Source organism: Solanum stenotomum, chromosome 9 (genome assembly GCF_019186545.1).
Source record: "Solanum stenotomum isolate F172 chromosome 9, ASM1918654v1, whole genome shotgun sequence".
Taxonomy (NCBI): Eukaryota; Viridiplantae; Streptophyta; class Magnoliopsida; order Solanales; family Solanaceae; genus Solanum; species Solanum stenotomum.
The window spans coordinates 40,804,615-40,876,703 of NC_064290.1; the positions used below are offsets into that span (position 1 = coordinate 40,804,615).

The 72,089-nt window shown below is 36.1% G+C and overlaps 4 protein-coding genes across 13 annotated transcripts; 2 read left to right on the forward strand and 2 right to left on the reverse strand.

Moving 5' to 3' along the window:
* Nucleotides 1-3,792: 3,792 nt before the first annotated feature.
* On the forward strand, nt 3,793-4,837 carry LOC125877525 (uncharacterized). Its single transcript, XM_049558796.1, has 2 exons — nt 3,793-4,236; nt 4,370-4,837. The coding sequence occupies exons 1-2, from the start codon at nt 3,793-3,795 to the stop codon at nt 4,835-4,837; spliced, it is 912 nt and encodes a 303-aa protein (XP_049414753.1).
* A 5,645-nt stretch (nt 4,838-10,482) lies between these two features.
* Nucleotides 10,483-14,332, forward strand: LOC125877132 (probable LRR receptor-like serine/threonine-protein kinase At3g47570). Its single transcript, XM_049558453.1, has 2 exons — nt 10,483-13,271; nt 13,715-14,332. The coding sequence occupies exons 1-2, from the start codon at nt 10,565-10,567 to the stop codon at nt 14,206-14,208; spliced, it is 3,201 nt and encodes a 1,066-aa protein (XP_049414410.1). The 5' UTR covers nt 10,483-10,564; the 3' UTR covers nt 14,209-14,332.
* A 12,798-nt stretch (nt 14,333-27,130) lies between these two features.
* LOC125877133 (putative receptor-like protein kinase At3g47110) lies at nt 27,131-31,357 on the reverse strand. Its single transcript, XM_049558454.1, has 3 exons — nt 28,653-31,357; nt 27,625-28,033; nt 27,131-27,408 (listed from the first exon to the last, which is right to left on the reverse strand). The coding sequence occupies exons 1-3, from the start codon at nt 31,315-31,317 to the stop codon at nt 27,330-27,332; spliced, it is 3,153 nt and encodes a 1,050-aa protein (XP_049414411.1). The 5' UTR covers nt 31,318-31,357; the 3' UTR covers nt 27,131-27,329.
* A 4,556-nt stretch (nt 31,358-35,913) lies between these two features.
* On the reverse strand, nt 35,914-40,993 carry LOC125877141 (transcription factor E2FB-like). Of its 10 annotated transcripts, none has more exons than XM_049558466.1 (11): nt 40,839-40,993; nt 40,599-40,719; nt 39,433-39,543; nt 38,868-39,109; nt 38,669-38,788; nt 37,412-37,497; nt 37,251-37,333; nt 37,102-37,155; nt 36,973-37,025; nt 36,835-36,881; nt 35,915-36,515 (listed from the first exon to the last, which is right to left on the reverse strand). In XM_049558466.1, exons 6-11 carry the CDS (start codon nt 37,445-37,447, stop codon nt 36,315-36,317), a joined length of 474 nt encoding a protein of 157 aa, XP_049414423.1. In that variant the 5' UTR covers nt 37,448-37,497; nt 38,669-38,788; nt 38,868-39,109; nt 39,433-39,543; nt 40,599-40,719; nt 40,839-40,993; the 3' UTR covers nt 35,915-36,314. The 10 variants fall into 10 exon arrangements, with proteins under 10 accessions (XP_049414428.1, XP_049414423.1, XP_049414421.1 ...); XM_049558464.1 differs by having other exon boundaries at nt 39,358-39,543; XM_049558463.1 differs by having other exon boundaries at nt 39,317-39,543.
* Nucleotides 40,994-72,089: the final 31,096 nt, after the last annotated feature.

Here is a 72,089-nt window from a genome sequence, read left to right on the forward strand (position 1 = left end):
AGAATATGGAATATGGTCTGTGAGAGTTGTCGGTTTTAGATTTGGAGTCTTTTTTAGGATTTGAGGTCCTAAGTTGTGAAATCATAGAAATTTAGCCTTTGGGTTGACTTTGATCAACATTTGGGGTTTGGATGCTCAGATAGAAATTCTGAGAGTTCCGTTGAATTCAGGGGAGGATTTTAGGCTTATGTGAGGTCTTGGTTGATTTTTGAGAGGTTTCAAACTTGTTTTAGTCTTTTTAGGTGTTGTGTTAGTTTCTTGTGGTTTTAACGGATGTCGGGTCAATGAGACCTTAAATTCATGTTTCGATGGTTCTATTGAGTCTGGAACGTCGAGTATGATATATTTGCGTATGTGGTTTGTGTGCACGGGGCTTCAAACGAATCCCGAGAGTCCTTTTGATATTTTGAGAGTTGGCTTATTTTTCTGATGCTGGTGTGCTTTGCTTTCGCGAAGGGTGCCTCGCAATCGCGATGTTTGCGAAAGCTAGACCCTGGTCGTGAAAGAGAAGGGTCTTAGTTAAGCGGGGTTCTCTTAAGTGAACCATGGGTCACGATTGCGATATTTGTGAAAGTGAACCCTGATTCACGAAAGTGAAGGTCTCCACTTTTGCGGGGTTCGCTTTTGTGAACCCAAGGTCGTTTTTGCGACATCAAAGAGAGTTTATGTCTGAAAATTTTGGGGTTCAAGCCCCATTTTTCATTTTTGAGCTTGGCAAAATCCTTGGAGGCGATTTTGAAAGGATTTATTGTGTTAAATCATTTGGGTAAGCTTTTGTGATCCTAAAACTTCATTTCCTTTTGATTATTTATAGATTTTAACATCAAATTTGGGATTTTGATAGGTAAATGACAAGGTTTTTCAAGAACTCAAGCTCTAAACTAAAATATAGATTATGAACTGATTTTGAGTCCTTTTTCGAAATGGTTTTCACCAATAAGTTCCTAAGGCCTTCAGTAACACTTTCAAGTATTGATTTCGGATTCAAACCTTCTTTTAGAAATCAATTTTTGAGTGGATTGACCCATTTTTCAAAGAAATTGATGTGGTAATGTTGTTTTCAAAAAATTATTGTGAATACTTGATTGATATATATTGTGTAGCTTTGAACATTAGTCAGAAGAGAAAAGCTCAACTCTTGTAGTGAGTTAATCGATTTAAGACAAGTGATCGCCTAAATCTTGTGCTCTAGTAGAATTCGTGTATTTCCTTCACTGTTTGTGTATTGGGAGTAATGAAAATGAGGTGAAGGGTTATTTGTGCACTTGATAAATTTTAATGAACAAAAAGGGGTTGAAATGAAACAGTTATGTGATGATCATAATGTTTGTGAATGACCTTGTTGTAAGCCTTAGTGATTGATTGATGAAATACTTGATAGCATGAAAGTGGACTTGAATTGCATAAATTGTTGTCTCTTCTGTGTGTTGTGATATTGCATGTATTGTAGTCCTAGGTTCACTCTTGCTAGCTGGGCGGCTTAGGCCCATGGGAGTGGACTAGCTGAGTGGCCTAGATTGATTGTCACTCTTGCTAGCTGGGTTGGGAGTTGATTGGACTTGATGGTTACTTGGGTTGGGAGCCCGACTTTCAGTTTGTGGTACTCTTTCTTAGTAGACTTAGCTATTCTGTGTACCTATTAGGCTTATGGGGTCTGTTCGGGTTTTACTTTAACTTGTGCACGATTAAACCTTCTGAGCTTATGGGGTCCAGTTAGGTTCAGTTAACTATACTTAGATTTACTTTTGGTGTGCTCGTGTGCTTTCTTTTCATACTCGCTTTGACCTCTGTGTGTCTAAATTCTATTTTTTCCGAGTGTTTTTACCTTTCTTCCTCAGTCAACATTTGATGCCTATTAAATACCCTTGTTTTGATACTTATGCTACTCTCTTTATCTTTTTTTTTTTTGTGATGCAAGTCCTAGTACTAGCTACCAACAATTGTCGATCGTGCCATCTTTTGCACCTTGTGGATATCAGAGACGAGGGTGAGTACTTGGCGTTCTGGATCAACCTGTCTTATTCTATTTATATATTAGCTAGCGTTTTGCTTCTAAGACGGCTTATGGTGGTCCACTTTTGAGACTTGTATTTATTTATATTAGACAACTTTGTACTCGTGACTTAGAGGTTCTAGGAGGGTTTCTATATATATATATATATATATATAGTTTTTGGTTTGCTTCTATTTCTGTCTTTTCTTATTGCTAGTGCTATTTTTAGTTAGTTCTATCCTTGTACTCATTACTTGTCGTTCTGGCTACGGATTGCCTTCCCTACTTGTGGATTATAGTAGGTGTCATCATGACTCGAGAAGTCGAATCGTGACATTTCTGATGGATGATCAATTAAAAATTGTTATTTCTTCCTAATCCCCTTAATTCAAACATCTAATCTTATATACTATGAAGTTTTTTCTTCATATATTTTTTGTCAAAGTTAAGAAATAACAAATGATTCAACAACAAATGCTAACAAAAAATGATAACCAAGAAAGAACATAGTGCTAACCTATAATGCACAACACCAGCCAGCAGTCTAGCATCAAAATAGTATATCAAAGACTTTTTACTTCACCATTGTAGACTCAAATTCCACCTGATATATAAAACATAATTTTCATGCGAACAAATGTCGCTTGACACCCCTCAGGGAAAATATAGCTTCACCCCTGCTTGCAACATGCTCAAAGGAAACACATGAATATTTTGGCAACTATAAAAACGTTATTGAGTAAGCAAAGCGTATATCTACCAAATGGGCACATTTTTACGACATTTCTTTAGACAAGCTAAGTACCTCTCTAAATTATGACCGAAATTTCAGTGGCACATCTAAACTTAACTAGATTCATATTACCCTCCTAAACTATTTCAAAATAGAATAAGCACACCCCAAAAACTGAGGTGACAGAGAGAGTGTGCACATTAAGTGCTGACCTCAGATGAATGATTTGATGAATCTCTGACCTCGGATGAATGATTTGGTGAATCTAACATACTTGAAATGCAATTTATGATCAAATTTCTCTCTTGATTTGCATTCGGGAGGTTTCGTATGAGTTTTAGTGCTTGTTTGAAGATTGATATGTTATTGTCATTGAGCTTTAATGGTACTACATAATTCAAATGAGCTCCAACTGGTGTTTGTATTGAACCATTAGATCTGTTGTGGGAATAAAATCTTGGCAGCAACTAGTTTGGCAGCCACATTTGTTGAACTTACTTGCCACAAATGTGAAAGTTGGCAAGTCACAAATGTGAAAGTTGGCAAGCTATTTGTGGAAGTAGGTAGTCAAAGTTTGGTAGAATTTTGGTAGAATTTGGCAGTCAAATTTTGTGGAATTTGACTACCACATTATGTCACTAATGATGAAATCAAGAGGTTCAAAAACTCTATAAATAGAGTAGTAATTGAACACTTGAAGATACACCAAAATAGAGAAGCAATAGAGAGTAATCCACAAACTATTTCTTAGTTTGTGAGAAAATACTGTGGAAGTAATATTGTTGTGAGTTGTAAGAAATAAAAGGAGTGTTGAGTAGTAGTCTTTTGACACTATCAAGTTTTTCATCAGTATTATTGTATTACTTATTTGGGTATCATATTTACCCCATTTAAATATTTGGTGTCGTTGTTACTCTCTTCCTATTGCTATTTAGTTTGGACATTATCTCGGCTGTGATTAACATTTTGTCCAACAACGTGGTATCAGAGCCATAACAAATAATAGTCTATTGTCCTTTCAGTTCTCCTGTCTCACAAGAGAAAATATGAAAAATGGTGTCTACGAATGAAAGTCATTCTTGGCTTTCAAGATGTTTGGGACATTGTAGACAAAGGGTATACAGAACCCGCTAATGAGGAAACTTTGTCCTCAAATGAAAATGAGGTCTTGTTAAAAACAAGAAAGAAAGATCAACAAGCCCTCACTCTTATCCATCAATGTTTGGATGATGGCATGTTTGAGAAGGTGGCTGATGCAACTACCTCAAAAGAAGCTTGGGAGATTTTACAAAATTCTCTCCAAGGAATTGATAAAGTAAAGAAGATAAAACTTCAAACTCTAAGGGCTGACTTTGAAGTTTTTAAAATGAAAGAATCCGAATCCATTTCAAATTTCTGTTCAAGATTGATGGATGTTGTAAATCAACTAAGAAGATATGGGGAGGAAGTAAATGATGTGCGTGTGGTAGAAAAGATCCTTCGTTCTTTAACACCTAAATTTGATTATGTGGTGTGTGCTATTAAGGAGTCTAAAGATTAAGACTCTATGGCAGTAGAACAATTGGAAGGTTCTTTACTTGCCCACGAAGAGAAAATGAAAAGGAGAAAAAAAAGAGCCACTAGAGCAATTTCTTAAAACTCAGGCATCCTTCAAAGGATTTGAAGGTGAGAAAAGTTACAAAGGAAATGGACAATGGCGAGGCCGTGGAGGTCGTGGAGACCGAGGAAGAGGAAGAAGTTATACCAATCATTTCAACAATAAAGATAAAAGTCACCAGTCATTCAGAGGTGGTCAACGAGGAGATAGAGGACGTGGAGCTTACCAAGGTACAAATGAAATGAGGTATGCCAAATCTAAAATTGAATGTTATAACTACCATAAAATTGGACATTACTTTTGGGAATGTCGTAGTAATGTTGAAGAGACAGTTAATCTTGTTGACAACAACAAAGACAAAGATGAGTCAACGTTGTTATTAGCACTCAAAGAAGAAGATACAGATAATTGCAATTTATGGTATCTTGACAATGGAGCAAGCAATCATATGTGTGGCCACAAAGATAAGTTTGTGGAGATAAAGAAGACGGTGAAAATAATGTGTCTTTTGTAGATACCTCAAAGATCCAAATTGAAGGGACAAGTACGTTTCTGATATCCTATAAAGGTGGTGGCCATAAATTGATTAACAATGTTTATTATGTGCCAAAATTTAAAAGTATTATTTTGAGTTTTCAACTTCTTGAAAAAGGATATGATATTCATATGAAAAATATATATGCATCTTTGGCTTAGAGATTCAAGTAACAACTTAATTGCTAAAGTTCATATGACAAAGAATAGGTTGTTTCCTTTGAATCTTAAAATCATCGATGCAAAGTGTTTGAAGGCCAATGTGCAAGATGACTCATGGTGTTGGCATATGAGATTTGGGCACTTGAACTTTGAAGCGCTCAAATCAATGGGAGACAAGAACATGGTTGATGTGATACCGTCAATCAACCATCCAAATCAATTGTGTGATGCTTGTCTTCTTGAAAAACATGCAAGGAGGAGTTTTTCAAAGGAGACTACATCAAGAACAAGTAAGCCACTTCAACTTATACACACCGATGTGTGTGGTCCAATCGATCAACCTTATTTTGGTAAAAGAAAATACTTCTTGCTCTTTATTGATGATTTTAGTCGGAAGACTTGGGTATACTTCTTGAAGTAAAAATCTGAAGTTTTTGTTTCCCTTAAAAATTTCAAAGCACTTGTAGAAAAAGAAAGTGGCTATGAAATAAAAGCATTAAGTTCCGATAGAGGAGACGAATTCACTTCAAAAGAATTTAATGACTTTTGTCAATCTCATGGAATTTGTCACCCTGTAACGGTACCTTACTCGCCCCAACAAAATGGAGTTGCAGAAAGAAAGAATAGAACAATTCTTAATATGGCTAGATGTATGTTGAAAGATAAACATCTACCAAAAGAATTTTGGGCCGAGCTGTTTCTTGTGCAGTTTATTTGAGCAACAGATCTCCAGCAAAAAATGTACGAGATCAGACACCTCAAGAAGCATGGAGCGGAAGAAAGCCAAATGTCAAGCACTTGAGAATCTTTGGGAGCATAGCATATGCTCATGTTCCACATCAAGGGAGAGCTAAACTTGATGATCGGAGTGTCAACTATGTGTGTATTGGCTATGAAGTGAGTTCAAAAGGCTACAAATTGTACAATCCAAGCAATAACAAGGTGGTGGTGTGAGTTGTGATGTTGAATTTGATGAAGAAGCATCATGGAATTGGGAGACTCCGGAAGAAAGAACATATGATTTTCTTCTATACTTTGGAGATAAAGAAGAACAAGAGACCATGACACTGCAACCCCGCCTTATTCACCAATAAATGTGGCATCTCAATCTTCTCAAGAGAGTTCAAGTGAAAGACCACATAGGATGAGGAACATCCAAGAACTCTATGACACAGACAAAATTACTAATTTTGATTTTATGTGTTATCTATTTGCTGATAGTTAGCCAATGAATTTTGATGAAGTTGTTACTGACAAAAGGTGGAGACAAGCCATTAAGGAGGAGATCCATTCAATAGAGAAGAATAACACTTGGGAGTTAATAACTCTTCCCAAGGACCATCGAGCAATTGGAGTCAAATGGATATACAAGACAAAGAAAAATGTTCATGGAGAGGTAGAGAGATACAAAGCAAGACTTATGGCTAAAGGCTACAAACAAAGGCATTGCATCGACTATGAGGAAGTCTATGCACCTGTTGCTCGCATGGAGACAATCCGTCTATTGATCTCTTTAGCGGCGCAAATGAAGTGGAATATCCATCAACTAGATGTCAAATTAGCATTCTTGAATGTATATCTTGAAGAAGAAGTCTATGTTCAGCAACCATTGGGTTTTGTGGTTAAAAGTCATGAAGATAAGGTGTTGAGGTTGACATAAAGCCTTTATATGGGTTGAAGCAAGCTCCATGAGCTTGGAATTGTCGCATTGAAAAATACTTTCAAGACAATGAGTTTACTCGTTGTCTCCATGAATATGCTCTTCACATTAAAGTTCACACTAATGGAGATATTATGCTTGTTTGTCTTTATGTTGATTATCTCATTCTAACGGGTAACAACCCATCTTTATTTGAAGCTTTCAAGAAAGCTATGTCCCTTGAGTTTGAGATGACGAACATAAAGCTCATGTCATATTACTTGGGCCTAGAAGTGAAGCAAATGGAGGAAGACATTTTCATATCTCAAGAAAGCTATACAAAGGAGATTTTGAATAAGTTCAACATGTTTGATTGCAACCCTGTGAACACCCCAATGGAAAGTGGAACAAAATTGTCAAAGTTTGATGATGGAGAAAAGGTGGACTCCACTCTGTTCAAAAGTCTGGTAGGAAGTTTGAGGTACTTGACATGTACGAGATCAGATATACTCTTTGCGGTTGGAGTAGTAAGTCGCTTCATGGAAGCTCCTACCTCCACTCACTTGAAGGTCGCTTAAAGAATTCTTCGTTACCTAAAAGGTACAATCGACCTTGGACTATTTTATTCTTCTTTCAATGATTTTAATCTTATGGGATATTGTGTAGTGATTATGCGGGAGATGTTGATGATAGAAAAAACACATCTGGTTTTGTGTTTTTCTTGGGTGATTGTATTATTTCTTGGAGTTCAAAGAAACAATCAATTGTTACTCTTTCGACTTGTGAAGCTGAATACGTGGAAGCGACATCATGTACGTGTCATGCTATTTGGTTGAGGAGATTGTTGAAGGAACTCAATTTGCCACAAAGTGAAGCCATAATGATTTGTGTTGATAACAAATCTGCGCAAGCACTTGCAAAGAATCCAGTGTATTATGATCGGAGCAAGCACATAGACACAAGGCATCACTTTATCCGAGAATGCATTGCCAAGAAAGAGGTAGAGCTCAAGTATGTGAAATCTCATGATCAAGTTGCAGATATCTTTACAAAGCCTCTCAAGTTTGAAAATTTTCAGAGATTGAGATTCACTACTAAAAAAACTGTGAATACCGACCTGTAAATACCGACATCCGGAGGTCGGTATTCCTTGAAATACCGACCTAAAACCGACATCCCAGCTTAGGTCGGAAAAAGCTTGGTCGCTATTCAATACCGACCTCTGGAGGTCGGTATTTACTGACCTCTCGAGGTCGGTTTTTATTTTATGTCAGAATATTCATTTTTTAAAATTCCGACCTCTGGAGGTCGGTATTTTTATTTTTGTAATGTTGAAATTTCGACCTCCGGAGGTCGGTATTTTTATTTTTGTNAGTTGTAAGAAATAAAAGAAGTGTTTAGTAGTAGTCTTTTGACACTATCAAGTTTTTCATCAATATTATTGTATTACTTATTTGTGTATCATATTTACCCCATTTAAATATTTGGTGTCGTTGTTACTCTCTTCCTATTGCTATTTAGTTTTGACATTATCCTGGGTATGATTATCACTTTATCTAACATCTGTATCGTAATTTCAGAATCATAACAAAAGAATCGCCACATTTGAAGTTTGTATGAGGAAGTTATGATCTTTCTAGTGAAGTTAGTTGTTGATGGTGCTGGTGTTTTGCCAAAGAAAGTCTTGTAGGATTTTTCGTTGTTGCTTAGGAATATTGAAAGAAGTTGGTGACAATTAATTAAAGAACAAAAACTTAATTGGCATTAAAATGTTTTTAGAGACAGTTAATACTCTTTGTAAATGTCTCTAAAGCATATAGGGACATTAGATCGAAAGACACAATTAACTAATGTCGGTAAAATTTTAGCTATCTTTGTTAATGTGCATATTTATTATTGCTAAAAATTATTTTTACTGTAATGTATCCTGGTTGGAGGAGAAATTACCTAACGTCTAGTATTCTCTCATGCTTGGGGCCAATTATATTTCTATTTTAGAAAAACAACCTATCAAAAATAGGATTATTACCAAGGAATTTTCAAGTATTTATCGTATATAATAGTAGATCTTGAGATTTATAAAGTTATGCTGAGATACATGCTTGCATATGGTGGAGTCTTAGTAGCTCAGTTGGCAGGCTTCCTGAACTCCCACCTTGTTGGTGAGGGTTCGATTCCCCACATGGTAGTCCCCTCCCCTATATCCCCTTCCCTACCCAGAAAAGTGACTCCATGCCCAAACTCGAACATCAGACCTTTGATTAAGGATGAATGTTTACTTACCACTCTATTACAACATTTGAGGATATGAACTATGAAGATTGGATCCACTTTTACAAAAAGCTTAATATCTCAAAAATCATTTACTTAGTATTTTCTTATGCATGATATACAGAGGAACTTTTCCTTTTTTCATTTATCATATTACAACCTCGCTCTTATTCTTATTGAGTTTATTTATTGCTAGCTAATTTTTAGGTTTCAAATCAAGATTAATTATTTGTCAATGAAAACTTTATGAATGTGTTATAATTGAAGTTAAAAATGCTTTGCTATACTTTCTTTTTGTCCACCAGTGTATGTAAACTAACTGAACTTTTATGTAGTTCAACTGGAATGTACATTAATTAACTAGGAATATGTTATTTATAAACCCGGATCCATAACCATTTAATGTGGTATTGGGCTGCTTTGCTATAATTGATCTTGGCCTGTTCAAGTTCGACTCAACAACAATGGGCACCGGGCATCTCCTCAGCCCTGACCAGAGGATGCAACCGTGCTCCCAAACATCTTGAGTATGGGACACTTGAGCCCGGTGTCACCCTTGTGGACCCGCCTATCTCCAGAGCAACGTATCCTTGAGCCACGTCTACAAATTAAACTGTATTGTTTTAAGGGTAAATAATATTTTTTTTTTACAAAAACATGGAAATAAATACATCCTCAGATATGCATTTAATGGTGAAAACTATATATCTTATCCTTTGAGAAGGATATGTAAACCACCCACGACTTTATTACTATGGCCAATAAATGCAAGCCCACCAAATTGGAAAAACACACCAAGTATGCACTCTAGATAATAAATCCTTACTGCAAAATATCATCTCAAACTTCATATTTCTTACTCCCATAATTACTTGTCCACTTTTAAATTGGCACACCAAAACAATAATTGACATAATGAGTTTACCATTTTACTCCTATTAATTATGAAGTGGGTGAATTTAAAAATTCAAAATTTTCAAGAAGTTCTCCCTTTTCATAGTAATTAATTGATGGTATAATAGGTTAAAATAATTTGTCCTTTCTTGATTAGTCAAAATGAACAAGTAATTAGGAATAACTAAAAAAGGAAAAGTGGAGAAGTAATTAGGGACAAAGAGAGTATTAAAGAGTGCTGAAAAAGTAAATTCACCCACACCCTTAGTAGAGGAAAAATTTAAAAAGATAGAGAGAATTTGTACTCTAGCATAATTGGTTGGAAAAATTCTTCTGAAAAAACTAGAAAAATAAAAGCATGATTTTTTTTGTTTTATAACTGTGATGTCGATTTGTTGAAGTATGTGACAATTTCATTTTAAATCTTAAGCTGTTAGAGAGAGCACATTTCTATTATATAGTTGTATTCTCAACACATCCCCTCATGTGGGCCTGATTTTTATTTTCATGGCCAAGCACGTGAGGATTCTTTTTGATATGGGTGGCGATGAAAATTCAATCTTAGGACCTCTGCATACTCTGATACCATGTAAGAGTTGGAAAAGATATTGTCAACAATGTCTACGATTAATTTCACGAGGCACTTGCTATTTACTTCTCAAACAAGAATTCAAACAAAGAGAAAGTCTTACTATTCAAAACAAGAACAGGAAATAGTGTTGTTGTGTACTCCTAAACAAAATGGAACTATCTTTTATGACTTTCAAGTTGTTAGTATCATACATCTATTGCTCAATTCTTGTTATGTCTATGACAGTCTCAACCTTTGATGAACAAGTTTTACTAGACTTCAAAAGTAGAATCACTGATGATCCATTCCAAGTCATGTCTTCTTGGAACAATTCTCTCCATTACTGCAATTGGACAGGCATAACATGCAACCCCTCCTTTCAAAGAGTCATGATTCTTGACTTGAGATCACTAAAGCTCGTTGGATCCATACCGTCTTCTATTGGGAACCTCACGTTCCTAACAACGATAAATCTTAGGAATAATAGCTTCCATGGTGAAGTCCCTATGGAAATTGGCAACCTCTTGCAACTGCAACATCTTAATCTCACTTGGAATTCATTTACTGGAACCATTCCTGCTAATCTGAGTTACTGTAAAGAACTTAGATCACTTGCTCTAGAATATAATAGTCTGGTTGGTAAAGTATTACCTGATCAGTTCAGTTCACTTTCAAAGTTGAATTATTTAGGCCTTGGAAGCAACAATCTAACAGGAGGTATCCCATCTTGGATAGGAAATTTTTCGACTCTTCGAGGTCTTTCCCTTGCAATCAACAATCTACAAGGACCAATACCTCGAGATATTGGACGTTTGTCAAACTTGCAAATATTCCAAGTTTATGGAAATCAGTTGAATGGTACAATTCCTCAATCTCTTTTCAATATATCCTCTGTTTACTATTTCTCTGTTACTCAAAACTTGTTGTATGGAGAGCTTCCATCAGATATAGGCCTTACTCTTCCGAATCTTGTGGTGTTTGCTGGTGCTGTGAACGATTTCACTGGACCAATTCCTGTTTCATTATCAAATGCAACAAAACTTGGTGTACTTGAATTGTCTCAAAATAAGCTGACCGGAAATGTCCCTACGAGTTTAGGACAATTGCAAGGGTTGTATAGGATGAACTTTGAGATCAATAGTCTTGGAAGAAACACAAGTGGGGATTTGAGGTTTCTTGATTTCCTAGTTAACTGCACAAGTTTGCAAGTTCTTAGCTTTGAGGACAACATTTTGGGAGGTGAATTGCCTAAAACAATCGGTAACCTTTCCACGAGGCTAGAAATATTTGCTCTTGGTTATAATATGATAGTTGGTTCTCTTCCTACAGGACTAGAAAATCTTGTTAATTTGACCCTTCTATCACTGGATAATAACTACTTGAGAGGCAGTGTTCCTGAGTCTTTAGGTAAGCTTCGACTCCTGCAAGGACTGCCGTTGAATGGAAACAAGTTATCAGGAAGGATTCCATCTTCTATTGGTAACTTAACATCTTTGTCTACTTTACACATTGAGGACAATGAATTAGAAGGAAACATACCTCCGGAGCTCGGGCAGTGCATTCGCTTATCAAGGCTAAACCTTACAGGAAATAATCTTGTTGGTTCCATACCAAAGGAGCTTGCAGGTCTTTCTTCTCTTTCGATTTCCTTAGCCTTAGCGAACAATTCGTTGACCGGTTCCTTGCCAGCTGAATTTGGAAAGTTGATAAATCTCAAGGAAATGGATATTTCACATAACAAATTATCAGGTGAAATTCCAAGTACTCTAAGTAGCTGTGTCAGCTTAGAGCGCTTCATAGCGAATAACAACCTGTTTCGAGGAGAAATTCCTGAATCCTTGCAAGGTTTAAGAGGTTTAGAAGAAATTGATTTGTCACACAATAACATCTCAGGAGGAATACCTGAGTTTATTGGGAAACTTCCATATCTTAGGAAGCTTGATCTTTCATTCAACGAACTTGAAGGCGAAGTACCAACTGAAAGGATCTTTGCAAATGAAACCGCCGTCTCAATCTCAGGGAATGATGAACTATGTGGAGGTCCTCCAAACTACAATTTTCCTACATGCCCTAAACAAAAAGATGCATCATCAAAGAAACACATTAGTTCAAGGATAAAAGTAGCAATTATTATTTCGGTTGCATTTCTGTTTTTACTTTTGTGTTCTTTTGCAGCTTGCTATATAGTAATTAGGAAGTCGAGAAAGAGAGATCTTACTGGACGGTCCTCAAGAGAAAGGCAGTCTGATCATTTTGATGATGAAGAACCTACTTTATTTAATGATCCAATTTTGACAGCAAAGATAACTTACCAAGATATATTCAAGTCAACCAATGGATTTTCTGAGGATAATCTAGTCGGTACAGGAAGTTTTGGTTCTGTTTACAGAGGAAAGTTTCAGGTTTTTGATAAAGTTATGGCAGTGAAAGTATTGAACCTCCAACAAAGAGGTGCTTTGAAAAGCTTTTCGGATGAATGTAGAGCTTTGAAAAGCATAAGGCATCGAAATCTACTTAAGATAATAGCTGTTTGTTCAAGCATCGATTACCAAGGTAATGATTTCAAATGCATAGTCTTTGAGTTCATGGAAAATGGAAGCTTAGATGACTGGCTGCACTCGAAAGGTGATGAGCAATACCTCAATATTATCCAAAGACTAAACATCGCAATAGATGCTGCTTCAGCACTTGATTATCTCCACAACAATTGCCAAGTACCAATTGTTCACTGTGATTTAAAACCGAGCAACATACTGCTCGATGAAGAGATGACTGCCCATGTTGGTGACTTTGGATTGGCAAAATTTCTCTTCAAATCATCATGGAACAAACATACATCTATTGCACTAAAGGGTTCTATTGGTTATATCCCACCAGGTATGTCATTAATCCATGTTGATTCCTCTTGCATATCTATTTCCCTTATCAGGGGTCCTAACATGTAAGATGTTTGTGCACCTCAATCTCATATACTCCCTCCGTTTCAATTTGTTTGTGTGGTTTTGACTTGACACAAAGTTCAAGAAAAATAAAGAATACTTTCGAATCTTGTCGTCTTAAACTAAAGATACATAAAATGTACGAACATGTCCTTTAATTTGTTGAAATTTAAAGAGTTGTCAAAAAGCAAAGAGACACTCTTTTATAAATGGACTATAAAGGAAAATAAGACAAATGAATTGAAACGAAGGGAGCTTATCTTTGTGATGCTTAAGGTGTCGAATGAACAAATCAATAACTAAGCATTCATATGAGGTTGTCATTTTCATGTGAGTGAACATATGTTCAGTGTCCCAACATAATTCATCATTATCTTGCAGAATATGGATCAGGTGTAAATGTGTCCACTCTAGGAGATGTTTATAGCTTTGGTATCATGCTAGAGTTGTGTACCGGTAGAAGGCCAACCGATGAGATCTTCAAAGATGGCCTGAATATTCACCAATATGTCAAATCCCATCTGCCTAGACGTATCACGGAGATTGCTGATGCATCATTGCTTTTAGCATATGAAGAACACAATATATATGAGGACAATGCAAGTGATTTGGAAGAAAAGGCAATACTTCAAGATGATGAGTATATATCCAAGCTAAACACCAGCACTAATATACAAGAATGCTTGATCTCAATCATGAAAATAGGACTTTTATGCAGTAGCTCATCGCCAAGAGATCGAATGCCAATAAGCATAGCTTTGAAAGAGATTCACACAATCAAGAACTTATTTCTAGAGTCTAAGAGGATATATAATAGTATAGATAGATCAGATGGTAATAAGCTAATCAAATTATCATCTTCAGTATTTTATTGATGAAGGCTAATATACATAGAATTACAACTTTGAAATAGATACTATTTACAATAGTACTATAGATAGCCTCACAAAATGTGAATTGTGACCAAGAAATTAAGGGATATGGTCGAGTTTTTTTTTTTTTTTTGAGTAATGGATGGAGTTCCTTTTTCCATCCTATCCCATTCACCGATACTAATTATTGATACTATGAAAGTAGTTTTTTTTGCTTTTACGTCAGCTCATGATCTAAACAAGTCGCACATACATCCTAGTACATGTTCTTCAACACTGAGGGCACCCCTGAAGAGTGGGAGATTTCGTGACATTTCTGATTGGATGTCTTGTATTTCTAATAAGTAAAAAATGTGATATATGAGTAGGACCATATCTTTAACAGTAAGCTAAATTTGTGAAATCAGTTGTATATAAATTGTGACAAAGAAGAATTGAAAATGCAGTGAGGGATATGAAATGGTAATCAACTTTATTTGATATGACATGTAAATAACTTTCGATTTAAAATCCTTTCTAATACATATGAGACATATAAAAAGGGGAATTTGAGTATATAGTTGTGCAAAAACAGGGTGGAGAATCTTCTAGGCGTGTTTGTCCATAAATTCTCCATCCACACGACATATAATATCTCTAATTGTTGACAATTAATTTTTTAATATATTTTTAATTGGCTTCCTTAAATCCTAAACTCTCCCGCTTCAAGTAGGAGATGTCAAGACAGAGACAAGACCATGGCTAAGAAGGTGAAGAAGAAGATGGTGGATGTCACAGTTGAAATAAATTAATTATACGGTGATAGTTTTAACTTTTAACCTAATACTAATTTATTTAGATTGATCATGATAAATTATTTTTCCACTTGGAGTGGCACGTGTTAGAATTTTTAAATAAAAGAGAGAGTATACACACATCATCAAAAATTAGTCAAGATGTAGTTTCACTAACTATTGAGAGATAAGTAGGTAGGAAACTCACACTCTCAATAATTTAGATATAAAAAACTAGAATAGTTAGGTATGTTTTTAACCGTTAAATCATTAAATTAATTGTGACTAACAAAAGTTTGGACCAAATATTACTCAAAATATTGCCTTCGTAATTAAATATATTAATTATCTATAATAACTTTATCTAGTTCAATTAAAGAGAATGCAAGAGATGCGCGTTGTTACAAATTACAATATATAATAGGAAAAAGTTAATTTGGACTACTTGTATATTTTATAAACTACAGAAACCTCAACAATTTGGCGTTAATTACATCTTATCCCGAAAGCTTCTCAAATTACAATAATCTCAGATTTTTCAAAACTCGTGGATACATTGCTTCTTAACCTAATACATAGCAAAATATACATAAGTTATATATTAGATACATAACTATAAACAAGATTCATACTGATTTAAGTTTGAAATTATTGGGGTTATTTATCAATAAAAACATTTGGACTAGATACATTGTACACAAACAAAGTTGTAATGTATACGGTAGAGGTGGAATGATAAATTTGGATATTAAAAGAGAGAAGGAAAAAGAAGATTTTTGTAATTAATTCAAATGGTAGAGATTTTTACAGATTATGTTACCATAAGTCGTGTAATTACGTAATTTTTCTTGTATATTTGGTACAAAAATTTCTGACTAATTGCCGAATTAAAATTCTTTATATTGATGATTTAGAGGGTGCTTGGATTGACTTAAAAGTGGGTCAAACCTACTTTTAAGTCAGTTTTTGACTTCTGGAAAGTGTTGAAAAAATACAAAAAATAACTTAAAATAAGTTAGAAAGTACTTGGCAAAGTAAAAAATGACTTAAAATAAGTTAAAAATGACTTAAAATAAGTCAAAAATCAAAAGTAGGTCTACCCCTACTTTTTATTTTTTGACTTAAAAGTCATTTCAGTTTGACTTTTTATTTTGACTTAAAAGCTATTTTTTTAATCTAATCCAAACGGGCTCTTAGTCAACCCATCTTTGTTAGCATTATTACTTGGATTCATAAAGAACTCATACTCATAAAATCTACATGGTTACCCTTATTTAGAAAAACAATTATTAAATTTAAATTTATAATTTATAATTTAATATTGAAATAATTTAATTACCTATTATCCAAAATCAAGTGCCTTTTTGGGATAAACTCAAATTCAATTCATCTCATCAAATTGAGCAACAAAATCTCTCAAAATTTATTAACTTTCTATTACAATGTGAACTTCAAATATTATATTTGGTAAAAGCAATATGAAAACAATCTACTTAAAGGGTTTACCTCTTTTGAGAAGCAAGTGATATAGCAAACCAAAATAAATCAAGCTTCTTTATTCTTAATTTGCTCTAAACTTTCATTACCAAATGACTTCTGCAAAACGAGATTTTATCAAGTAAGCTTTTTTGCTATATCTTTTTTAGTTTTTGACGTTTGTCTTCTTTTTCTTAAGATTTCATGATATTTATATGGTGCTTTTCAATTCTTAGTGAGATGATCAAGAAAGTAACGAATGCACTTGACCTCAGAAGGGAAATACTTGACTTGAAATATGAATTGGAGAGTCTATTGATCGAGAGATCAGCTTGCTCTGCCACCATTGAAGAAGAACAAGAGAAACTTCTCATTAAGTATTGTGAGGAGGGTGACCAATTGAACGATGAGGTTAATTTTCATAAAATCAAATATTTATTCATGAAATGCTCTAGTTAATTGATTACTAACTTTATGTGATCATTTCTTTTGCAGTATGATAACTGGTTAAGTTTTTTCAAACTTTTGAAGACAATAGCTTCTGAAAACTAGTGTTGGATGTGGAATTTTTTAATGAGATTACATTTTACATACTTATTGCTTTAGTAGCAAGAGAAAAAAATGTTGGGTGTTATTAAATAAATATTATAGCCTTCTCTTTGGAAATTCTGGTTGTACTGCAATGCTCTTGATGAAATATATTATATTATAGTTTTCTCGTGATTCAGTTTGTATTAAGATATATGAAGTCAAATAATTTTTTTAAGAATATAGTAATAGAAGAATACAAATGAAAAGAATCATTGAAAGGGACTGATGTTTGATAACGTTGTTTCGCTATATATTATTATATTTTTTTAAAAGAATCATTGAAAGGGATTGATGTATTTTGACAAAATTTCAACAACTATTATTTCTGAACTCATAATTTGCAAAAAAAAACAAATTCATTTATTGCTAATGTTTACACACATCAAGTTGATATTTCGAATCCACCTTCATATAATTATCAATACAACACATAAAAGGAAAGAAAATCACAAGTCTATCATTGAGATGTATTTACTTAACCAATTCGATGTTTCCACATATTTAATAGAATAATTTTTTTTCCTCATTTCAATTATCTTATTTAACCCTTCTTAAAATTCACAACCTTGCGAAAAAGTCACAACTTCTCATCAAATTCACAACTCTTTAGAAAAGTCTTCATGAAAGTCACAACTTTTCACAAAAATCACAACTCTTCATTTTTCATTCATACCTTTTAAAATCCAACACTTAATTCCAAGGCACCAAAAGAAGAAAGAATAAACAAAGAAAATTGATTTCAATTTCTATGCAACATTACTACTCTTGCGCCTCTTAGTCCACAACTCATAACATTGCAGGAATGGTTGAATTCATAACATTTGGTTCTTTAGTAAACAAAACTTATATTTATTCCATTATTATTTGTAGGTTTTTTTTCGCTGTAGGAGAGTCGAATTCAAATAAATTAATTAAGTTTCTTATGAAGTATGTTCATTCCTCAAAGTTTTCTTCCTCCTATTTCATGAAGCTTAATCTTTTACTATTAGTCATAGTGACTCATGTAACTATTGCAATTTTTTTTTGCTATTTTGATGACTTTTTTGAACTCTGTTAAAAATCCCAGCAAGCATGATTGAAAATTGATCTTCTCTTTTGTCCCTTTCGACATGTTTCTTCATATACTTTTTGAAAAAATTGTTTGTGGCCCATGCTATATTGATAGCACAGAACAACAAATATGTGACAACTAATACGGAACCAATGATGAACTTTGTTAAAAGAACCAAACAGATTCCTCTCTTACTTGCCACAATTAATATATTATTTTTATTGTTTTATCTTAGGTACAAACTTTGTGTATGCCATTGTACTCTTCCTAGAATATTTGTATAGAGACAATTAGTTCACTTCTTTTTATCTCAAGTTGACTAATTTGTCATATTTCTTCATCTCTTTTTTTAGGCATAATAAGAGATCAAGTTTTCTTGAAACTACATTTTCCCAAAATACAGTGTAACAAAAATATTTTTTATCGGCGATAAATATGCACATTAACGAAAAGTGCTAAAGCCTTTACCGACATTAATTAATTGCCATTAGATTCAATGTCGCTATAGACTTTAAAATCATTTATAGAGAGTACTAGTTGCCTCTGAAAATACATATTTAACAAAATTAAGCTATTAATTGTCATTAAAGATCATTTTTGTTGTAGTGATAACTCTTTATTTTGACTTCTTTCAATTAAATTTGTGAACTGTAAATATGGATATAGCCCGACAGACTATCTTTTTGAAAAATATGTTAAGCAACATGCATTTTTCTTCCTGATTGTTAGGAAAGTAAGGTCGTCTTTACTATTATTATTTGTGAATTCAAGTTTTCAGAAAATTATGCTATGAGATTTTAATATGTTATGTATCAAAATTTGGGTTTAGAATATCCAGTTGTGAACAGTTCCATTTAGGTTTCACCCACTACTTGGTTGATCATTGCATTAATTCTTTGTAAATGCATACTATAACCATAACAATACCTATGGTTCAATTTCAAATAAGTTGGGGCAGGTGAGATGAAATCTAAGCAATAGTTTTGACTATTCTAAGACAATGAGGAAAAACCTTTATGATATTAACCATTTTAGGTCATTTTTGACATATACATGATACGACATACTATAATAAAAAAGAGATTGGTGGAGGTTCGTAAGAAAGGAGCCGAAGGTCCTTCATTTGAATTTAGTTAATTATGTATGTTCTTGTAAGGACATGATGTTCCACTTTACTTGGAGTATTGTGATTCAAAACTTTTAAGTCTCTTCTTTGACGGATGATGTGGTTGTTTATAACTTCAGGAAATTTAGAAAATTTTGTTACTTCTGACCAACTATCTCCATGGAGATTTCTCTTATACTTCTTTCTTAGACTTAAAATTTCTCTCTGACTTATAATTTTTGTGCAATAAAAATTAAAAATTAAAAAATATAACACTTTAAGATTTCGAAGGAACACTTTGCCTTAAGATAAGATATTATTGACAATGTAGTGTATGTATTGAAAATATGGATATTGTTGAATGATCATATGTAAGCTTAATAAAATAGTTCAATTCCGTGTGAAGCACGAATAATTTACCTAGTTATAATAATAATTTTTAATGTCCTGTGCATGAAATATAATTGAAAATTTATCCATAGAAGATTTCAATCTTGGGTAGATTCAAAATTTGTCCTTTAAATATATTCATAAGCAACATTATGCATTTAATTTCGATAATTATGAGTACTTTTGCTCTCCTTTAAATATTTAACGAACTCTAGTTATTAGATTATGGAACTCCCAAAAAAAAAATTAAAGACTAAAATAGAATAAAAGAACTACGTGGATCAGACATATTAAACACTTCATCTTTATTTTACTAAATAAAATAAGTACTTTAATGTATGATTTAAAAAATTTAAAGAATTTTTTTGCCTTCAAGCCTAAGTTATGATGATTCCCCCCTCTCTTTTACAACCTTTTGTTTCTTTATTTATTTTCCTTTTATGAGTTTGTTTATGGCTCAAATAGTAGGTTTTGATGGACAAGAAAATTCTTTAGATTACGTACATCTTAGTTCATTGAAATCCAAAAATAAGATGAATTTTATAGGATTTAGCATTGAAAATTGACTTTGTTTATTACTTGTTTCTTTTTTTCTAATTTTATTTTTCTTAGTAATGAATTCATACATTAATGGAAGTCTTGGATCTAATTCTAATCAAGGGCAGAAAAAGAGCTAATTTGTTGACATTTATTGTCTTTATTTAACTACTTTAGATAATTAAAAAGTACTGGATAGTTTGTTGATCGAAGAAATTGATTTCTCTCTTTTTGGAAATTTTGATTTCCTGTTAATGGTGTCTATAATATCTCTGATTGTGCATCCTAGGGTTTGAGATATATGTGATCTTCATGTCCTTACAACATTTTTTTGGTTTTTAATTTATAAAAATGCTCCAATTTTTTAAGATTTGATTTCGAACTAATCATGGATGTGATTATATTTTTCTTGTGATATATTTTATTTGTTTATGTTTGGTTCTACATGACAACATTTTCATCTCTCTTTTTTTCTCATCTTTCAGGCGATACTAATCAACTTAACAAATTCACATATTTCTCATTATTAATTTTAAGAAAATAAAATAGAAAGCTTGGTACAATTAAGTAAACCATTAATAATAATAATTTCTTGCCTAGGTATAGATTCTAATCCATGCACCATTCTCAACACTAATTCATATCTTTTACCTCCTTTTGTTTTGAAAAAAAAATATTAGTTGCATTCTCTCTCTATCACGATCCAATTTCTAACTAAGTTATAATTGATATTCGATGCCTTATCTTGATCAAGCGTACCTTCTTGCAAGACAATGCTAGACTTCAGAAGTGGAAGGTCAAACGTGCATACATAGCCCCATTAACTTGTCCCTAAATTTTATTTTGGCACTCCAACTTAACCTTGTTTCATTTTAATCTCCCAACTCCATTTCCAATTTACCATTTAAACACAAAATACTAACCGGACATATTAATGAAATTATTCACCTTTTTAAAATGCACGTGAGATCCTATTTAAAGTTAATATTCAATATTTTTATTGTTAACAACCTTCGCCCCTATTTATTTTCTCTCCAACCCCATTTTTTCCCTTCATCTACTTTACTCATTGTAACAATTCGAACCGTCGTTAATAGGAAAAAGAGTAACGTCTAAGGAAAACTGGGCCACCCTCCCGCTAGAGCGGGCCAGCTTCCGCTACGACAGTGGCGCTCTAGCGGGGTAAGCTAGCACCAGAGCGGGATAGGCGGAATAGAATGTAAATAACGTGAAATCTTATTTTCTCCTTCTTCCTAAAACACCTAATTTAGACGTAAACCACGCTAGAAACCATCAAAAAGCTGCTCTAAGCTTGGGAAGGAAGGAGAAGAAGAATTCTAGTGTAAGGAGATCGATGGATTGTGGATTTCCGGTCAAGATCACCGTCTCGAAGTCTGAAAATAAGAATCGAAGCCAAAATTCCGTACAGTAGCTTGGCGCCCAAGTAGTCTAGGTTTTATTAACTGAGTAGTTATAAATTTGTGCTCACTACGTAGTATAATGTAAATCAATGGTAGGATTTATGCGTAGGCCTTCGTGCACTGAATAAAATATGTTTAAATCATAGGAAGAAGCCTTTGACGATGAACTAGGGCTAGATGATAGTTGATTTCTTGGTTGCGTGATATATGAGATGATTACTACATGGTGATGCGTCTGTGCACTTGAATAAAGCATTGTGATCAAACCTAATGTAAATAAGGATAGATGAATGCTGAATTCCATGAATCATGACTTAATTGTATGATTTTGAGAATATACTAGTGATTGTGATTGTGGCTTGTTAAATGGATCGGGTGTTGCGTTCCGACACACTAAGTTGAATCGGTTGCCGTGTTCCTATATAACTATGGTATCGGTTGCCACGTTTCGGCATAAACATTGAATCGGGTACCACTAATCGGTACACTAATAATTTGGGTTTGGGTTCCATGAAAGGACCATTGACTTGACATAATTATATATCTTGAAATATGTGAAAAGCTTTATTGTTTGTAAACCTAATTGATACTTTATTCCTCTGGAATTGTTAAATGATTATGAGGACTTATATCTGATTGTTCTACTACGTTGAGTGAACTTGTTATGTATCTCGTTGTTGAATGAACCGGGAAGAGCAAGCCTCAATCGGGATGTGATACGATCTATGGGAAGGGCTAGGGGTTCAAGAGTTGCTAATGTTTAAGAGGAAGGTTGTCTGTGTGTTGCAAGAGATTTGTGGGTAGAGGTTAGGAAGCCTTGATAAAAGGCGCTAGGTGGCAAGGACTACGTAAGATGATGAGAAGGCAATGTATGTCGTGTGTGATTGTTCGTTCGGGGGAATGTTTGTAATTATGGACTCTTTTATGAGTTAGGATGGTTAGGCGATTGTTCGTTCGGGGGAATGTTGGTAGTTGTAATTATGGACTCTTTTATGAGTTAGGATGGTTAGGCTATGACTAAGAACCTAGTAAGGTGGGTTGACTGAGTCGGAAGTAGTAGTAAGGGTACTAGCATAATTCTGAGGTATTCAAGAGAGGGTAAATGTGGAGAAGTGAGTGGTTTCATTGCATGATCTTGCTAGTTGAATTCTTATATTATGTGGTGGGCATCGGGCTTACCGATGATGCCTACCAGTACGTGTGGTTTTATACTGATACTACTCTTGCTATACCTTTTGACATAGTCTGGATGCAGGGTCGGTGAGGTCTCATTAGGTGAAGACGAAGAAAGTCTCCAACAACTTCTATTTTTCCTTCCGCCTGGTGGGAGCTGTGTCTTTTCATTATCATGTTTGACTTTGCACTCTTAGCAGCTCTTGTACATGTCTAGACTAGATCCTTGGGGGTGTTAATTACTTTACAAGTCTTAACCCCAAATTGTTTTAAAATTTCTTATTTATGAAACCTGTTATTTCAATTTTCTCCATATTTCTTTAATTTTCCGCATGTTTTAATTATTGGGATACGAGGGTTCTCCTACTTAGGTGTTACAGTAGGTGCCCGCACGGCTGGGTCGTGACAAATTTGTATCAGAGCCCAAGTTATCGGTCTCCTAGTACAAGTGCAAAATGTGGAATAGACTCATGCAGATTGGTGTGTTGACGTCCACATCTAATCTTCAAGAGGCTAGGAGACATTCTAGGAAGTTGTTCCACCTTTTCTATCCTTTCGTGCGAATGTCGCTTGTGGTATGAGTTGAGTCCAATTGGTATCTCCCGATTCCAATTAGTATCTCAACAAGCAAAGTAAATTGGAACTGAGAAGGTTCCAATTGGTATCTGACCCTAGGGGTGGTGTGAGTGCATGGATGATCACTAATGGTCATCCATGGAGCGAACTAACTAATAATTTGGACTTGTCTGTGAATGTGTGCCTTTTGGTTGTCTAAATTAACTGTGAATGTGAAAGTTGTATTTGCTTAGATATGATGATATGATTAAGTGCAATAAATGAGTGTTCGGGCATGATATGTGCAATATGCTAGTCGAGTTGTTGAAATTATGCAAGTTGTGGCTGCTAGAGTATCGTGAACCTCGTTGTGGAAAGAAGGTCATGACCAAATTCGATGCCAGGGTCTAGATAATTTACGAGGTGATTCGTAAGTAAAATATGGACGTGTCTTGAGCTTGACTAATAACTGTGTGAGTGTCTGGGTGTATTTTGGGGATGTGTGGGTTGTGGTGTTGATTAATGAGAATGAGTTGGATTGTGTATCATTGAGGTTGACTCGGGGTAGACATCGACTATCCTAGATAAAGGGGAGCCTCTGTCAAGGGAGCCCGACCAAACTCCATAAGTCGAGCGTGAAAGGTAGGCGCTTTCTCCTCCAAATTCAGCAAGTGAAAACCCCGCTCACAACATAATTTAGTGTTCCGGTGGTCATGGTACCGTTCCCGACTAGCAGCATCAGGAAACCGGACGAGGGGGAGAGTTTAGGGAGAAATGGGGGAAAATGATCTTTTCTCCCTATATACTGTTTCCTGATCTCCCGCTATAGCGGGAGTATTCTCGCCACAGCGGCTCCGCTCCAGTGGAAGGGCTATCGCTCTGGGCGGTCAGACTGTGTAGATAGGCCACATTCGTTTCCTCGTGTGTTGCCTCAAATTCCGAACCAACTCTTTGAGTATAGCACCTTCTGTGTTTCCAACTTAAAAAAACCTCCATTTTTTGTGATTTTGTAAAGGGACCGATCCAATAGTTTAGAATTACTTCAAAAAAGGTCATGTTTATCTCTTAACTAGTCGTTCAGGGATGAATGATGGGTAAATTGGTATCTTTTGTAACGACCCGAACCGCCGTTAATAAGAAAAAGAGTAACGTCTAAGGAAAATTGGGCCACCCTCCCGCCAGAACGGGCTAGCTGCCGCTACGGCGGTGTCACTCTAGCGAGGTAAGCTGGCGCCAAGTGGGATAGGTGGAACAAAATGTAAATAACGCGAAATCTTATTTTCTCATTCTTCCTAAAACACCTAATTTAGGCATAAACCACCCTAGAAACCCTCAAAAAGCTGCTTTAAGCTTGGGAAGGAAAGAGAAGGAGAATTTTAGCATAAGGAGATCGATGGATTGCAGATTTTCGGTTAAGATCACCGACGCGAAGTCCGAAAACAAGAATTGAAGACAAAATTTTGTGCAGCAGCTTGGCACCCAGGTAGGCTAGGTTTCATTAATTTAGTAGTTATAAATTTGTGCTCACTATGTAGTATAATGTAAATCAATGGTAGAATTTATGTGTAGGCCTTCGTGCACCGGATAAAAGATGTTTAAATCATAGGAAGAAGCCTTAGACGATGAACTAGGGCTAGGTGATGGTTGATTTCTTGGTTGCGTGATATATATTGATAATTACCGCATGGTGATGCATGTGTGTACTTGAATAAAACATTGTGATCAAACCTATTATAAATAAGGATAGATGAATGATGAATGCCATGAATCATGACTTGATTGTATGATTTTGAAAATATACTTGTGATTGTGATTGTGGCTTGTTAAATAGATAGAGTGTTGCGTTCCGACACACTAACTTGGATCGGTTGCCACATTTTGGCATAAATATGAGATCGATTGCCACATTCCGGCATAAGCATTGGATCGGGTACCACAAATCGGTACACTAACAGTTTGAGTTTGGGTTCCATGAGAGGACTATTGACTTGACATAATTGTATATCTTGAAATATGTGAAATGCTCCATTATTTGTAAACCTAATTGATACTTTATTCCTCCAGAATTGTTAATTGATTATGAGGACTTATATTTGATTGTTTTACTACATTGTTGATTGAACTTGTTATGTATCTCGTTGTTGAATGAACTGGGAAGGGCAAGCCCCAATCGGGATGTGACACGGTATGTGGTAAGGGCCAGGGGTTCAAGTGTTGCTAATGTTTGAGAGGAAGGTTGTCCGTGTGTTGCAAGAGATTTGTGGGTAGAGGTTAGGAAGCCTTGATAAAAGGCACTAGGTGGCAAGGACTAGATAAGATGGAGAGAAGTCAAGGGTATGTCGTGTGTGATTGTTCGTTCGAGGGAATGTTGGTAGTTGTAATTGTGGACTCTTCTATGAGTTAGGATGGTTAGGCTATGACTAAGAACCTAGTAAGATGGGTTGACTGAGTCAGAAGTAGTAATAAGGGTACTAGCGTTAATCTGAGGTATTCGAGAGAGGGTAAACGTGGAGAAGCGGGTGATTTCATTGCATGATCTTGCTAGTTGAATTCTTATATTATGCGGTGGGCGTTATGTTGACCGATGATGCCTACCAGTACATGTGGTTTTATACTGATACTACTCTTGCTATGCCTTTAGGCATAGTCTGGATGTAGGGTCAGTGATGTCTCATTAGGTGAAGACGAAAAAAGTCTCCAGCAGCTTCTATTTTTCCTTTCGCCTGGTAGGAGCTGTGTCTTTTAATTGTTTTTTTTAGCTTTGTACTCTTAGTAGCTCTTGTACCTGTCTAGACTAGATCCTTGGGGTTGTTAATTACTTTACAAGTCGTAATCCGAAATTGTTTTAAAAGTTCTTATTTATGAAACCCGTTATTTCAATTTTCTCCGTTTTTCTTTAATTTTCCGCATGTTTTAACTATTGGGATATGAGGGTTCTCCTACTTAGGTGTTGGAGTAGGTGCCCGCACGGCCCGGTGGGTTGGGTTGTGAGACTCATCCATTTATTTTCTTTTGGCATAATACATAAATGTGCACTTCAACTTGGCTTTAACTGACATCTATGCTCTCCAACTTTGGATGTGTACAAGTAGGGACTTAAACTTGTATAAAATTGAACAAATAGACGCATTCGTCTTACTTGGCATCCTACATGGAAATTTTGTGTCCTACGCGTATTATACCATGTAGGAAGCGTGTGCCTGCTTGTTCAATTTTATACAAGTTTAAGTGTCTAGTACTTGTGCACACACAAAGTTGGAGGACACTCCATTTTGATTTAACTCTCTATATACTAAAGATAATATTCTTCTTAGTTTGATTTAGATAATTCATTGTCTATATAAAATTTAGAATATCAATTATATTCTACGTTATAAAGGACTAAATTAAATATTAATATAATAAGTAAAGAGTTAGATTGAGGAGAAATATATCATATCAAAATTTAGAAATATTTATTACCCGAATGATGTCTGATATTTTGTTGAGGCCACATAAATTTAAAAGATGATATATTCATAGTAACATAAACTCGATGTTTATATTAACATCTATCAGTAATCTATCTCAATAATAAATTTTGAAATCAATTGAATACAACTAATTAGTATATATTCTTATATTGCTTAAAGATGATCAATTGATATAATTAATGTAAATGCCAAGTAAATTTGGATGACTTGGAGAAAATAAAACACGTGGCGTTATTTAATTGAATTTTTTTTTACCCTTTAAATGTTTGTGTAACACGCGCTGAACACTTATACTAGGTAAAACTCTTTTTTGTTTAAATGGTATATGGAAAATGGAGTTGGAGGGTTAAAATAGAACAAGACTGAGTTGAAGTGCCAAAATGAGATTTCGAGACGAGCTAAAGGGGTCGTGTATGTGTTTGGCCAAGTCATAACATCATATACATAGACAATTCCAATTCCATTTGCTTAAGCTCAACTAAACTAACCAGCATTAGGCCAACTGAACAAATAATTGAACTGATGATGATTAACATCTTCAATCTGCTAAAGTAATTTGTTATATAAGAGCCAAAAACATCAAGGCAAACGAAATGATGTGAAATTTTGCCAGTTACTAGTAACAGAACGACTGGAAGACCCTTCGAACCTCAAGCTCCTGAAACCAAGGAAAGAAAGACAACGATTAACAATAAGAAGAAAATTTACATGGGAAACACATTCATGTCTTCATAGAACTTTCATCGTTCTAATGGATCTACAAGAATTTACACAGGACACTTGTGCAACACATGTGTTTAGAAATTAGTTTCTCAATATCTAGCAGAGGAACTCAATATCACGATTGAAAACAAAGCTAGTAGAGCGAATTTACCCGCTGGTTGAGCTGTGAATTGCATGAGAAGCAAGGAGAATGTCTCTAATTAGTTGAAGTTCCTTGACAACATCCCCGATATCCATCCTTTCTCTCGGGGATTCAGCTGAACATGCAACTCCAATCTGTATTATCGAGATCAAGCATTCCTGCTCTTGTTTTATACTAGTATCATCTTGATTGATAAGTACTCCTTCTTCCTCAGCCTCTTGTCTTTCTCTGCTGTTGCTAGGTAGAAGCATCGGGTCTACTATTTCATCAAGCAAAGCCGTCTTAGCAAAACTGTGAAGACTCCGTCCATTTTCGAACATGCTGTCAGTAGGTCTCTTTCCAGTAAACATCTCTAGTAGAAGGATCCCATAGCTGTAAACGTCACCAAATTCGGAAGCCTTACCTCCTATGCTGTTCTCTGCCCACAGAGGAAAGAAAACATGTAATCAACTTAAAACATGTAAAATCAATATGAAAACTTTCTCAAGAAGACACGAGAAAAGACCCAAAATAGTCCCTTATCTTTGGACTAAGACTTAAAAGTCATCCTTGTTTTTTCACACGGAGTACTTGTAGTCCCTATGTTTGCAATATTGGTGCATGCACTTTTGGTCCTCCCTCAAATGTCCGTCTATTTAATACATTGGTTTTGTCCATAATTTAGTGTATAAAATGTTCAGTCATAATCCTTTATGTTTAGTAGAAACAATAACACCATGAGAGAGAAGGTGAGACGAAGCGTATGTGCTCTTAGTTCTGTACAACTAGTCCAAGCATCAGTGCAGCTAAACCAAGAATCTACCTTTGTTTTTCGAACAATATCAGTTTATTGTAGACAAATAACGTTGCAAGGAAAGAAAATTTTGTACTGTTGCACGAGAAATCTAACACAATGAACCTCTCAATCCCAATAAAAAAAGAGACAAATTTGAGGGCGGACTAAAACTGCAGCAATACTGTAAACATGGAGGACTGTTAGTGCTCTGAACAAGGATGCCTTTTGAGTCTAAAATTCAAGGGACTATCAACTACATTACCTGGTGCAGCATATCCAATTGAACTATATTTGCTCATGGTTTCTGAGAAAAACATTGTTAATCCAAAATCAGCTACATGGGCAGTCATGTCATTGTCGAGAAGAATGTTGTCCGGTTTCAGATCACACAACACAATTGGATTATGGCAATGGTTATGAAGATATTCCAGTGCACAAGCCACATCAATAGAAATGCTTAGTCTTTCGACTAGACCTAGTATCCTCACCTCATTAGTTGAGGCATCAGCTCCCGGAATAGGATGCAACCAACTTTCTAAGCTCCCATTAGGCATGTATTCGTAAACTAAAGCTATAAACGGATTACCCTCAAAATCACTAGTTGAACAGGCATTATAGATCTTAACAAGATTTTGATGCCTTATGTTTCTCAAGGCCTCACACTCAGCCATGAAGCTCTTAGAAGTATCCCCTTGTTGGTCAATGTTTATCACCTTCACCGCAACCATACATTGACCTGGATCAAGTACCCCTTTGTAAACAGAACTAAAGCTACCATTTCCAATCAAATTGGCAGAAGAGAATCCATTTGTCGCCCTATATAGGCTCTCATAAGTAACCGGTGAAGATGTTAAAGAAGGCTCTCCCGTTGCCTTTCTTAACCGAATGATTATGACTAAAGACATGATGAAAACCAGTGCAACAAGTCCAGAAAGAAGAGGGATCATTAGCTTAATGCTTCTGGACTTATCACTACCATCAGGGTCAGCGTTCGGACATATTGGCAACTCCAGTTCCGGTATACCCCCACAAAGTTTCCTATTCCCTGATACGGAGATTGCAGTTGCGTTCCTGAAAACACCTTCAGTTGGCAACTGACCTTCAAACTGGTTGAAAGATAAGTTCACTTTTTTTAAGGAAATGAGTTGAAGGGATGTTGGAATCTGCCCAGATAAATTGTTGCACGAAAGATCCAATTCTTCAAGACCTTTCAAAGAACTAATGGATGAAGGAATTATACCTTCAAATAAGTTGCCAGCTAAAACAAGGCTTTCCAAACCTACACACCTCCCTATACTACTAGGAATTTTCCCAGACAACATGTTATTAGAAATATCCAATCTTCCAAGATTATTGAGAGCTCCAATTTCAACTGATAGCGGACCGGACAATTGATTGTCAGCAAGATTAAGAGAATTTGTTAAGGAAGACAAACTCATAAATCCATCTGGTATGGTACCACTAAGATGATTCTGAGAAAGGTCTAAATCTTGCAAGTACCGGAAATCGCCAAAACTAAGGGGAATATTACCAGTTAACTCATTCTTTTCCAAATGAAGTGAATATAATCGAGTCATGTTAGACATAAAAGATGGAATACTTCCTGAAAACTTGTTTTCGGACAAATCCACTAACTGAAGCCTACGAAGATTGCCAACGACTTCAGGAATGCTACATGAAAAATCATTCTTTTGCAGTTGCAATTCAGTCAAGTTAACAAGATTCCCTATTCCTGAATGAATACAACCAAATAGTTGATTACCTCCCAATCTTAGTGACAGAAGAGTCGTCGATAAATTTGCAATAGAATCAGGTAGCTCACCTCCAAATTTGCAATCACTCAAATCCAGAACTTTCAGGTTTCTGCATCTACCCAAAGAATTGAAAAAACTCAAGTCATCAACTTCTCCTGTTCCAATGGAATTTGATGCAAGAATCAGCCACCAAAGATCCGATAACCCCCCGAAGTCAATTGACACTTTGCCAGTGAAATTGCTACCATATGCATCAAGTTCAACTAGATTTGAAGCATTAGATAATGACTTTGGAAGGGGTCCAGTAAACCAGTTATGACCAATCTTAAGAACTTTCAACTTACGAAGACTTAAACCAAAGTCTGATGGCAAAGTTCCATACAACTGATTATAACAAACTGTGAATATCTCAAGAGATGAAAGATTAAAAATTTCAGCAGGTACAATACCAGATAACTTATTTATACCCAAACCAAGAACATTCAATGTCTTCAATTGACTAAGAGAACTTGGAATAGTTCCTTCCAAATTGTTAACCGATAAGGAAAGTGATTTGATTGCGGAAAGATTACCTAAGGTTTCCGGGATTGGTCCATTGAGGTTGTTGTTATGAACTTGCAATCTCTCAAGCTTTTGCAATGAACCAAGTTCAAATGGAATCTTTCCAGACAACTGATTCCAACCAACACCAAGTATAACAAGATTCAAACAACGAGAAAGATTTATCGGTATCTCTCCAGAAAATGAGTTATTAGTCAAACTAAGATGCTGAAGCCTAAACAAACCACCAACCTGTGGTGGGATTTTTCCATGGAAATTGTTGAGCTCAAGTTTGAGACTAGTAAGAAAAGTAAGATTTCCTATGAAAGGTGACAAAGTACCTACTAAGTCAAGTGATGTTAAGTGCAGTTTAGTGACTCTTTGATGAAGATGGCCACAAGTGACACCTTCCCAGCTGCAGAAATGGACTGAATTATTCCATGAAGTAAACATACCATGAGGATCTTGAGTTACCTTTTCTTTGATGGCAAGTAAGGCTTGGATATCAGTTTCATTACCATTCTGTAACTTCAAGGCATGTGAGATATTGAACATGAATGAAAGGAGGGTAATTAGATAGAAAACAAAAGAACATAATGGCATTGGAATCTTGAAGTCTAGAGAAAAAACCATACTTGTTACAGACAATGTATTCAAGAATGAGGTAGCTAGCTGGTTTATTCTATGCTTTTTGGTGTGAAAAATCCTTTCTTTTTTTCTTTTTATACTCTATTTATTCACTTGGCATTTATTAAAAATACCTTTACTTTTTCATTCTTGGACTAAGAACAGAGCAGCAATAGAGCCATTATATATGCAAGGTGGACGGAGATTTTAAGGACAAATGTGCCTAGACAAACATTTGGTCAAGTCAACGTTTAACTGTGTTTTGCTAACCATTGGGTGATAGTTTAAGTAGCTATTTATTCACTTGACATTAATTAAAAATAGCTTCACTTAATCATTCTTGAACTAAGAACAGAGAAAGCTGATCCTTTCTGCAGCCAATGAAGCATTGGAAATTTACATGCTCCACTTTTTCTATTTTGAGTGCAACAAATTCTGACCATTTCAATTTCTGTTCAAGTTCTTTACCAGCATTCTATTTCAGGAATGTGTAGTGAATTTAAGGAAGTTTAGATGGTAATCAAAGATTAGTTACATTGTAATTAGTGAAGCTAGTTGAAGATATGGTTGCATCAACAATCCATGACATATAATAGAAAATTGAGACCTGTCTAATCAAGAATCTGATTCTTTTTCTTCCTTTTGCCTTTTGATTCTCTCTCAAATGGAGTGTCAATATGTACTGTCCCAATTTTGACTGATTACAAAATTTAATTGGAAAAAAAAAAACTTTTGACACTTCTAATTTAAATAAACTATATTTTTTTCTTTGAAAACACTTTTGAACTTGACAAAAATATTAGTTGTTTCCAAACTATTGACAGCCTTAAAAATACTCATCTACTTGAACACCTGAACTTAGATACACCCCCGATCTGCCAAATGACATAGCATGTGGTCTCAAACTCTTTAGGAGCATGAGACTCTTAATAAAAGGCAAGAGAAGTGTTGAAAATACCCCTAAACTTGGTGAGAATTTAGGGATGTATTTCACTCGTGTTACAAGATCGAGAGTGTATTTAAGTTCAGTTAGTCAAGTAAATGAGTATTTTTAAGGCTGTCACTAGTTCGGAAATGAAACTAATAATTCACGTTTAGTTTAGGGGTGTTTTCAATACTTCTCAATTATTATTTTTTAAAGAGTTAACGCATAAATTAAAATGGAGAAAGTAAAATCTTGTGACTAATCCAGTTGGCTTAGTGGGTTGCCTTACATAACATAGACAGTGTATAATTGAGAGAAGGAAGGGTACAAAGACAGTAAATAAGACAATATTCATTAATTTGTATGTCAGGTCTGGTACAAAGGAAGGGTAAAGTGATAAAAGAGATGAATAGTACAACATTACTAATATCTCTAGTAACAACCTTTTAACTTGGAAAACACAAATTGGAGTTTTCTGAATTGTGACAAGATATTATTATCTGCAAATTTGGATTTTTGAATCTCTAAAACAAATTATTTGAAGGTCAAATTAAGACATATGTGGTAAGGTAAATACTTACGCGCATCAGATATTTACATTTAACTTATAAATATAAGATGTGTTTTCACATATACATTTGTCACTTAAAAGTACTCAGCCCTCCTAATAAACACATAAATTTCAATCATGAAAATGTTTTGAGTGTTCTTCACAAAGATGTAATGATAAAAGGAAAAAAAATATGACAACAATTTCGAGTAGTTATTAGCAATTCAAAAATCATGGAAGTTAATTTTGCCTCTCCTATTCTATAATATAGATAGATACATGAAACTTTAACTCTAGTTAGATTTGAAATCTTTATATTAGCAACTCAAATATTTTAAATATATCCATTTCATCATCGCAATTAGAGTTGAAATCCTCTTGTGTGATATATTCTTTTTTTAAAAAATTAAATCACCATTGGTGGGGATTAGTCATCGCCTAATTTATGTATTGATGATAAAAAATAAATACACAAATGGTACATTGGCTTTCTGTCCCACTCACCTCGAGAGATAAGGAGAATGAATAGTTCATCCTTAAACAAAAGAGTCTCAATTATGAGATTTGGCCTATTCGTTTGGAATCCTCCAGAATCCATAATTACAAAAGTATAGAACGACCTTGACCAAAAAATTCAAAAGCAATCAATCATTATGAAACAACTTCTTCTAGGCTCGAATCTTGATGTATGAGCGTTCTTCAATGTCGTTCTACAAACAACTTTTAACCTCATTAGGTAAGGCTAAATTCTGAACGTGAAGAATTAATTTAACCTTCTTCTCTCTCCCAAATTTGCTAAGTAATCAGCCAGATTGTTTTATATTTAACATCTTTGAATAACTCATTTCGAGAACAATTGAATGTTGACGAAATTATGAATGACTGACATTTCAGTTATTCTCAAAAGTTGTCAAGTTACATAAAAAGGATTGTAAAAAACTTGCTTAAGGATACATTCTATAAAACAAATGTACAAAGTCCAATAATGTATTTCAAAAATAAATATCATCCGTAGTATCATATTTCAACACCCAATTTATGCTTTATCCTTTCATAAGAAATCAAAAACATCTCCAAATATTGTCACTAGTATGTTAAAAGTCATTACTCATGATGTCTATGCTTTACTTGACCCCAAAACCACTTTATCTTATGTAACCCCCTTATGTTGCTAAAAAGTTTGAAATGAGTCCGGAACAACTTAATGAACCATTTGTTGTTTCCACTCCTATTGGTGAGTCCATTATAACTAAAAGAGTTTATAGAGATTGCACAGTAACAATATGTCGTAGCGATACCATGGCCAATTTAGTTGAGGTACGGATAACTTTGATGTCATTATTGTTACGGATAACTTTGATGTCATTATGGTAACAAATCGGTTGCATTCATGTTATGCTAGCTATATTGTTGGACTAAAACTTTGAATTTCCAATTTCCTAATGAGCCAATCTTAGAGTGGAAGGGATGCACAATAGTTCCAAAGGGTAGATTTATTTCATACCCTAAGGCCACAAAGATGGTTTCAAAGTGGTACATCTATCACAAAAGCACTAATTCATATATTCCACCCCGAGCTGGTCACCGAAACTTAGATCAACCATCTGTAAGTGATCTAATAAGCTCAAAAATGGAAGGCATGTTATGTCGTCTCAAGAAAGTTGGATCTATAGATGCGGGTATGCAATAACTACGTAGTGACTTAGTAACCATGGGACAAGTAGTAAAATCCTACTCCACCTCAATTAAATAGATTGAAGCTCCGCTAAGGCAGATGTCAGCCACAATAAATTAAATGCATGAGGTCATTCTTTCGAGTGACACTATGGCAAATCCAAAGGCTGGAAGAGGTAATGTGAGCCGTTGTATGGGTTTTGCAACTCGCGGAGTGGCCGAGTGTTTATTAAATATGTGGTGTTAGATGATAAACCATATACAATTAAATAGGTCAGAGTGCCCCACCCCCCCTTTTTGCAAACACTGATGAAGAAAGCTAAAGAGATGCACGAGATAGAGAAGTTGAGCTTAAAATAAAAGAATGAGGAGAAAGTCACTTCAGTGATACCTATGCCCAGTCCAAAGGTCCTCCTCCCTTTCCAAAGAGATTGGTGAAGAAAGTTGTGGATGACAGTTTGAAAAGACTGGTGAAAATAAAACTGTTGAAAAGAAAGATAAATTGATTTTAAGAGAAAAGATTAAGAAGAAAAAAACATTAATCAAACCAATGCCTATTCATAAGTGTCCTCCAACCTTCCTACATAAACTAAAGAAGAACAAACACGAGGCCACTTTTAAATATTTCTTCAATATCTTCAAACAACTGCATATAAACATATCTTTGATTGAAGCACTGAGATATGCCAAAATATTGCAAAATATCTATAAGAGTTGTATAATTCAAAAGGCGTCTGGAAGATTGTGAGACGGTTGCACTTATAGAAGAGTGCAATTCGAGGGTATTAAGCAAGCTTACTAAAAAGCTTGAGGATCTAGGAAGTTTCAGCCCCTATACAAATTGGTGAAATTGATGTTGGACATGCACTATATGATCTAGAGGCAAGTAAGACAGTCACCTTTGACTAACATCACTATATTACTGGAAGACAAGTCTTGTGACACTCTAAATGGAATAGTTGAGGATGTGCTCATCAGTGAGTAAGTTTGTGATTCCTGCTGATTTTATAATTCTTGACTTTAATAGAGATGCTAGAATGTCAGTTATTCTAGGACACAATTCTTAGCCACTAGAAGAGCATTGATTGATGTGAGGGTCGCAAAAATGAAAATGTTGGTCAATAATGAATAAATGACCTTCACTACAAAAAAAGGCAAATCGCGGGAGTTAACATTACAAATAGCAGGGGTTTAGAATCCCCACAATTTGCTATTACAGGGGTTTTAGCAACTCCCATAGTTAGGTCTGTCACAATTAAGTTGCAGCAGTTTTTAAGCAACCCGTAATCAACAATTAGCGGGGGTTTTAACCACCGTAATTTCTTTTCCAGCAAATAATTTTATTCCATTTTGTGGGGTTTATAACCCTCCACAAATAAATTTTAGTACCTCACTTTGTTGGGGCTATAACCTCACGCAATTCTTTAAATTTCGTAGAGGTTATAATTTATATAAAATTAAGACTTTATATAAAAGCTGTTGCAGTTATATAAAATTAAGACTTTATATAAAAGTGGTTTAGGCTCATCGACAATTTTACAAATAAAAGTTGTTGCAGTTATCTACTCTACTAAATAAGACTGTGGGCTGGAACCTTGTGTATTCCAGGATCTAACATTGCTTTTTCCCACCTCTCTGCACCAACATAAATGCTTGAGAGTTAAACATAATGGCCATAATGATTTAGTTGCGACTCAAGCAATAGTTGTGCTCTTCATTTCCCAACTCAATAGCTCCACGAAGTCTACAAACATCCATCAGAACCCCCCAAGACAGTAGCATCAGCTTCAAAAGGCATCTTCTTTATGAAGTTGTAAGCTTCCTGTAGTAGAACAACCACACAGCCATAATGTTTCATCTTAGCTGAAAGTCTGAATTCATGTGACATTGCTTCAAACAATTAGAACCCGAAATCGACAAGCTTGGCACACGCACACAAGCTGATAGAACTGCCACGAAGACAATCTCATTTGGTTGCAACCCCGAATTCATTGTTAATGCTAGGGAAGAAACCATAGCATTCCATATGCAAACCTGCTCCATCGCATCAAATACCTGTGTTACAGCAAATGGTTAAAAATACTGGCAAGGCCTCATACTATAAAGAGTTCCCAGTTTCTAGTCCTCTTCAAGGATAATACTTAGGACACTAATTCTCAATAGCAGAGGTCAAATCAAATTGATGATGATTTCTTCTTCTTTTCAGATAATAATACTTAGGACATGTTTAAGTACTAGTTATCTGAACAAACTCTAGCTCTTTTTGAGTATAAACTTATTCATAGGTTCTTTGAGTAGATCACTCCAAAATACAATCATTTTGCAACAATGATGAAACGGTTATAAAAGAGAACACATAAATGGCAAAGTGAACCTGAAAGCAAGGTAGGCTCTTTATATCTTCTTCAGTTACAAAAAGCCACGTAATTCACAGAGTTGAAATTGTCGTCAACAAAGAGCAAAGTATCAAATCTAGGTTACAACTATGTAGTGAGGACAGGAACAAGAAGTTACCTTTGGTTGTTTTCGTCTTCACTCATATCCCTTAACTTTTCTTGCATTTCTCTGCAATAATCTAAACATCAGCACAATGACAGTTCAAGAAAGAAGCACAAACTTTTGACTCTGACAAACCACATACCTAATCCGCTCATCCAGTCTTCGCTCCCCCCATTGAAAGACTGTCAGTTTCAGCCTGCAAAAATTGCAAGCTACTTGTTAGAAAGTTCCATTTTTGCAAGCAGTGTTTAAGTAGAAATATGTGTTTATATCCAAGCAAAGATAGCTTACTTCCATTGTATTCTGTTCTTGAGCTTCTTTTCAATAAGACCAATTCCTTCAAGCACATTTGTTATATCATAGATCCTTCTTTTCTGCACATGTAAGATCCAGAAATTATAATCAAAGTTTAACAACGCAATAAGAAAACTTCTAGCTAAATGATATATCACCTCCAAAGTGTCTGCAGCTTGGTTATGATTAAACATACCATCTTCTGCATGCTTGATCAAGTTGATAGATTTCTTGGTTAAAAGACCTGAACAGAAGACAGTGGTTCAATTGTAGGTTTATTCCACCATAAAATCACGCTTTCCATAGAAACTTTTACAACAAGCCAATCGCTGGGAAAAAGATAGTGGAATACCCACTGAACTGTCATAGCGGCAGCTTGCAGGTGTAAGAGGAGAAGGCTGGGAAAGAAATCCAAATTTCAATTATGTGAGCAAAAGAAGAGTGCCTACTGGACCAAATGCCATTCACAGGTATATTTATAGCTACATATACTACCATCTTTTTTATTTTCAAGAAAACAAACTTCATAGTTAATAAAGTTGATGTTACTTGGTTTTCAGGAAAGTAGGGGAGTATAGAGAGCCACAAAATTGAGCTTGAACTTAGGAAGACACTTGAAAGTACCATATTTACAACATACATGGCAGTGAAGACGAGTACGATTTTCTTAAATAATTTGAATTATTAACTAGTACATATACTTTTTATGTAATTTTCAAATTTAAATTTTGTTTCATATTTCTGATGTATCTATGTTCGAAATCACACTGCACTATATGAATGGAATTCTAAGCAATGAGATTAAAATTAAAGAGGGAGATTAAAGTAGATTGGCAAGCCTTACCTGAATTCAAGCTCGTTGGATATAAACAGTTAAGGTATTGTTCCCAAACTACTTTATTATAGCAGGGGTTCGGTGACATGTTCTTGCTAGCAGATACATCAAAATATTAGTAGTAGAATATTTTTTTTAGCTTAAATATCATAATATTAGCAGTACTATACTATATAATTCCAGGAATGACTTTTTATTTCATAGCAAATAAGACAGTGAAACACCTCCTCTCCAGGTTACTGACAAAAATGAAGTATATTGATATTTAATACAACAATGGAGGAGCCTCTCGCCGACTACATTTTGTGTTTCAGCAATTCAGTGAATGCAGGTAACTTGTCCTTAGCCTATTTGTCATGAGTCATTCAGACTTCAGAGTATAATTATTATTTAAGCAACTACTGTCAACAGTTCAGGGTATAATTACTATTTAAGCAAATAGGTAGTCTTTTCCCAATTGTTTAGTGAGTGAAATGACAAAATCGGGGTGCAATATTAAGATTATATACTGCATATGTACATTTTCATGTACTCAAGTAATCAATGTAAGAACATGAACTAAAAACGTGTGGAGTGAAACCTGTTCTGGAGTGAGCACAAAAGCTTTATCTTTGATAGTGAATGTAATATCTGGCATGGATGAGATGCTGTTACAGTCGATTGTGGATTCTCCCATTGGACTTGGTATTTTCTCGCAAAGCTGTAAAACATCAAAGCTTTAATATTAGGACGATTTGATATACTATTTATTAGACATCAGATAAAGCTGTGACTTATACCTGATTCACATACATAAGTGAAATTCAACTCGACAAGATGAGGCTTTATCAAAAAATTAAGTTGATTCATTTCTCAATCACCTGCAACTTCTTTAAATACCCTTAGGATCACCTCATAGGAGCTTTTTTCCCAAGGCAACAGATCCTTTGAATCCTTTCCTTCATACCTGACAGGCATCCTTATTCTATTTGACTGTTCAACAGGATCTTAGCTTGTTGCAGCAAAATATCTGAAGAACTGGCTGTAACATTGTAGTAGTAGTATAAGAAGAATGACACTAATAAGGAAATTAAACAATGTTGATCGCCTACTAATTGTCGACTTCCATATATTTTTATATAGGGTCATGTCCTTACTATCAAATTTGTGATTAATAACACAACAAAATAGTTTGTGAAACCACATCACAGTACAAGGTTCACATAATAAAATTAATGTCTGTCTATACCTGCTCAAACAGACAAGCTAAACAATAGATAGCTTTTTTACCTTTTGTACAGTGGAGAGGAGCTGGCTTTAACAATATTATTCCAAACCATCTGTCACTTTTATCAAATCTGTTACCTTTTCATTTCATCGATTTCTCCGTTTTAAGAAAAATGCTTTAGTTGCTGATATCGTCCCCTCAAGTTTTCTTGTTTTTGTCTCCTTTGTGTTCTTCTGATCCTTCTTTGCCTTTAAAAAAATGTATGATTAGTGTTTTGTATATAAAGAAAATTTAAAAATGAAGATATGCAGAACAAACTGGCACATACTGTATCATTCTTATGAACAGTTTTGAGAGGAGTTTCAAACAAAAAATCACAGTTACAGGGACAGTTTCAAGGAATCCAAATGGCTTTATAACATGTTTTCTACTGTTCTTTAAAATATATGTTAGAACTAATACCAGAAAACAACCGAGATGGAAAGGCTGCGTCCATATTTAGCAGAAGCACAAAAATCTTGTCATTCTGGGACAATCAAACTGAGAAAAGAAGCATAGTACTAGCACTAGTATTCAATGTAAAATAACTCTAATCGTGCATACCACATATTGCAGGCAATTTAAGAGACAAAAAATGTGCCCTGCATATGATTCTCCAGTAATGTAGTAATCATTCTTTACATACTCCGCAAATTGCAAAGGCATTGTGTTAAAATGAGATTCTCACAAATAGAAATTATAACAATTTCTCAAAATGAACAAGAATGAGACAAGCAAATAGTTGAATATCTAAGATTAGTAGTCTAACGTACATTAGACATGTGTTAAATGCAAAATCAAATTCTAAAACCACTTAACTAATATTGAGTATCAAAATATCTGGTGGCAAATATTCTTACAAAAATTGAGAAGCCTTATATCCCCATGGCAAGAAGTTACAAAACTTAGAATGTTAGAAAATATTGTAAAGCTCGAGGGATTTTTATCAGTAACAATTTCATGTCCTATGGCGACAAGCATTTCAATTAGTTTCAGTCCTATTATGTACAAACATTTCAACAAGTCCTTACTTTATTAACAAGAGCTCTAAAGAAGAGTGACATATCCAAGTTAATGGTAATACCATCTTCCTAGTCAACCAACATATTTTATTTTGCCTCATTCTATACTTTTTTTCTGCTTGAATAAAGCTCCAATTTAATCTATCAAATAGCAATGCTAAAAACAGAGTAAAATCATCCCTGACAATGCTTGTATTAAACAAATTTTAGATAAATGAGCTAAATTTAAGCATCTAGAATACCTGATTGTAAGGAACTAGTGATACATGTGCATAGAACTCATCAGAAATCGCATCCATTTGCAATCAAATACATGGAAATCACCAGGTAAATGAACAAATATTCAAAATTTGCTACCGAAACCTACACAAGCATTAATCAATCTGTACCAATTTTTCAACAAAATTGACTCTAAGAAGAGGACAACTATGGACGGGTAATTAAAGAGGTGTTCTAAGTTACCTTGAGGTAGGTATACTTACTTTCTTCGGCAACAAAATTATTGGTCCAGTACGCTCAATACATATTGATGCCATCGCCGATGGAGCTGACGATGTATCGGACTTCCAGGCTAGTGATTCCGCCATTGTTTCTTCTCCAACAATCGCTATCCAGGAACCCTAAAATGTTAATTAGCGAAATTGGAGAGAAGAGGAGAAAATGTCTCTGCCTTAATATTATAAATAATGGAATTTTAATTAGAGGGTTACCATGGTTAATGACCCTCACAAATTGCTTAGAAATTGCAGGGGTTACTTAAACCTCCGTAATTAGATGCAACTTACGGGGTTATATTAACCTCCGTAATAAAACCCCAACAATTTAAGGGTTTTTTTTGTAGTGTATTAAGGATACTTCAAACCCTTGCACTATAGAGATCTATGCATGATCACTAAATTGTTTGAGAAAAAGTGCGGGCTTTTAGAAAGTGATCATGGTGGATTTCTCGAGGTGCTGCAAAATGAAGGGCAAGTTTCCAAGTGGCCTGAACCTGCACCGAAAAGCGACAAAGAAAATAGGAAGCAAGAGGAAGATGAAAAGGGCAGCCCTTTTAAAATGAAGAAGAAGCGAAGGATTGCTCAGAAGGACAGAAAATGAAAGAGTCGTGACGTTAAATCAGGCGCTACTCAAAAGGTAATCAATGCTGGTAATATTGAAGAACATAAAAAAATAAAATACAAAAAAGAGTCATTCCATGACCAAAATTAAGATTCTCATTAGGAAGAAACCAATCTTTTTGACAAGTTTTTCTTTAAAATGCAGAAGGCAGAAGCTAGTGATGAGTCAAGATTTTACGAATCAATTGGCGTAATTTGGATGCAAAATCAATGTACTTAACAACGTTATGAACCATTTACAATGTTAATTTGTTTAAATTTCAAGTTTGGAGTCAGAAGTGCACTCAAGCAGTAAAGAGAGGGGAAAACAAGTCAAAAATTGGATGAAAGAAGCAAAAGTTGAAAGGTCGCATCGCTTGAGAAGTTTGGTGTGTCACCAAATTGCCTATGAATAATGACACCCAAACTACACCCTTAATTGGAATTAAAGCAGTTGATGTCAAAATATAGTAATCCAGTAAGGTTGGGGTCGAATCTCACAGAGAGTGTGGTGGGAGATATTTATAATTTCTTATTAAAAATTCATATTAGTAACTACTATTATAGTTGAAGCTTTTAAAATGGGAATTATTAACTAATTTATAGAAAGTTGTAATGAAGAATTAAAGACGAACTAGGGTTACAATTCTTATATATCAGAACTCAAATAAATAATTTACTTTCAACACATCTAGGTTTGTTCCTTGTGTAAAAATGACAAATCTATATATCTCCTAAAGCCTCTCGGCTCAATTAAGAGAATACTACCCTAAGTCCATATTGACACTTAGGTATCGCAGTAATTGGTTCATTCATCAAATGTCTTGGTTATTTATCCTATCTCTAGCTATAAAGATAGAAGCTGGTAGCTCCAAATCCTTGGTAGTGATGCTTTATCCTAATCTTAACCTTTTTGGTTAAGCGAGCCAGAATACAAGCGAGTTCTTAATGTTTGCAACCATGAAAAAGTAATCTTTACGAAAGAACCTTAATACAAAATGATCACCTCTTCATGAGAAATTTTTAATGTAATGAATCTATTATCAATATTCCTACTCTAAGTTCCATAACCCTAGTTATGAATTTAGCTACTCATAACTAGATGCAAATAATAACTAACGTAATATGAGCAATTAATAAACATAAATAGAAAGAAAGTACACAAATCTTTTTTTTATTAATGCAGCTCTTGCAAGAGAATGTTATTCGTTCCACAATAATCTTCTAAAAAACAATAATTAACCCTAATACGGTAAGAATGTTGGAAACTTTATGCTAGTAGCAATCCCTAACTTCTATGACTAATGATAATCTCTAATAATAATAATAATAATTTGTAACCCTTAAAAATGTCATCATAATGACATATTTATAATAGTAGGATCGGAGTCTTAATATTGGTTGGCTCTGCTTTGACTTGGTTAACATAAGATCAAGAAACAAGGGGTTGCGGCGCAAAGACCATCGTGTGGTCCAGGGGCGCGCACAATGGTATCCATCTCAGAATCGTGCTTCCTTCTCTATGCGTCGCAAGTTCATCACATGGATTTTTTATTTTAGAATCTATATTCTCAATAGGAGAGGTGTGGGGTCCATCATGTGGAAGGTACTGTCACGCCCCGAGGCAACCCCCTAGACGTAACACGGGACCTAGGATCACGAGTGACCCCAAGCTAACCCTGAGTCCGGCATATATCAAGCATACTGGAAATAACTGAGTAAAACATGTACTATGCAGAAGCTAAAAATAGTGGATATCTAAAGAGGGGAAAAACCCAACTAGTAATAATAAGAGTTTAGTGATAACTGGAACAACCACTTAACAACTCAAGCTGAATCTACTACTATGCCTGAAAAGCCTCTAACTAAGTTGAGTTGCTAGGATATGCCCCTAGCTAACTCTAACAAAACTGAAAACTGAAGTAAATACTGAAATAGAAAGCATGTCTATTGTCCTCAAAGTATGAGGACTCACCACTGAAGCTACTGAAGTTGAATTGAGAATCGATCTAAGCGTGGTCTGGATACTGACTGCCTGAACCTAAATCATGAAACGTTGTAGCGCAAAAGTATGACATATACTTTGAATGTACTGAGCATACATGATATAGATAAGCTAAGCTGAACAATGCATAACTGAGTAATGATATAATCCGAACAAGGATATAGATATGTACTAAAGTATAACTAAAAGATAAACTGGATGCAATGACCAAGTACAAATCATGAAGATAACATGCTGAATTGTATACTGAAGTAACTCCTGAAAACCTGGTGAATGCACTAAGAGTCTAACTGTGGAAGCTACTATTAACTGACATAAACCACGTGAGCTAGACGTGGAATCCTATGTATACACCCCATCGAGAGGACCCAATATACCTTGCCAGGGGCATAGAGGCATGACTTTCGCATGATCACTAAAATTGATGCCCAACAGATGGGACTTATAAACCTACGTGGGCACGTAGTTCTAGGATTTTGAGGGTACGCTGAATTCTAGTCCAATTTGGTGCTAAGTCTACTCCCAACTAAATACACGTGAAGCTAAAATGCACTAAATACTAAATAGCTCAAAATACTGACATGCTAACTGAGAATACAACATTTATACACTGAGAATGTAACATTTGAAATCTGGAGCATGATTTTCTATTTAATTAACTGACCTAGAAAGTATAATTCACTGAGTTTTATACAAGGAATTAAGCAACGTTTCCAAGAAAACATGTTATTTAGACTATAGATACTATGGCAGCTGAAATCACCCCAATTCCTAAGATTTTACAAACCCTAGGTCTAAACAAGTTATGTGGAATCAAGGAACTGACTGAATTCTAGAGACCTAGTGGATGTAAGGAACTCACTAGTGAAATACCACATACCTGGTGACAAAATCTACATAGAAATCCTTTGTATTTTGGGGCTGAACTTTGAAGAACACTGCTGCTTGTTCTTGAAAGAAACCGACATCTTTTTTTTTTTCGTTTAACTTGGATGATTTTTTGGAGAATGAGGGTTCTGGGTATGTCTGACTAGATTATTAGGCTTAGACTGAGTAAAACGACGTAGTTTAAGTGCCCAAAGCATAGGGGAAAAGAAAAAAACGATCATGACTTAAAGTTGATGAAGTACCACTCATGAGGGGATTGACGGGCCATCGTTTGAACCACTGCCCATCAATTAGGTCATGGTTCGAGGTCTTCCCAACAAGGCTTCATTAAAACGAGCATAACCTTTTACTCTAAACTTGGAATTTAGCAAACTCGGTGGTGTTGGAAAGAGGACTCAATTATCTTTAATTTGATAGGTCATGGGTTACCTACTTTATTTTATGCTAAATGATGTGACCATTTGAAGTTGAACCAAAGTCCATTTTTCTCTGAATAGCTGTTGACCCTCACCTACGACCAGTCCTACGGTCCATAGGTCCAACCAGGAACTGTACTTATCGGCCGTGGGTGGGATCAGAGACCACTGAATCTTGGACACCAACGACGGAACCCCTCTTACGGACCATGGGTCCATCGATGGACCGTGGACCACGGCCATAGGTCTCATCTTTCGCTTCTAAAATTCCTCTAAGTTTGGGACTCACCTACAAGACCTACCTACAGCTCGTGCATTGAATGACGAATCGTCCTGGTGAATCGTATAAAAGTACTGGACCTGACATTTTAGAGAAATAGGACTTGCCAACTACGGGCCCACCTACAGACCATGTGTCAGACCATGGATCGTCGATGGCTTTCATTGGTTTTGGCACCAGATCTGGGAAAGCTACATTTTTTATATCTTATCGAATTCGAGGTGTTATAATATCTCTCTCTTGGGAACATTTATCCTCGAATGAAGTCTAAACAAGTTGAGTACGGAGGGAAGGGCTATAATCCCTATTACTGGGTACTAGAAATTGATATCTACCTGAATTGAGTTCCATGAATATGCAAATATGCTAAAATGCAAGGATAAATGAGGGAACATGATATTGAGACTGGATTACACAAGAGTAAAGTGAGTACTGAACTGACTTCCTTATTTCTCAACCTACGAACTGTCATTGAAGAATTTCAACTGGCACCTCTTCATAAGTGAGACTATCCTTCACATCCACACTCTCTAATGGTACTATCGATGTCAAATCACTCACACACTTGTTCAACAAGGAAATGTGAAAGACGGGATGAACCGCTGCTAGTTTTGCTGGCAACTCTAAATCATAGGCCACATTGCCAATCCTTTTTAGGATTCTGTAAGGACCTACATATCTAGGAATGAGCTTCCCTTTCTTGCCAAATCTCATCACCCCTTCATATAACTGAATCGAAGAACTTTAGAATTTTGAATCCAAAACTGTAACGTGGAGACAAACTCATAACATTTTTTCTTAAAATGTCTAAATCTCCAAGAATGTGATAATTTGTCTTAATTCATTTTATATAGAAAAAGTTTTGGCTTCTATAGGAAAAACAAGAAATTTTCTACTGCTTGTAAGAAATGTTAAAGTGATAGAAAGTAAATTGGAATCACAAATAAAATATGAAGAAGCATAATATTTTTGATAAACAATAATCAGTACAAATCTATTTATTTTTTTATTCTTCTCTCCTTAGAGTTTCTCTGTTATTCGACAGTTGTTAGTGGCGTATTTGTCAAATTAAAGATGATTTGGGTTGATCCTCTATGAATATTCCAAAAGTTTATGGGATATTCGAGATTCCTTTTTAAGGGAAACATATTACCCTTTATATAGATATGAACTAGGGTTTAAAATTGAAAAGCCTCCAAGAACCTAGCTGAAGTTAAACAAGTGTGGTAGAGTCCCTATTGAAATTAAACACATTTTGTAGAGTCTCATAAAATTTTGATATCTACACATACTATATAAATAAATTCATCCAATTAAGTAGAGTACTTATTACTATTTTACTTATTCGGTTTATTTTTAGTGTTTCCTTAATTGCCTAGGTTATCAAATATTTTTTTGGTAGCTAAATAATTTTTTTACCAAGTAGCAAATGAGTACATAAAAAATTAGTGATCGATGTACATCCCTAGATCATTATATGTACTTTGCACTAATTATTTCTTTTATAAACTAATAAACTTTTAATGAAGGGATACCCTTTATATCTTATATAATGTCATATTAGAAAGGGAGAAAAATGTGAAGTGTCATATAAAATATAACACAAGTTAATATGATACATATATTTATGGACTTGATGATTATGTAGGCCCAAGATACAAATCCCAAACAAACAATAAATGATATGAATTTGGATTAGGATAAATATGGTATCAGATTCAGACTCTTGTAGTACGATCAACGACTGTAGGATTAGAGAAGTGAGTACGCTAAGATCATATGATGGGATGCTCATGATAAAGGTTAGGATTATGAGAGTGGACCAAAAAGAATGACTAACATTGTAATGACCTTTAAGGTTATTTTTGGAAATTTTCATAAAATTACAATTTTAACACTTCCCAATAATTGCCCTGAGTCTTGTTTGATCAGTTTATGAAGTTGTTTTTTGAAATTGATCGAAAAGTTGTAGTTTTTGAAAGTCTTGAGTTTTGGAAGGTTCAAAGTTGTTAAAAGTAAGATTTTGTAACAAAAGGAGTTTCAAGTCTCGAAATGAAATTTCGTATGCTCCATCAACTCAAAATGTGGGATTTGGTCTATGAGTGTTGTAGTATGCTATTTTGGAGTTGTTTCATGGATTTGAGGCCTTGAGTTTGAAGTTAAAACAAAGTTAGACCTTGAGTTGACTTTGGTCAACATTCGGAGTTCGTATGCCCGGATCATATTTCTGATAATTTCATTTGATTCGAGGGATGATTTTAGGCTTAGGTGAAGTCTTGGTTGAATTTTCATTTGTCTCGATGGTAGTTTGGCATTTTTGAGCTTTAAGCTAGTTTATTATGACTTTCATGGGTTATGGGTCAAGGAGACCTTGGATCCGTATTGTAATGACCCAAAAGGTCATTTTTAGAAACTTTTGTAAAATTACTATTTTACCCTCTCATTACCGACCCGAGTCATTTCTGATAGGATTATTTGTTTTGAACTTTTAGTTAAAAGTTGTGAATTATGAAAGCTTTTGAATTCAAAGGCCCAAGTTGTTAAAAAGTGGTTATCGATGTATTTTGAAGATTCGAGTCTCACAATGGAATTTCATCGGATCTATTAGTCTCGAAATATGGAAATTGGTCTAAGAGAATTATATGTTTAAGATTCGGAGTCTTTCGGAGATTAAGGTCCTAAGTTAGAAATTTGTGATATTTTAGTCTTTGAGTTGACTTCGGTCAATATTCGAGGTTCGGATGTTTGGATTGGATTTCAGATAGTTTCTTTGGATTCAGGGGATGATTTTAGGCCTAGAGGAGGTCTTGGTTGGATTTTCAGAGGTTTGAAGCTTGTTTTAGCATTTTTAGGCATTATAATTAGTTTCTTGTGACTTTTAGGAGATTCTGTTGAAGGAAACCTCAGATTCGTATTTCGACGGTTTCATTGTGTCTGAAACGTCTAGTATAGTCAAATTGTTTATGATTTGTGTGTATGAGGTTCCTAATGAATCTTGAGGGTCCTTTCGATGAATAGAGAGTTGGCTGATTTTCTTATGTCTTGTGTGCCTCACGTTCGCAAAAGGTTCTGTCACGACCCGAGCCTACACCCTAGACGTGGCCGGCACTCGAGAATCATTGTTGGCTCTCAATCGAACCCTCATCATGGCTGACTACAAGCGGAAGACTAACTCAAGCATACATAAGCATCAAATTGAAAGAAACATTTAAAAAACATATTACTGAATCTCAAAACTTCACTGAATATACCGAGTATGAAACATAGGTTTTAAATAAAATATCTGAAACTAAAAGACTCTCCAAATTTGTCTATCTATGAAGCCTCTATTGTATATAGACGAGTGTCGGGAGATGACCCACGACTACTCAAAATGTTACTAATACCATCAACTCATAAAACATGAGTCCTCCGAAAGCATGTAGACCTCACTCGAAAGCTGGGGACCGGATGAAGTGATCTCAACAGACTCTTGTTGAAGAGCCTAAGAACCTAAATCTGCATCATTAAAAGATACAGGTTGAATGACATCATTACATTGAATGTATGAGTCTGTAATATAGCTGAATAACTAATAACTGAAAGAAATGACTGCAATAGATAACAATGTACTCAAGCTGAGTGTAAAAAAATAAATGAGTTAAATCATTTAAAACTTTACAAAATACTTTCTCATCTCTGAACTCAACATAATAAGTGATATATAAAAATACACTTTAACTCTATTGGGAGATTCTCTAACCGACAACCATCACTATGAGCTACGTGATGATACAACGTCTCGCCAACGCTACAAGACCTGTCTTATACCTTACTGGGATATAGGACACCTCAACCAAGTGGATCCACTAAGCTCTGGCCAAGGCACTTAGGATTCATCTAAAAGTTATGATCCTGTACCCATGTTGTCATACATGATTTATGAGGAATGTGAGTTGTCTGAACTTATCCCTATATCAGTGCTCAATACTACTCCCAATAATATATACTCACGCTCAATGTTTAAAAACATACTCTTCTTCTGGTTTGAGATAATTGCTCAAACTATGCTCTTAAAAGAGGTAACTGCTCTGAAATATCATTAGACTCATAACTTATTTAGAAATCAAAGTTTCTCTTTTATCAATGTAAAAACTGATTCCTTTGGGAATACTTAGTTCCCTTATACTCTTATTCAATTCATATTTGAAAACTTTTTCTCAAAAATATATCAAAAATCATATTGTGATATGATCATTGATGACTTAGAAAGTCATACTGCATAAACATTGATGGTATATTTAGATACCATACTGCTTAAACATTGATGACATACTTAATTGTTACACTAATTATGTTTTAAAAAGTCTTTCTTAAAACTCATCGTTACTTTCTCAAAAACTCAGTTTAAAACTCAAATGTTGGCTTTAAAAAGATTCTCAAAATTTATAACTCAACATAGGGTTCATGCTGAAATATAGACATGAACAAATCAACTCAACTCAAGGATCTCAATAACAATATAGAAAAACTCAATACTCAGAACTCAACGGTACTACTCATCTCAAGAATACTCAATTTATAGGGTTCATGCTGAAATATAGACATGAACAAATCAACTCAAGAATCTTAAGGCATAACATATAGCAATTCAATAATTAGGAATAGAATTTCAAAAACAAATCAGGAACTTAAGAGCTCAAAATCAACTCATCTCAAGAATACTCAAATCTAGGGCTATAATCCTAGATTACTTTTTACCGATTTGAAAGAAGATGTAGGGGGTGAGACGAGCTATCCCAGTTCTTGACGAATCTTGAAGAAGAACATGACTAGAAGCCTTGAAACCCTAGCTTGAAGGAGAAAAATCAAAAAAACGTTTCTTGAAACTCTATGGCCAAGAATTATGATTTTCATTAATGATTCATAATTGTATGAAGGAAATAGAATTGGAAAGAATGAAATTCTTGGAGAAGAACTTACCTTGAAGAAGAATCTTGAAAAGGAGGGAAATAATCTTGAATGGAGTCTTCTACTTTGATTTTTCCTAAGGGTTTGAGAGAGAAGATAATGATGGATTAAGAGATGAAAATCTGATTGTTTTGGGTCTTTAATTAGTCAAGAAATTCGTTTGGGGTTTTCTTAGAGGTAAAAAGACAAAAATGACTCTTTTTAATGTTTTCCCGTCGGCTAATTCGTCACTGCACTATATCAGGTTACTAAAATGGTCATAACTTTTTACTCGGAACTTGGACTGTTGTGAAATTGGTGGTGTTGGAAAGAAGATTCAAATACCTTTAATTTGATAGGTTATGGGCCACGTAACTTTTTATATTATAAGATATACAGTCATTTGAAGTTTACCCAAAGAGAATCTTACATCAAAACTTAATCGGTAAGGAAACTTTCAACTCAACTTTGTGTTAGGAGATTCTAATTACCTTAATTAATATCCAAATCATTCCCACACTAAAGAATTTACCTTTACACATATGGAAAATTTAAGAATCACCCGATATGACCCTTCAAGTAAATGAAGAATTGTTCGAGTCTTAACTTAGAAATTTTTGAGGTGTTACAATATCTCCCCTTGGGATCATTCATCCTCGAATGACGGCTGGTCTGAGAATGGAAATGGGTTACTCTTTCTATATTCAATATTAACTCATAATCATAAAGTACTTAATATAGGATGATTATTTTGATCTAAATCATAAGATTCGGGTTCTATACCTCTGTAAGAAATCTCATCCCAAGAACACTACTCCTTACCGCTACATACAACTAACCTTGAGCTCACATCACGAAACACCTAATGTATCACTCATTGTCCACATGTTAACAACACCACATTCAAGATTATAACCTTAACCACTCCTACTGACCCCTTTCTAAGAACTTATCATCCTCTCATAATCTCTACCAAATAAATTTTCATGCATTACCACCAGGAAGCTGACTTAGTACTTATGGTAAAGCCTTATCTCCTTCTTCCTCCACATTCATAACCTTAGATGGAATAAACACACCATCACTATCACAATAAGAAATAACAATCCTCTCCTCCATCATCACATAATTGCTATCAACAACACCACTCTCCAAAACTAAAAAGAATTATTAAAAGGACTTTAGGGCGAAAGATCATAAGCACGATTCATTAGAAAATTTTGAAAAGAATATGCATGACATAACATTATGTTGCTAGCCATTAAGAGTAATTCATGGATTTGTGAGACTTAACATACTGTGAGACATGATTGCTTAGATGAATAGGTTCATAGCATGAGACAAAAATGACCCTTTTTAATGTTTTTCCATCGGCTAATTCGTCACTGCATTATATTAGGTTACTAAAATAGTCATAACTTTTTACTCGAAACTTAGATTGTTGTGTAATTTGTGGCATTGGAAAGAAGATTCAAGTACCTTTAATTTGATAAGTTGTGGGCCATGTAACTCTTTATATTTTAAGAGATATGGTCATTTGAAGTTGACCCAAAGAGAATCTTACATCAAAACTTAATCGATAAGGAAACTTTCAACTCAATTTTGTGCTTTGAGATTCTAGTTACCTTAATTAATATCCAAAATAATTCCACATTAAAGAATTTACCTTTACACATACAGACAATTTAAGAATCACCCAATATGACCTTTCAAGTAAATGAAGAATGGTCTGAGTCTTAACTTAGAAATTTTCGATGTGTTACAGGTTCCTCGCTTTACTAAGGATTGTGTTAGCATGACCCTAGTTGCGTTCACGATCTTTGTGTTAGCGAGGGTCGGCTCATGAAAATGAAGGTTCTAGTTTTTGTAGGGTTTGCTTAAGAAAACAATGGGTCGCGATACCAATGTTCGTGTAAGTGACCCTTGGTTATTGAAAGTGACTTCAGAGGAGGGTTTTGACTTGCCATTTTTGGGTTTAACTCATAATTCCCAATTTATGTTTTGAAAAATCCTTGTAGGCAATTTCAAAGAGATTATTTCTTGGGTAATTATTTGGGTAAGACTTTGTAACCTTAAAACTTCAATTACCTTTGGTAAATTGTGGATTTTAACATAAAAAATTAAGATTTTGATTGGCCAAGTGAAAGGTTTTTGTAACACTCCGGAAATTAGTAGGTTAAACTAGAGCTTAACGTGAGGGTTAGAGATGGATGTAACTCCCTGTACTTAAAATAGAGGGTTTCATGTTAGAACATCAAGGTACTACCCCTCAAGGACCAACCATGGACCCTTGAGGAGGACCCCTAGAAACCTGCCTGTTGATGAGTCTATACATTCGACTCATTTAGAGCTATATTTTAATAGAAATTGTGTCCTCAAATGCTTATTTTATCTTAATATCTGATAAAAACCTTTAAGTTTAAGGTATTTCAAGTTTTAGTGGAAATGGACACTTAGGCGCAATAAAGGAACCAAAAGGCTAAAAAGAACGAAGAAGCTGAAGCCTGAGCATTGCCAAGCACGCTTGACGATTTGCCGAAAGGACGCACTTCACCCTTTGTTCCAGTACACGAAGCCCTTAAGAAGCAGGATAAAAAAGGCGATGAAAGGAGCAGTCGACGTATCGTCGAATAGTTCTGCGAAGCAGTACTATGTCGCCTAACGACACAGAGCACGTCGATACTGAAGGCTAGTGCAAGATGGCGACAAACTACACCAAAGGGCGAATCGCCGAGTTAATCAGCGATTCTGACTAACCTCGCCGAACGATCCGCCAACACTAATTTCTGTAGTCTATATATACTAAACTCTTTATTAATTTTTATGAGTGGAACATTTATTTTAATTTTCACAATAGAATAGTACTTTTTTTCTAAGTGAGAGGGTTTTGGAGACTTGAAGGAGAAAAGGTAAGGCGTAGGCTGGCCTTCATGCGACAAGTGGGTGTTCGAGAGGAATCCATTTGAAACGAGGTAAGTTGCTCGAGAGAAAACTTATTTCCACATAAAACTTAGCCTAGTCACTATTACTTTATAACTTTTCTATCGAAAGCATGTACCTAATACTTTAGATTAACCCTTATTCCGGTCACATCCCAAGAATCCCCCTCTCATTGCTTAGATTCCATTGTTAATTTGCTGTTTTTATTTATTTGTGACAAAACCCCCATTTGATGTTTGACACTTTGTGTCACCTCCTTTAATTTACTATGTTTTTACTCGTTTTTAGCTATGACTTGTTAGAACTTAATTTTATTTTTCTATAAATTCTCAAAACCACTCTCTTGGGACGACCCCAATCCTTGGTTGGGTTATTATACTATTGCACGATCGTAGACACTTAAATTGGAAGTTGTGTCATTGATTACGATAAACATCAAAATGGCGCCGCTGTCGGAGAGTGCTGTTATTTGAGAATTTTTAGATTTGTAGAATTTTTGTTCTTCTTAGTTGTAGTTTACTTATTTAATTCTTATTTTTGTTTTGTGATTTGTCTGAATCTAAACAGGGGAAGCAAGCATGGCAAGAAATATTCGGGAGCTAATGGAGTTTCCTCCATTAGAGGTAATGATATATTAGGATCATTTCCTAACCTTCAAGCAATTGGAGGATGAGCAGATCCATGACACATGGGCAAGATTCAATGAACTGCTAACTCAATGCCCCACTTATGGAATTCCCAATATGATCCTCCTTGATTGCTTCTACCGAAGTCTTGGCCCGGAAACAAGATGTTGGTCAACCAACTCCTTCCTGGCGGGACATTAAAGTAGCCATATACAATAGCAGTCCAATTTCTTGACAATATGGCTAAAATGAGCCAAGAGATTGAAAAGGATTTCTTGATGACCGCACTAATGACTCAAATGGATGAGTTTAAAATAAATATGGTGAAGATCAAAACTCATTGCAAAAGGAAGGATAAATACATTCCCCATCATAATAGAAGAAATAATGAGAACAAGGAGATCAAACGCATCGAGGGAATTCTCTTAACGATTCTCCGCAAGGTGACCGAGACAAAGAGCTGGAGGGATTGAAAGAAGACATCAAAGGAATGAAACGAATTATTTGGTCTCATTCTAAAGCTGTCCAACTGCTCGAGGACCTGATGAGTCATGCGTTGCCTCAACTCCATCTACAAAGAAACATGGGGTGGCGTAATGAGGACATGACCAACCCCAACAACAAAACTTGAACAATGCCACGACGGGAAATAAGGCGCTTCTTGGGAGGCAATCCAAGGTCGTAAATGACTCGGTTTTTGCTTTTATGAATAATGGTGTGTTGATGCTGTAGGTTAAAAAGAAGGAATTAGAGAAAAGTGAAGATTGGCGAGCAGAAGTCCATTCCGTAAACCGCCAAGTAGGTCGGCGACCTCGACTGGATTCGCTGTTTGGCTCAATGCAAGTGCTATATAGAGCCAGTAAAACTTGGTGAACTCGAAAAGTAATCGGCATATCGCCAACTTGTCTGGCGATTTCGACTCAGCCCACTAACCTGATCCCCAAGAAATTGATGCTTTACAGAAATGGAGGGATAAATGACCACTAAGCGAATCGCCAAGTAGGTTGGTGGTGCGACTAATGTCGCCAAATGGACACAAATTGAACTTCGTATATTGCCAACAGTCACACTTCTTCATTCTTTCTCACTTTCAAACTCCATAACTTCCAAGGTAGTAATTTACATTTTCTCACTTTAAATTAGTACTTTAGTCACGGATTAGCGCTTGGAACTCGGATTTTTATTGCTGCCTAGTATTACAATTTTGTTTACTCAGCAAAAAGATTAGTTTCTGAAAAGCCCCATTCGTTTTTGAAGAGTTCAACCTCATCTGCAATCTAGGTGTCCATTAATGTGTGTTAGATCTCTCTGATATGAGTAGAAATTTTTGAGTGCCTGCTTCTGATTTGTAAATTGGGGCCTAATTATTTTTACCGGTCGAATTCCTTTTTCGTTCTATTTACCTTAAAACGAAATGTGGTGAGCTATGCATAATGGGTGTTGACCATGAATGGGTGCTGTGGGTCTGAGCTGAATTTCATTAATGCATAGTTTAATTTTGTTTTTGGGGTTTGTACAATTGATTTTGAGAAGTGAGTTGAATCTCATGCATGTTAGGTCTGTCGGCGAGCTGAGTTGAGCTCGTCGAATCACTCGGCGGTTCACCTACTAACCCTAAATCTCCCTTAATTTCATATCTTAAGTGTTGTGGGATCTGTAACCTTCGGTGGACATATTCATGATCGCCAAAAAGGTTTGGCGATTCACTGAGTAGATCGGTGAGTCTGTCTGCAATTTTGTGCTACAATTTAATTACTAACTATTCTCTCTAACATTTTACAGATATGGCCAAACAACCGACCAGAGGAAAGGAGAAAGGAATTGTGATCAGTGAAAATGCACCTCTACCTAGGGGCAAGGCCACCACAACTTCAAAAAGAAAGGGGAAGGGCAAAGCCCTCGAGTTATCCGACACAAGCTCTGACAACACATGCTTCTACACAGCTGAGCCACCCACATATAATAGTGAGAGTGCGGGGTCTGACGAAGACTACCAGACAGAGGCAATGAGGGCTGAATTACGATCCAAAATGATACATCATTCATATCAGATCAGAAATAGTCAATCCACCACTCCAACTCCTCCAGCTCCAGAGCAAGCATTAGTGCTGGCACCTCCAGTACAAGGTCCCCAACATAGATCAACGAATAGATCAAAGGCGGAAGGTCTGATAACGATCATTGAGGAGAAATGACTTTCCATAGATGGAGTAATTGATAGGTATCCAGAGGTGATGGATTACTTGAAACACCACAAATCCCAAATCTTTATAAGACATCGCGACTCTTACATACCAAGCTGGGTTAGAGAGTTCTACGACGCATATAGTGTATTGGTACCTCAACGAAAAAGTCTAGTCTCATTTTTAAAGCAGTTGACTACATGGTTGTCAGAGGAAGGAAGGTAGCCTGTGGCAGTAAGGCTATCAATACATCTTTGGGTATGTTCGATAAAATTAATGATCACTGCCAGCACTTGATCAGGACACAGAAGGTGGATGCGATAAAAAAGTGGTTAGCTCCGCTACTCTCAGATGATAATGCTCCGACATGGTTAGCAGAAAGAGTTCCGATTGAGAAGAAAAATCTCAACGTAACTGCACGATACTAGTTCGGATTCATCAGTAGCACAGTTATGCCATCACAAATGAATCAATCCTTCGCCATGCTAAGGTAGCTTGTCGTGGATGCATGGAGAAACCAGGATAAATCTCGGGATGATTATTGCCTCTGTGATCCATATGCGTGCAAAGCAAAGCTAGACATCTCTCCCTTTCCTGATATTAATCACTGAATTATGCAAAAGAGCTCGGGTGCCTAGAGATTCAACGAAGGATGTGGAATTGGCTGCCACCGCCTCCATCATTATCCGAAAGATCGAAGTCGAATATCTTAAGGACCAAGCGGAAAAGAAACAGAAGGAAGCTGTGGTCACTAGATCTATACCTGCAGAGGCATCTTTTCCTACTCCGGCCCCTGGGCCTTTAGGTATATCTGATGTCATTACCACTCCTTTGACCCTACAGGTCCCTCTGCTGCTTCATTACCACCCAGACCTACGACTGCTGTTGCCTCGTGTGAGCTGATCACTCATGCATCCTTGATCCGAATGGGACAGCTTGCCCAATTTGCTAATTATTGGACAGCCAACTTAGAAAGCTCCATTCCAAGCATGTTTCAGGTTACCCTCGACAATGCTGTGAGACCACTGAGCATTACTACTGATGCTCTAGAGGCCAGATAGTAGTGTGTGAGCACGATCAAAGAGTCACAGAGGAAGTAATAACCTTAAAGGACGCCATTGCAGAGCTGAAGAAAGATGTGGACTACCTAAAGTCCACCGATATATCCATGATCTTTAGAACAATGGAAATTCCAGATGTGCTCGAAATGCCTGCAGGACATGAAGATGGAATGAAGCATACAACCGATCCTGAATCAGAGGCAGAAACTGACGTAGAGATGTTTGAGGAAGTTACAATGGACGATATAGCCGAGACTGAAGAAATCATGATGGATGTTGCTGTGCAAACTTCTTTGGCAAAGTCTCCTGCTGCTGGATCCAGTGGAGCTGGTCCTTTTGGTGGTCACTCCGGGTACTAATGCCAAGACAGATAAAGTGACCTATTAGCCAGTACTCCCTCTTTACCTCCCTCTTTGTCTTTCTTTATTTTTCCTTTTGGATTCTTTGTTTATTTGCATTTGAGGACAAATACTTTTTTTTGTGGTGGGGTGAGGCCCACACCTTTTGTGCTGATAATTGTGTTTTGTGTATATATTTGGTTTGTTCTCTGTCAAAATTATTTTTATCTGCTTTTCTATAGATGTTTGAGCTTGAGGCTCCTTCTATTTTTAATTACAATATGATTTTGACCCTTCTGAAAAATTTTAAATTTTTTGCACATTTTTGCCACCCCTCGGAGTTGAGTATGGCTGTTCTTTTGCAAAAAAATTAAGTCTTGGTTTCGATCAGTATCAATGACTTGAATAGTGCTCTTAATTGAACGGACATGAATGCATGGCTACGACGAGGCCAAATGAAGTTGCATAAACAATATGTGAACCCTTTGCATCTCGTTGTGATTAGCCATTTATCGAATTCATTCTCTTGTAGTGACCGTTGCACACTAGCGAAAATGTGTAGCCTTGTTTGACTTATGTGTCGATGCCTTGTGTGATTAGCTTGCTTTGAACCATGCATGAATAAACCTAGAATTTGCCCCGTTAGTTTGATTGATTTAGAAAGGTGTCCTCTTGAGATGATTTTAGGCAACTTTAAAGAGTGTGAGCCAAATTTAATATATACCTTTTTTGTGGCCTACCCGTGAGCGTGTGAAACTCTCTTGAACACCCTTTGAGTCTTACCTTTATTTGGAAGAACCTTGATGAACCTTAGACCTTACTTGACCCACTACCTATAATCTTTTTGATTTGTAGTTTAGCGAATAGCCACCTTAGGCCAAAAGCCTAAGTTGGGGGTGTGGTGAAAAGGAAAATGAGAAGTCAAGAAGTGCAGGAAAAGTCTTCCTTAACCCATAGTGTTGCATAATAATGGAACCCCTACAAAAAAAATGAAAATAAATAAATAAATTATGGAATAAAGTACAAAAGAAATCGGGTTTCCAAGCAATCCATGGAGGTGAATAAAAACATGACTTAGAAGCACTAGAAAAATAATTGATAAAGGAAAAAAAGGGAATGCCTTGAGAATACCACATCTCATGAGGAAAAAGTCACTGAGCCTAAATGACTATACCTTTGCACTCACCCCTATTGCAACCCTTAGAAAGACCTTTTTGATCTTGAGTGAACCAGACCGAAGATTGATCAGAAAATAAGGGCAAGCCTATGGGTGAAAACATGCATTGTGTTCCTCTTTTTGAGTGTGAGCATTGCATTTGATTCCTGATCTTGAATTGATTAACCTCTGTGTGTGAATATGAAATCATTCTTTATGTGAGGGCATTAAGATACTTTTTGTTGAGATTGAACTTGCACAAGTAGCAAGTATTGCGAGCATAAGAATCTTTGGTAATGGTGTGTTACAACTTGAATCTTAGAGTGCACAATTGATTCCTACATAAGTAAATTGAGTCTTGTTGTGTGCATTCATGATTGAGTCTTCTGTAGCACTGTTTGAGACATCCTATTTGAATTGCTGAACTTGGGTTTTACTTGAGGACAAGCAAAAGATTAAGTTGGGGGTGTTGATGAGTCCACAAATTGGACACATTTAAGGCTATATTTTAATAGAAATTGTGTCCTCGAATGCTTATTTTATCTCAATATCTGATAAAAACCTTTAAGTTTTAGGTATTTCAATTTCTAGTGGAAGCATGGACACTTAGGCGCAAAAAAGGAACAAAAAGGATAAAAAGAACGAAGAAGCTGAAGCCTGAGCATCGCCAAGCACGCTTGGCGATTTGCCGAAGGGACGCACTTCACCCTTTGTTCCAGTACGCGAAGCCCTGAAGGAGCAGGATAAAAAAGGCGATGAAAGGAGCAGTCGGCGTGTCGCCGAATAGTTCCACGAAGCTGTACTATGTCGCCCAACGACACAGAGCATGACGGTGCTGAAGGCTAGTGCAAGATGGCGACGAACTACACCAAAGGGCGAATCGCCGAGTTAATCAGCGATTTCCACTAACCTCGCCGAAAAATCCGCCATCACTAATTTATGAAGTCTATATATACTAAACTCTTTATTAATTTTTAAGAGTGGAACATTTATTTTAATTTTCACAATAGAATAGTACTTTTTGCTCTAAGTGAGAGGGTTTTGGAGACTTGAAAGAGAAGAGGGTTTTCATCTTCAAGATTTGGAGTAGGGTCTCTTAGATTCTTCTTTCTTGGCCTGTAACAAGACTTAAATCTTCATACCCATTTGAATGCAAACTCATTTAGGTATAAATTTCTATCTCATAATGTGTGGCTAAAAACCCCAATTCTTGGGGTGTGATTTAGCGAATATGGGTTAAGAAATTTGTTGGGTCTTGCTTGCTGATAGTTTATTTGTAGTTTAATTGTGATTTCGTTTAGTGGTTGTGTATGAATCTAATAAATTTTTAGTTTCAAATACAAGTTTATTTATGTGTTTTTGGCTTGCTCGAGAGAGAGGTCGTAAAACTAAGACCACTAAATTGATGGCCTAAGGAATAGGTCGATATGAGGTTCAACCCGAGAGGGTGAGCCCTAGTCCCATATCCTAACACTCAGCTCGAGAGAGTGAGTTGGGTAAAGTGTAGGTTGGCCTTCATGCGGCAAGTGAGTGTCCGAGAGGAATCCATTTGAAATGGGGTAAGTTGCTCGAGAGAGAACTTATTTCCACCTAAAGCTTAGCCTAGTAACTATTACTCTATAACTTTTCTATCGAAAGTGTGTACCCAATACTTTAGATTAACCCTTATTCCGGTCACATCCCAAGAATTCCCCTCTCATTACTTAGATTCCATTGTTAATTTTCTGTTTTTATTTATTTATGACAAAACCCCCATTTGATAGTTGACACTTTGTGTCATTATTTACTATGTTTTTACTCGTTAATGTCTTTAGCTACGACTAGTTAGAACTTAATTTCATTTTTCTATAAATTCTCAAAACCACTCTATTGGGATGACACCAACCCTTGGTTGGGTTATTATACTATTGCACGATTGAGACACCTGAATTGAAAGTTATGTCATTGATTACGTCAAACATCACCTAGGTAGTGACCAACAGAAGGACCTACGCCTTATTGGTCAGTCCACACGTCGTGGGTGGGGTCTTAGGTCCAAGCCTGAAAATCAGCTCTTAGAACCCAAACCACGGTTGACCAGCATGGATCGTGGGTCCAACCACAGTCCGTCAATGAGGTCTCATGGATTGGACCACGGAACTGGTTTGGGGGTTAAGTTTAGGGCACTTTGGGTTTTCCAGATTTAATTAATATTAAGTGATATCGTTTTAGCCTAATTTAGACGACCTATATAAGTATTTTTGACCACTAAATTAAGTCATTCATCTCATTGTTTCTAAAACCCAAATCAATTCCCAAAACTTCATCATCTCAAAAAAAATTCTCTCTCTAGAAAACTCCAAGAAGAAGTTTTGGGAATTGAGTTCATGGTAATGTCGTTTAGGTTGACTTATGCTCTGGCGGCGTTTGTGGACTTGATGAATAGAGCATTTAGGCAATAGACATGTTTGTGATTATGTTTATCAATGATATTTTTATTTAGTCAAGGGGTTAAAATGAGAATGTTGACCATTTGAGAATTGTGTTGCAAGTTCTTAAGGACCAACAACTTTTTGCAAAGTTTAGCAAGTGTGAATTTTGGTTATGATCCGTAGCTTTCCTTGGTCATATTGTGTCAAGCAAGGGTATTGAGGTAGATCCTAAGAAGACGGATGCGGTCAAGAGTTGGCCTAGACCTCTAACTCCTTCCGAAATTAGAAACTTTTAAGGTTTGGCCGGTTATTATAGAGGTTTGTTGAGGGATTTTCTTCCATTACTTCTCCTTTGACGGCTTTGACTCAAAAGAAAGCTAAGTTTGTGTGGTCGGAAGCTTATGAGAAAAGTTTCTAATAGTTGAAAGATAGACTTACTTCCCCTCCGGTGTTGACCTTACTGGAAGGTACAAATGGTTTTATGGTGTATTGTGATGCCTCTAGAGTGGGGTTGGGATGTGTGCTCATGCAAATGGTAAGGTGATTGCCTATGCTTCAAAGCAACTTAAATTCCATGAGAAGAATTATCCTACCCATGACCTTGAGTTAGTGGTGGTTATGTTTGCCTTAAAAATATGGAGGCATTATTTGTATGGGGTCCATGTGGATGTTTTTACCGATCACAAGAGTCTACACTATGTGTTTAATCAAAAGGACTTGAATCTTCACCAAAGAAAGTGGCTAGAACTCTTGAAGAGTTATGATATGAGTGTCCTTTATCACCCCAACAAAGCTAACGTGGTAGCGGAAGCTCTTAGTAGATTGTCCATGGGTAGTGTGGCTTATGTAGAGGATGAAAAGAAAGAGTTGGTTCGAGATGTGCATAGGTTGGCCCGACTAGGTGTTCAACTAGTGGATTCCACCAAGGGTGGTGTCATGGTCCACAATGGTTCTAAATCGTCCTTTGTGTTGGATGTGAAGTCTAAGCAAGGTCTTGATCCTTTATTAGTTGAGTTGAAAGAGGCAGTACTTAAGAAGTCCGTTGAGGCTTTCTCCCAAGGGGGAGATTGGGTGCTTAGGTACCAAGGTTGGTTATGTGTTCTAAATGTTGATGGTTTGAGGGAACAAATTTTAGAGGAAGCCCATAGTTCTCGGTATTCTATTCACCCGGGAGAAGTCTATTGGTGGTATGGGATGAAGAAAGATATTGCGAGATTTGTGGCCAAATGTCCTAATTGTCAAAAAGTTAAGGTTGAGCACCAAAGTCCGGGAGGCTTATCCCAAGATATAAGTAGTCCCACTTGGAAGTGGGAAGAAGTAAACATGGACTTTATTGTCGGTTTGCCTCGCATCCGGAGACAACATGATTCTATTTGGGTCATTATAGATCGGATGACAAAATCAGCCCACTTTATTCCCGTCAAGGTTTTTTTTTCGGCAGAAGACTATGCTATGTTGTATATAAGGGAACTGGTGAAATTGCATGGAGTTCCTCTATCTATTATGTACTCAATTTACTTCTCACTTTTGGAAGTCATTCCAAAAAGGTCTTGGCACTAAGGTTAAGCTTAACACGACTTTTCATCCCTAAACTGATGGGCAAGTGGAGCGTACCATCCAAAATTGGAAGATATGTTAAGGGAATGTGTTATAGACTTCAAGGGTAATTGTGATGACCACTTGCCATTAATAGAGTTTGCCTACAATAATAGTTATCACTCAAGTATCAGTATGGCTCCCTTTGAAGCCTTGTATGGTAGTAGATGTAGGTCTCCGGTTGGTTGGTTTCAGGTGGGTGAAGTTGCTTTGATAGGTCCCGAGCTAGTTTATGAAGCCCTTGAGAAAGTTTGGCTTATTAGAGAGAGGTTGAGAATGCCGATGTGACAAGAAGGGATCTAGAATTTGAGGTTAACGATTGGGTCTATTTGAAAATCTCACCCATGAAGGGTGTGATGAGATTTGGCAAGAAAGGGAAACTTAGTCCCCGATATGTAGGCCCATACCGAATTTTAAAATGTATTGGGAAGGTTACCTATGAGTTGGATTCGCCAAATGAGTTGGCTCCGGTTCATCCGATATTTCATGTTTCTATGCTTAAGAAGTATATTGGAGATCCGGCATCTATTATTCCCCTAGAAGGGTTGGGAGTTGGCGAAAGTATTTCATATGAAGAGGTTCCAGTAGAGATCCTAAATCGGCAAGTCAAGAGATTGAGAAATAAGGAAATAGCTTCTGTGAAGGTGTTATGGAGAAATCATTTAGTTGAGGGTTCTACTTGGGAGGCCGAGACCGATATGAAGTCCCGATATACTCATCTCTTTCCTTCTATTCCTATTCAAGCTTGAGGTAAACAGTTCCTATTGTGTTTTTTTGTTTTGGGAGTCATGTTTGTTATACGTGTTTTTCCATGATTTCCTTATGTTATAGATGTTCTTGAGAAATTCATGTTTAGTAAGAAAATGAGGTTTTAAGATCGATTTTCCTCATGTTGTTGTGCATTAAGTAAGAGTTGCCTATATGCTTCATGAGATGAATTGTTGAACATGCTTAGTTGTGCTTTTTGGAAGTATATTGCATAAATGCTCTTTGAGATTTTGTTGAGCATACTTTTAGTTTGGAGAAGGCAGTTCCTCCTATGGATATGAGAAATGTTGAGTTTTCATGCATAATGGGTTGTTAGATGTAGTTCCTACTTCCTTGTGGTGCATTGATTATGTTTGAGATGAAGTTGATAGTTGATGTTTCCTCCTTTGAATTGTGCAATATTTTGATGTTTCATGCATGATGGGCTGCTACTCATGAGTCTTTACTTCCGTAAGGTGTCTAGATCGTCATTTGAGGATGAATATTTCCAAGGGGGAGATATTATAACACTCCGGAAATTAGTAGGCTAAACTAGAGCTTAACGTGTGGGTTAGAGTCATGGATGTAACTCTCCGTACTTAAAACAGAGGATTTCGTGTTAGAACATCAAGGTACTACCCCTCAAGGACCAACCATGGGCCCTTGAAGAGGACCCCTAGAAAACTTCCTGGGCAGTGACCAACGGAAGGACCTGCGCCCCGTTGATTAGTCCATGCCCTGTGGGTGGGGGCCGTAGGTCCAAGCCTAAAAATCAGCTCTCAGAACCCAAACCACGGTTCACCAGCATGGGTTGTGGGTCTAACCACGGTCCGTCAGTGAGGTCTCATGGATGGGACCTGGGAGCTGGTTTAGGAGTTAAAATTATGGGCACTTTGGGGTTTTTCTAGTTTTACTTAATATTAAGTGATGCCGTTTTAGCCTAATTTACACCACTTATATAAGTATTTTAGACTACTAAATTAAGTCATTCATCTCATTATTTCTAAAACCCAAATCAATTCCCAAAACTTCATCCTCTCAAAAAAAATTCTCTCTAGAAAACTCCAAGAAGAAGAAGAAGAATGAGAATCAACTAGGGTTTCGAGAGAAGGCTTTTCCAATTCAATTTCTTTGGGTATTGTGATTGAGGTATGGTGGTTTTCATCTATGGTTAGCTTTCACCCATGGAGCTCTCTCAAAATCTTCAATTTCAAATGGTAGAATTCCCCAATTAGCTAGGGTTTTCTTTATTCACCATGGGTTCTTTGATCTACTGATTTTAATGTTGTAATTATGTCTAAATATGCATGAATTAATGATCTAAAATGTTTTAATGATGATTCCCTTATGAACCCATGCAAACCCCTATATTTCCCCAAATTTTGATCCCATAGGTTGGGTTGTTGATTGTGAAAAAAGAGTTTTTATGATCTAATATATGAATTGATAGAATTACATGAAGTTATGATGAAATCCCTATCTAATGCTTAAATTCTAGACTTGGTGATTGATGTCGACTTTGAATCTTGGAAGGGCAAAGTGTGAGTTTATGCATGATCGTATGAAACTTATGAAATTGCTTTAAGGGTGCTTGAGAGTAAAGTGCCAATGTTGATTGTGTTTTTGTGTTATTGAAAGGCTGTTCTCATGAAACACTTACAACCGTGATGTGAAAGTTCTTCTCACAGAGAAATGATTCTTAGGTTGAAAGGCTATTCTCACCTAATTGAATCAACGAATAAGAGCTATCCTAATGAACGAACTTTGATTGATTGTCAAGGACATCCTTTCATGAGACATGATTTAAGTAAGATTTAATAAGTATTCTGTGGGAATTATGCTTAGCACCGAGTGGATATAGACAATGAGATGGAAGATCTCCCGTTAATTGAGGTCGGGTTTCTAGAAGAGGTCTCATGAGATGGAAGCTCTCCCGTTAGTAGAGGGTGAATTTCTAGTGGCAATCTCCTTATCCCATAAACTATGTGCCCCATAGGTAATGTATCTTGTGGATCCACCTAAGCTAAGAGTTCATGGTTCTACTTTAGGCAAGTAGAACAACCCTTTTCGGTATAGGAGACACTGGGTGATCATGTTTAGCTCACATGGTCTCTATGTCGGTTAAGGCTATTCTTCCCACAATAAGAAAATGACTTATGACCTATGGTTACTCAAGAGGCTTGTATATGATTTCAAAGGTATAATGATGATTTTAACTTATGTTGTCTTTGATTATGACTAATGACTTCTAATGTCTCATATGATGTTCAAACTTGGCAAATTGCATGCTTTCAAATGAAATGTCCTTTTTTGCATATCTTAAATGTTTTTATACATGGCTACAATACTTAGTGTATGTTTGCACTAACCCCTACTTTTCCTGCATTTTCCCCAAGTGTATGGTCCGGTTCTCGAGGTGATCATTCTAGTGGCTAGTGCTTGGATTTGACTATCTTCCGAACTTGTTGGTGAGTCCTCATGGTTCGAGGACGACTTTATCTCATGGTGTAGTTTCCTTTATTGTATTTCCCTTTTCAGACATGCTGTATGGGCTAGGCCCTATTTCATTCAAGTATTGTAATAGATGGCTATATTGAGACAAGTCTAGACTTCCGCTTTCTTTTCTGAAAACCTTTAAGACAGAAATGTATTTTTACTCTTATTGTTCTATTGCTTATGTTATAAGAGCTAGGTGGCTTGTATGGAGTTATGTTCTATACGCCTTGTTACATCTTGGGGGTACCCTGGGTCGTGACAGTTTTTCAAGAGCTTGAGTTCTTAAGTAAAATGGTGATTATGAACTCATTTTAACTCCTTTTTTGAAATGGTTTTCACGAATGAGTTTCAAATGCCTTGGGCAATGTTTTCAAGTAAAGATATTTGGATTCAAACCTCATTTCCAAAATTGGCAAGTGAACTTCTAAACCTTGAAAACTTGTAGAATCAGGTATTTTCCTTCATTATATGTGTTAGGGAGTAGTGGGAATGAGGTGATGATTTCAATTACTCCACTTGATTGATATTAATAAATAAATAAAGGATTAACTGTAGAAGGCAACATGTTGCTTGTTGTGTTTTATGAATTTCCTTGTTGTTGACCTTAATTTGTTGATCGATGAAATGCTTTGATGGCATATTTATTGACTTGAATTGCTTGAGTTTATTGTCTCTTCCTTATGGTGTGAAATTACTTATTTGCATTGATTTCTGTGTAATGTGATGAGACATGTTAAAATGTGTCGATGGAAAATGGTTTCAGCAAGTGATATTATATTAAGGCAAAAGGTTCCGCTAGTGATATTATGTCGATGGAAAATGGTTCCAGCAAGTGATATTATATAAAGTCGAAGTGAAATGATTTCGGTTAGTGATATAGTGTTGACTGGAAATGATTCCAGCAAGTGACATTATATAAAGTCGAAGAGAAAATCTTTTTGATACTTGTGATTGACATACTTGACACTTGTTGATTATTTGACTGTGACTGTTGGGCTATGATTGTTAAGCCTTGTTCATTGTTCATTATTAATGGTTAGGTTAGGCTGATTTCTATGCAAGTTATAGTTGATGCGGTTTGGTTGGAATGAAAGGATTACTCGTATTCTAGCTTAGTTTTACCTTGTTGAGGGGGTTTCTTGCTGAGTACTGTGTTATTTGGTACTCACTCCTTTCTTCTACACTTGTGTAGGTTCCGAGCTCGGACCCATGTGATCATTCTTCTTCATCTTTCTACGAGGCTTTCAAAGGATTGTGAGAGTTACCTGCTTGTCATCCCCACGGGTCTAGTTCCTAATTTCGTGCTTTTTTCTCTTTGAGAAACAAAGATATTAAGACTTGTATTTATCTTTCTATTATGTTTTCATACATTAGAGGCATGTACACGTGACAACCAGATTTTGTTTGGACAAAGGGAGTATCTTCTTTGGCATATATGTTTTTACAAGTTTTCCTATTGTGACAAGCTTGTCAACAAACTTCTCATAAAAACTTAGCGGTCTTTTATTATTCATCTTCAAAAACAGTTTGGCTCTAGATATTGTGGTCTTCCAACACTTCTCCTTCTTTTTGGTTGGGAGTATCACGACCCAGATCGTCGTGAGTGGCACCCACACTAACCCTCAAGTGGGAGAACAATTATTACAACCCATCTTACCAAGTTAACGGAATTTAAGGCATTTAAAGTTACGGAAGCAGGTATAAATGCAGAAATTATATAGGGTTACCATAAACGCCAAAGGTTTTAATAAATAACTAACCAAACTAACACTGAAGTTTAACCCCTAGAACCTGAAAGTCATTGTACCAAAACATCTAAAGTGCAACAAGTCTAAGAAAAGGGGTACAACCCCAACTAACATAAGAAATATCTAAATAGTCTAAGTCCGAAAGAAATGGACTAAGCAATAGGAAAGACTCCATGACAGACTTAAAGAACTGGCTCACCCTTGAAATCTGGTCTCAATCACTGATCTCCTAGCTGAGGTCTACCAATAGCCACCTGAAGATGCCCTGTACTCAAACAAGAACTAGCAAGTGCAGTATCAGTACACAACCACAGTATACTAGTAGGATCACACAGCTATTCCAGTAAGTGAAACATATATAGGCAGACACAACATAGTAAACATAACATATATAAAATATATATACATCAGTTAACATTTCAGGATTAATGTACAAGTCCACATTCTCAATAATAAGTAGATATAACAATACAACGGTCCTCTCATGGAACCCATACCCAAACTGTTAGTGTGTCGGAATGTGACACCCGATCCAATATATGTGTCAAAATGTGACACCCGATCCAATGTATGTGTCAGAACGTGAAACCTGATCTAATCAATACAACCACAATCACATTCACACTCGTAATGTACATACTCATAATCATACAATTAAGTGTTAAATCATGGCATACGTTTGTTCATTCATACTCATTTCATTAAGTTTGATCAACAGTGCTTCATTCACATATATACATGTATTACAATGGGGCAATTACCAACATACATCACAAAAATATGAAATCAAACCATCACCTACCTCAAAATCAAGCTTGAATCCCCCTAAGGCACTTGAATCTTCCCTTTTCGAATATTTTCCACCTGTTTGTTGTCTAAAAACAACAATTTAGTGCAAGGATCAATATACGAGGCCTAATTACCCGGATTACAATTGAAATTATCAACCCTAGGCCAAACCCAAGATCCCAATACCCAACTTAGGGATTTTTCCACCATTAGTTTCAGGTCAAAACCCTCCCTCAATGATATTCACCCAAGAATCTAAGTTTTATGGATCGAAAANATCCCTCTAAGGCACTTGAATCTTCCCTTTTTGAATATTTTCCGCCTGTTTGTTGTCTAAAAACAACAATTTAGTGCAAGGATTAATAGACGAGGCCTAATTACCCGGATTACAATTGAAATTATCAACCCTAGGCCAAACCCAAGATCCCAATACCCAACTTAGGGATTTTTCCACCATTAGTTTCAGGTCAAAACCCTCCCTCAATGATATTCACCCAAGAATCTAAGTTTTATGGATCGAAAAACGGATTAAGGGAGTAAAAACCTTACCTTTTGCACTTGAAGAGGTGGAAAACTGTCAAGAACTTGACCTGGGTCATTTCTTAGCTCTCAAGAACAAAAATTGCAGAATAAGAACGTTTTTGGGGTTTAATCCCGACTTAATTCATGACTGGGTTGCTACGGCAGACCCCATCCCGCCACAGAGGCCCCGCCCTGGCGGCTTGTGCAGAGACAGAACGTCGGAATTAGAGTTTCAATCCCCCATTTCATAACACACTTTCAACTCTTAACGTTCAAGAACTACCTGTTCACGCTAACATCTGTTTTGGGAGTTCTACTCAGTCAAATTCGATTTCGTAAAGTCGTACGGGTTCCTTAACGTCTTAGCTATCCACTCATGTAACCAAATTCATTATTAAATCTCTTATTCATTACAGATTTCCCTAGACCTCACATGACTCTGATTTCGTTCAAATCTTGACTAGCTAGGACTTTTCAAGTCACTACTCCAAAGTTTTCTGGTGCTAATTCTTTCCCCAATGGTTTTTATCTAATGAAAAACCGGTCTTTACAATAGATACCAATTTATCGATCACTCTTCCTTGATTGATCAACTAGGAAGGACTGGCTAAAGTAAGGGTAGAGTAGTACCTGAATCGTTGAACAATTAGGGATACTTGTCTCGCATGTCCTTCTCGTTTTCCCAAGTAGCTTCCTCAACCGGATGATGCTTCCACTGACTTTCACAGACTTTATCTCCTTGGTCCTCAACTTTCGGATATCGTGATCAAGAATTGCAACCAGTTCCTCCTCATACTAAAGGTCTTTGTCTAATAAAATTGAGTCTCATTTTATAATGTAATCCCCATCCCCATGATACTTTTTCAACATGGACACAGGAAATACTCGATGAAATCCCAGTAAGCTAGGAGGTAAAACCGACCTATAAGCCACTGGCCCTACATACTCAAGAATTTCGAATGGTCCAATGTATCGAGGACTAAGCTTGCCCTTCTTGCCGAATCTCATCACCCCTTTCATGGGTGACACTTTAAGAAGAACTTTCTCACTAGTCTGAAATGTGATATCTCTTACCTTATGGTATGCATACTTTTTCTGTCGGGGTTTCTAGGAGCTTAGCTTGGATGCTTGTTACCTTATCTTGAGCATCCTTCTCCAAGTCAGTCCCCAAAGGTTTCACATCTTCAACCTCAAACCATCTTATGGGTGATCTACATCCCCTCCCATAAAGTGCCTAGAACGGTGTCATGTCAATGCTGGAGTGGTAACTGTTATTATAGGGGAACTCACACAATGGTAGAAACTTATCCCAATGTCCTCCAAAGTCAATCACACATGCCCTTAACATGTCCTCTAACACTTGAATAGTCCTCTCTGACTTCCATTCCATTTGCCGATGAAAAGCTGTACTTAAAGTGAGTTGAGAGCCCAACTCATCATGCAATTTTCCCCAAAACTTGGGTGTGAACTGTGTACCACGGTCTGAAATGATAGAAAGGGGCAACCCATGTAGCCTCACTATCTCTTTCACATATACCTTAGCCAATTGCTGCGCATTATAGTCTACTCTGACCAGAATGAAGTGGGCTGACTTAGTTAGTCTGTCAACCACCACCCAAATGGAGTCAAACCTTCCCAAGGTCTTGGGGAGACCAACCACGAAATCCATAGCTATCCTTTCCCACTTCCATTCCGAAATTGGCATTCTCTGAAGAAAACCTGGAGGCCTTTGGTGCTCATATTTACTTATTGGTAGTTTTGGCACTTCGCCACAAACTCAAATATCTTTTTCTTCATTCCAGGCCACCAAAAAAGCCGTTTCAAGTCTCGGTACATCTTGGTAACACCTGTATGAATAAAATACTGCGAACCATGAGATTCTGTTAACAATTTTTGAATCAAGTCATGATCCACTCAAGGAATACAAATCATTCCTTTAAAACTGAGCACACCTCTTGCATCAAGATTCGAATCTTGTGCCTTGTCAGACACTGTCTTCTTTCTGAGCTCATTCAAAACTGTTATTCTTCAACTATTTGGCCTTGATCTCCTCAATGAATGTGGCCCTTACCTCAATGCTAGCTACCACCCCACCTTTTTCTAAGATGGCCAACTGCATGAACTTAGATTCCAAGGTTTGAATTTCCTTAGCAATAGGTCGCTTGGATACACCTGAAAAAGCTAGACTACTCATACTTATCGCCTTTCAGCTCAAAGCGTTTACCACTACATTAGCCTTACCCGGATGGTATTAGATGGTGATATCATAATCCTTAAGTAACTCCATCCACCTTCGCTGTCTCAAGTTCAGATCCTTTTAAGTGAATACGTGTTGTAGACTATGATGATTAGTAAACACCTCACACTTGACACCATAAAGGTAAGGCTGCCAGATCTTAAGAGCAAACACTAATGCTACCAACTCTAAATCATGTGTTGGGTAATTTCTCTCATGCACTTTCAACTACCGCGATGCATAAGTTATGACACTCTTATCCTGCATCAACATAGCACCCAAACCCAAATGTGAAGCATCACAATAAACAATAAAATCTTTACCTTCCAGCGGTAGTGCCAAAATAGGTGTTGTGGTCAGAAGAGTTTTGAGCTTTTGAAAGCTCTTTTCACACTTGTCAGTCCACTCGAAAGGTGCCTCCTTTTTGGTGAACTTTGTCAAATGTGTGGCTATAAAGAAAAATTCTTCACAAATTGACGATAGTAGCTGGCGAACCCCACAAAGCTTTTAACTTCAGTCCTAGAGCTAGCCGGACCCAATTCTTGACTGCTTCGATCTTTTGGGGATGTACTATTACCCATTCCCTTGAAACTACATTCCCCAAAAAGGCAACTAAAGTCAACCAGAACTTACACTTGGAAAATTTGGCATATAACTTTTGTCTCCCTAGAACACCTAGAACAATATGAAGATGGTCGACATGGTCTCCCATACTCTTTAAATAGACCAAAATGTCATCAATGAAAACAATGACAAACGAATCCATCAATGGTTTGAACACACCATTCATCAAACTCATGAAAGTTGCAGGCGTATTTATCAACCCAAATGACATCACTAGAAACTCATAGTGCACATAACGGGTCCTGAACATCGTCTTTGGTACATCCTCAGGCCTAATCTTTAACTGATGGTAACTAGACCTTAGATCAATCTTAGAGAAAACTGACGCACCTTGCAACTGGTCAAAAAGATCATCTATCCGAGGCAATGGATACTTATTCCAAATTGTGACCCTATTTAACTGTCGATAGTCTATACACATCCTCATACTACCATCTTTTTTCTTCACAAACAAAACAGTAGCACCCCATGGGGAAGCACTAGGACGGATGAAGTCTTTATCAAGAAGCTCCTGGATTTGAGCTTAAGCTCTCTCAACTTTACCGGGGCTATACGATAAGGAGGAAAAGAGATGGGGCGGGTACCAGTTTACATATCGATTCAGAAATCTATATTTCTATCCGGGGGCATACCAGGCAAATTGGT

Bases quoted from the DNA above. Each gene is read 5' to 3' on its own strand.
- LOC125877525 (XM_049558796.1), top strand. From the start codon at position 3,793: ATGAAAGTCATTCTTGGCTTTCAAGATGTTTGGGACATTGTAGACAAA. The intron at 4,237-4,369 runs GTGTGTGCTATT...CTTAAAACTCAG, and splicing joins CACCTAAATTTGATTATGTG to GCATCCTTCAAAGGATTTGA.
- LOC125877132 (XM_049558453.1), top strand. From the start codon at position 10,565: ATGGAACTATCTTTTATGACTTTCAAGTTGTTAGTATCATACATCTAT. The intron at 13,272-13,714 runs GTATGTCATTAA...ATTATCTTGCAG, and splicing joins TATTGGTTATATCCCACCAG to AATATGGATCAGGTGTAAAT.
- LOC125877133 (XM_049558454.1), bottom strand. From the start codon at position 31,317: ATGGTTTTTTCTCTAGACTTCAAGATTCCAATGCCATTATGTTCTTTT. The intron at 28,034-28,652 runs GTAATGTAGTTG...CTCTGTGGGCAG, and splicing joins AATTGGATATGCTGCACCAG to AGAACAGCATAGGAGGTAAG. The intron at 27,409-27,624 runs GTAAATTCGCTC...CCTTGGTTTCAG, and splicing joins ATTCACAGCTCAACCAGCGG to GAGCTTGAGGTTCGAAGGGT.
- LOC125877141 (XM_049558470.1), bottom strand. From the start codon at position 37,447: ATGTTTAATCATAACCAAGCTGCAGACACTTTGGAG. The intron at 36,882-36,972 runs AACTTCTTGTTC...TGTGAATTACGT, and splicing joins AGACGAAAACAACCAAAGGT to GGCTTTTTGTAACTGAAGAA. The intron at 36,516-36,834 runs GTTCACTTTGCC...GCTGTAACACAG, and splicing joins AGAGCCTACCTTGCTTTCAG to GTATTTGATGCGATGGAGCA.